Source organism: Tenrec ecaudatus, chromosome 11 (genome assembly GCF_050624435.1).
Source record: "Tenrec ecaudatus isolate mTenEca1 chromosome 11, mTenEca1.hap1, whole genome shotgun sequence".
NCBI classification, from domain to species: Eukaryota; Metazoa; Chordata; class Mammalia; order Afrosoricida; family Tenrecidae; genus Tenrec; species Tenrec ecaudatus.
In genome coordinates this window covers 78,219,745-78,291,833 of record NC_134540.1, presented here as the reverse complement: position 1 = coordinate 78,291,833, position 72,089 = coordinate 78,219,745, and positions in this window count along the sequence as shown.

The window sequence follows — 72,089 nt, the reverse complement described above, 5'->3', positions numbered from 1 at the left end:
AGTTGATTAGAATAATTCTATTTTATTTATTCACTTATTATTTAAGATTGATTTCTTATTCTAAATTACTTACAATGAAGATTTACTTCTTTTACAATAAGAAAAAAAGGGTAGTTTTATGTTTAAATATAAGCAGCCAATGTAAATGTGGAAGATATTATTTTCCCCAAAAAATGAAACATACTTAAGAATTTTACCCCATGGTTCTGTCTCCTGGAATTTGACAATGTGTACATATAATGTTCAAATACATAATAACCACTAAAGCAAATTATGTAATTGAAGAATCCTACCAACTTCTTCAATCTAATATTGCTCAAACACACAATCAAGATGCATTGATAATCATTGACAACTAGAATTTGAAAATTAAAAGCAAAAAAGAAATATCAGTTAAAAAGTATGGACGAGGTGCCCAAGGGACCAGGTATAAGGCATCATGCAAAAAAAAAACCATATGTGTGTATGTATGTGTATATATGTGTATATGTATATATGTATGTGTATATATGTATATATATATCATATTAAATGAAGGGGGAAGTGCAGAGTGGAGACCCAAGGCCCAAGTGTCGGCCAAAGGAGATCCCCTCATAGAGGGGTTTAGGAGAGGAGATGGGTTAATTAGGGTGTGAGGTAGTATCGATGAAGAACACAGCTTTCCCCCAGATCCTGGATGCTTCCTCCCCCCAACTACCATGATCTGAATTCTACCTTGCAGGGCTGGATAGGACAGAGGCTGTACACTGGTACATATGAGGGTTGGAGGTACAGGGAATCCAGGGTGGATGATACCTTCAGGACCAAGGGTATGAGGGACGATGCTGGGAGAGTGGAGGGTGAGTGGGTTGGAAAGGGGGAACTGATAACAAGGATCCACATGTGACCTCTTCCCTGGGAGAGGGACAGCAGAGAAGGGGGGAAGGGAGACTCCAGATAGGGCAAGATATGACAAAATAATGATGTATAAATTACCAAGGGCATATGAGGGAGGGGGGAATGGGGAGGAAGGGGGGGAAAAAAGAGGACCTGATGCAAGGGGCTTAAGTGGAGATCAAATGCCTTGAGAATGATTGGGGCAGGGAATGTATGGATGTGCTTTATACAATTGATGTATGTATATGTATGGATTGTGGTAAGAGTTGTTTGAGTCCCTAATAAAATGTAAAAGAAGAAAAGAGAAAAAAATGATTAGGGCAAAGACTGTACAGATGTGCTTTATACAATTGATGTATGTATATGTATGAACTGTGAAAAGAATTGTATCAGCCCCAATAAATTGTTAAAATAAAAAAAATTAAAAAAAAGATAATGTGAGGACTAAAAAGAAAAAAATTACAATTGTCTGTTGTATATTGAATAAATTAAAAATCCATGAGCATGTAATTATCATTAAAAGAGAAAAGAAAAAAAAAGTATGGACCTAGATGATAGAAACAGAGCTGTAGATGTCATGAGATCTCAAGACCAATGACTTCCTCATTGAAAATATTTTCTCAGTAACATAAACAATGGCTTTATATATAGACTTTGCCTGATGCAGTCAGTAGAAAACAAATTCACTACATATGTGAGGGAGGACAATTGAGAAGCTCAGTGTCATCAGTCCAAACCTGGCCAAGGGCCCAACTGTGGAACAACTCATCATTCCTCATAAACTTGGTTGAAGCTCAAGAAAATGAAAACAAATCGACAAAAACCAAAATGGATCTTAAGCATATCCCACCTGAATTTAGAGAAAATCTCAAAAATAGTTTTGACTCACTGAACCTTAATGACCTAAAACCACATGAGTTTTGGGATGACATTGAAATCTAAATGGCTTGAAAGAAAGCTCTAAAGTGGACATTAAAAAAACTCTGAAAATTGTTCATAGGTGTGGAGTAGATGCAGCAGGTAAAAGAAATCACGAAGTGGAAGAACTGAACAGAAATGTCAAACATCAGCTCAAGAGGATAAATTAAAACATAAATAAATGTGCAAAGACTTGTAATAGAAAAACAAAAGGAAAGACCATGCTCAACATATATCAAGATGAAATAACTGGGAGAAAAAAGTCAGCATTCCAATTCTAAATAATTCAATGGTAAACATATTGATGATCAAGTCAATATATTGCTATCAAAGCAATCCTGGATCATACATAATGAGCCTGTAGGACAGAATAAAGATGCACCTTTGGGTTTGTGAGACTGAGAACATCATTGTTCCTCTTTCAAGTAGCTGATTATTTCGAACTGCTTACTGTGGGGTCAACAGCCCAATAAATAATCCACTCCACCAGCAGGGCTCCAGATATTGGTAGAGAAGGCAAATTTCAAACTGGATTCAATAGAAGAAGTGGATATCACTACTGATGTCAGACAGCTCTTAGCTGAAAGTCGAATACTCACAAATATAAATAAATAAGACAAAAATTAAAAGTAATAAGGAGTACAAGTGAAAAGAAAATGTTCCAAAATTGATTTATTTAATGATTGTACAACTGTTCTGGATAATTAAGCTATTGAATTGTATGATATAGGGACTGTGTCCCAATAAAACTGTTTACATTAAAAAAAGAAGTTTCCTTGTGTTTTATTTATTGTGTAAAAGCATTGAACTATACATATCATAACAAATTTTTATAACACTTCAAGGAATAGGAATCCAGAACACTTCATTGTACTCATATTAAACTCATATTAAACAGAGGACATTTGGAAGATGGCATTCAGGTAGATTTACCCGCCTGTAGCTCCTGCTGCCAGATCAGAAAATTAAGAGGTAAGGTGACTGAGATTGGGAGGCCAAATAGTAATATTAGAATCATGTGTATTAGGGTCTGATCCAGACCCCACCCCTTTATTGATTCTGACAAAGCACACCAAGAATGCACTGAAATGCTCTAGGTTCATTGCGGTGGGCTCGCAGGCTCTGGACTGAGCCTCTGCCAGTGTCCTAGTGCCATAGCAAGCAGCGATTACCACAGGTGACTGTCTAAATATGGTCAAAATCCCAGATATAAAGAGAACCTCTGAAAGCTAGTCACAAGACCCCATACCAGGTCTCCCTTACACTCATAGTCTATGAGTCAGAATCAGCGCAGGTAGCCATCGATTTGTAGCAATTGGAAAGAAGTCAGGACATCTACGTGAGTCAGATCAGTGTGGCAGAGCATTAGCTGGTAGCCATAGCCCAGGGGACAAATTCAGCTCCATGTGGCTGAAAAAGAAACAACCTCTTCGATAAGCTAGATCTGCTCCCCCAGGGAACAGCGTAACAGCCCCAAAATCAGAGCACACCACAAGCTCAATATAAAAAAGAGAAAAAATAGTTTCTCAGTAAAAACTGCAAATCCCAGGCTCATTGTTTAACTCCAAGACAAACCTGCAGAATAGGTTCTTTAACACACATGCACATAATAAGGGAGGCAGAGCTAAGGAATGCCAGAAGTTAGTTACAGAACACAGAGGCTTTCAAAATAGGAAAGAACTTCTGGAGCAAGCACCAGTCTCAGAATAATTTCACTGACCACAAATGCAGAGCCCATAGCAAGGGGGCCAATTTAATTTAGCACAATTACAGTTGGCCAGGAAAAAAACCCAACATAAAACCCAAACTTCTGAGTTATTGAGGCATGAGCATTCTTAAGACAAGCTAGGGTAACTCCACAAGCCCAAAGGGGTGAGCTACTATCTGCCCTCAGTGGTCTTACACACTGGGGAGGTCCTGCCTGTCCTTCACATAGCTGTGGGATCTCCTGCTTGACCTGGGGCCCTACACATGGCTGAAGAAACTTCCCCCACCCCACCTGCTGCACTGTTGCATATAGCACAAGGCAGCTACACCAGTGATCTCCAGCACTCAACACTGCTGTGGGAACCGCTGCCTGGCCCCAGTTGTGATCTTTTCTGTGGGGCTAAATCTGCCCAACATCTGGGGAAACTTACACCAAGCGGGTGCACCACCCTGCTACCTTGAGGCAGAGTTAGAAGTCCTCCAGCCCAATGGTTGGGCAAACAGTGCTTAGGTATCTCCTTACTTACTATTCTTTTTCTTCTCTGTTTCTTCTCTCTACCTTCTCTTTTTCCCACCTGAGTCAAACTCAGCGGGCTCAGTTTTGTTTTTTATATTTCTAGTTTTTCTTCCTTTTTTCTTCTTCTCTCCCTCCCTTTCCTCTCACATGCTACTTCTGGATTCCAGGCCACAACACTTCCCCTAGGGCAACTCCATTTAAACATCCCGGAACCTCCAGCCAGTCCTCTGTGGAAATGCTGCACAAAGCACAAGCAGCCCTCTCCAGGGTTCCAACCTGCAGCGGAAACCCCTGCCTGGCCTCCGCAGTGATCAAAAGCATGGTATTGGGTTCGGCTATCCCTTTATCTATCTATTTATTTTTCTTTCCTTCTTTGACGTTTTATTCTTCTTCTATCTCTTCTCTTTCCCACCACAGTCTCAGCAGGATGTTTTTTTTTCTGTTGTTCTTTTCTCTGTTTTTATATATTTTTTGTCTTTGCTATTTTTGTGTGTGTTCATTTTTTTAAAATTTCTGGTCTTGTCTTTGTTTTCTCCTTTCTCTCTTTTCTTCTCTTTCCCCTCTCTTTCCTTTCACAAGCCACTACTGCCTCCAGGCCACTCCCTACCACCTAGGGCAACTCTGACTGCCCAGTTGGGGGAGCTCCCATTTTCCCTTATTTACTTTACATTCGGCTAGGGAAGTCATATCTGTCCTCCAGTGAATCCCAAATGGATGGGGATCTCCCCTACAAAAGGCTAGAGGTACTCCCACCTACACCTCAAGGACCTACAAGTGACTGGAGGAAAGCTTGTCCATGATTTGTGGTGCTCCTTGCTGTTGCAGGAAAATTCATCCAACCTCCATGGTGATCTCTTCAATTAGGGTAATTCCACCTGCCACCATGGTGCTCTACAACAAGGGGGGTACATCCTCCTGCCCTCCATGGCACTCCAGTTGCACAGGGAAGCACCACATCTCATCCGAGGGTCTCCAAGCCCTGTGAGACCCAACACCACGGCTTCCTGGGTGATTAGCAAGTGAAGTGCCATCCTCATGGGCCCACAAACACCCGACCAGTGTCCTGCATGAGGACTATTCAACTAACATTCCAAATAATGGAATACTGGTTGTCTAGGGTAAAAGTGAAACCACAGGAAGATACAACAATAGCCTGAATCCACAATGCAGCTACCTGCGGGTAGTTTGAAAAACCACTCATATGAGTTTCTCCAAGAGAGGACCCAGTGCTCTTTATCCCTGGAAGATGTTGTCTGGCTCCTGTTAAACAACATGCAAAAAGCAACCAGCCCCAACAGCCTCAAAGAAAAAGCAGGAGAAACAGAAGACAATGGCAGAAGAAATCATAAACCTAACAAAGTGCATAGAAGAAGGAGAGAGTGAACTGCCACAGAAAGAAATCTTTAGAATGCTGCTGGAAGCCATATAGGATATGAGGGAAGCAATACAGAAAAAAGGATGAAATTATACAGGAGGTAAAAGCCATACACCCAGGGAAATACAAGAGCTAAGGGATGAAATAACAAAATCCAGTAACAAGTTAACAGACTTTGCCACAGACTTGAGGATGCAGAGGATTTCACCAGTGACCTAGAGGATAATGAAGCAGACTTCAAAAAATGGGAAAGGCAGTCAAATAAGGCAATCAGAGAAGCTGATGAAAACCTGAGAGCCATGTCTGATGCTATGAATGGGAGCAATATTAGAATAATTTTACTACCAGAACAAGACACAACAAAGAGTCAACAGCGAAAATAGCAAAGGAAATCGTAGGGGAAAACATCCCCAGCTTAATAAAGGAAAACCATGCAATCATTCAGGAGGCAAAAAAGAACACCAGTCAGACGGAAACTCAAGAAGATATCACCAAGATACATAATAGTTAAATTATCCAAATATGAGGAAAAGGAGACAATCATAAGAGCATGTAAGGAAAAACAAATAGTCACTTATAAAGGTACCCAAATAAGAACATGTTCTATCAGTAGACACCATGAACAAGAGGAGGGTGTAGAGTAGCACATTCCAATAATTGAAGGCAAATAACACAGACCCAAGAATACTATATCCAGTCACACTGCCAATTAAAATAGATGGAGAACTAAGAGCCTTCCCAGAGAAGGAAAAACTCAAAGAATAGGTAAAAATAAGCAAGCCCTTCAAAAAATCCTTGTCGACCTAGTATGGGCAGATTATCAACACTCACTGAGCATAAATAAGTGACTTTCACATAGAACAACTCCACTGAGAGGGTTTCAAAGAGAAAACAAACCCCAAGAAAATATTAGCTCAAAGGTAGAAAGAAGGCAAGAATAAAACACACACACACAACGCAAACTGATAAGATAGCTAGGTAGGAAAACATCCAACATAAAAGGTACAAGATGACACCACAGAGTCCACAGATGACTGTAATAGCACTGAATATCAATGAATTGAACTCAGACATTAAAAGGCCGAGGCTAGCAGACTGGCTGGGAAAACAGCCCATCAGATCTGCTGCCTATAGTATACACATCTCAAGCTTATAGACAAAAACAGGCTGAGAACTAAAGGTTGGAGAAAAAGATACCAAACAAATGACAATTCAAAAAAAGTTTGGGTAGCAATCTTAATCTCTGACAAAATTGATCTCAAGATGCAAGTCATAACAAGTGACAAGGAGGGGCACTATATAATACTCATGGGAACAGTAGACCTAGAGCTAGTGAACATAATAAATATATGTGTGCCCAATGAGAGATCCACGAAATTCGTAAACCTAACACCCCAAAAGATGAAAAGGAAATCACAGGCTCAACAATTATATTAGGTGACTTTAATACACCACTCTCTGAAAGAGACATCACAGGGAATGAAACCGAAGCAAGCTACAGATCTAAACAGCACAGTTGCACGACTTGACCTGATAGATATCCTCAGAGCTTTCCACCCAAATTAAAAATTTCACATTCTTTCAATCCACATGGCACATACTAGAAGACCACATGCTGGAACACAAGTGGAACCTGAGTAAATTCAAGCACATAGAGATTACACAGATTTCTCTCTCTCACCGTTATGCCACAAAGTTAGACATCAACTAAAGGATGGTGAAGGAAACAAGGGTAAACGACTGGAGGATGAATAACTCCCTATTGCAAAAGGATTGAGTATTGGCCCACATCAGAAATGAAATCAGGAAGTTTCTAGAAACCAATGAGAATGGAAATACGTTGTACCAAAACATTGCAAAGGCATTCATCAGAGGAAGTTTGAGAGCAATAAATGCACACATGAAAAAGAAGAGAGACTTATGATTGATATGCTGGCACAAAACTTACACCAATTATAGAAGAATCAACAAGACAATCCTCCTAATAGTAAAATGAAAGAAATAATAAAAATCAGGATTCAGATTCAGGAGATGGAAAAAAAGAAAACTATGGAAAAAACTAATGCAGCTAAAACTTGGTCCTTTAAAGGATTAACAGAATATATGAACCGCTAGGAAACCTGAGCAGAGAAAGGAAGGAACAAATTTTAATAGCAAGGAAGAGGTATGAGACAGGGGACATTACAATGCACCCTAATGAAATCAAAAAGATAATTACACAGTATTATGAAGATCTGTACTCTAATGAATTCCACAACTTGGAAGACAGGGACAAATACTTGGAAAAACAATCCCTTCCTAGACTATCCCAGATGGACTTGAAGAATCACAACAGACCCATAGCAAAAGAAAAATTAGACAAGGTTATCAAAGTATAACACCCCCCCCAAAAAAAAATCCCTTCAAACCAAATGGTTTCACAGGAGAATTCTATGAAGCAGTCAGGGAAGAACTGACACTAATCCTACACAACTAGTCCAGAACATAGAAAAAGATAGAACACTCCCAAACATTCTATCAAGAAAGTATAACTCTGATACCTAAAGCAGGCAATGATCCTACAAGAATTGAGAACTACACACTAATATCCCTAATGAACATCAATGCAAAAATCCTTAACAAAATACTGGCCAAAAGAATACAAAAGCATATAAAAAATATTTCATCATGACCAAGTGGGATTCATGTCAGGGGTGCAAGGGTGGTTCAATCTACGAAAGACCATTAATATCATTCACCACATTGACATGAAAAATTATAAGACCCACATGATAATATCGATAGATGCAGAAAAAGCATTCAACAGCACCCAACACCCATTCCTGTTTAAGACAATCAAGAAGTTAGGAGTAGAAAGAAAATAACTCAATATTATAAAAGCTATATATGAAAAACCAACAGCCAATGTGGTAATCAATGGAGAAAAGATGAAAACAATTTCACTGAAAAAGTGGCCCAGAAAAGATGCTCCTTGTCCCCACTCCTAGTTAACAGCATACTATGGGTCCTACCTAAAACATAAGACAAAGAAAAGATATCAAAGGTATAGGAAGGGGAAAGAGAAAAAATAATTTTAAATAAGACCTGGGTGAGGGGAGCAGGGAACTAACCCACTCAAGGGGAGGGGTTTGTTTATATCTCCACAGGAGATGGAGAAACCAGGCATTAAACCAATGTGCCAAGATGTAAATACAACATACTGGCATGTACCAGGGAACCAATGGAGAGGTCTGTGGGGCTGGTCCCAATCCAGACTATGTGGAACCTGCACTCTTCAGCAGAATGCACTTCAGGGGACAGTACTGAAGCTGCAGCTTAGTTTAGAGGGAGACTTCAGATTAGAGCATACAGGACAAACAAACAAGGATCAAGAGGAAGGGGAATACATCCTGGCCCAAGGAGCCTCAAGGACGATATTCCTGCTCAGAGCAGACAATGCACAGAGAGGATCATCCTGCCTGCCCCACAATGAGACAGGACATCCCTCACTGAACCTTAGTGCTACGAGGGACAACACTGGAGACACAGTGAGGGAACTGTGCCCAATCTGACCCCACCGCCCTGGGGTGAAACTCTAAAGGTATGCAACAGTACAGCAAGAGGAGCAAAGTCATGAATTCCCCGGGGAATACCAAAAATAGACTTTGGAGACAAAGTGTGGCACTTGTAAAGGCCAACAAACAGACCTTGAACTATTTATAGGCTTTTCCATTTTTGTCAGTGGCTCTCTTTTTGTTGTTGCTATTTTGTTTTGGTTGTTATTGTTTTGTTTGTTTTGACTTTCTTTGTTATTTTTTGACTTTGCCTGGTTTTTGCGCTTATCAATGTTTCTGCATGTCTATCTAGATTAGCTATACTGGATAAATAATTTGGAACAATGGCTCCGGGGGGATATGGGAGAAGGGGAGGTGGGAGAAAGGAAGGTGGTGGGGTGAAGCAACCCAGCGACAAGGGAACAAGTGAACTAAAATAAATGGAGAAAAGGGCATAGGGTGTCTAGTGGGGCTTAATCAAGGGCCATAGGGCAGTAAGAAATTATTAAATCCAAATGAAGGCTGAACATGATGGTGACACAGAGGGAATTAAAATGCAATAGAGGAAAGAAACAGGAGGCAAAAGATATTTATGGAGATCTAAACAGAGGCAGTGCATATATAAAGCTATGTATATATAATGAGAGGGGACTATATCTGTGTACTTATATCTATATGCTAAGAATTAAGCTTGCAGATGGACATTTTGCCTCAACTCAAATACTCTTTCGACACACGAGCACCTTGTTCTAACAATCCAGAAATCTGTGATGCTCACCTTCCCAACACAATTGCTGAAGAAAAAATGGGTGCATATGCAAATGTGGTGAATAAAGCTGATGGTGTCCAGACATTGAAAGATGTAGCACCTGGGGTCTTGAAGATAAACAAGTGACCATCTAGCTGAGAAGTAATAAAGCCCACTAACCTGTGTGATCATGAGATGTTTATGAGATCAGGTATCAGGTCTCTAAGATCCAGAACAAAATCAAATCCAACATGAATGGGTTGGGGCGAGTGTGTGGAGAAGAGACCCAAAGTCCATCTGTAGACAATTGGATATCCCCTCACAGAAGGGTCACAAGGAAGAGATGAGGCAGTCAGGGTGCAGTATAGCACTGATGAAGCACACAACTTTCCTCTAGTTCTTTAATGCTTCCTTCCCCCTCTATCATGACCTCAATTCTACCTTACAAATCAGATTAGACCAGAACATGCACACTGCTACAGATAAGAACCCACAACACAGGGAATCCAGGATAAATTAATCCCTCATGTCCAACAATGAGAAGAGAGAGACCAGGAGGGTAAGGGGAAGGTGGAGGAGAAAGGGAGAATCAATCACAAGGATCAATATATAAAGCCCTTCAAGAGGGAGGAGCAATGGAAAAGTGGGTGAATGGTGACAGAGGATGACGTAAGATATGACAATAATAATCTATAACTTATCAAGGGTTTGTGAGAGAGGGCGGGTGAAGAGAGGGAGGAGGGAGGGAGGGGGAAATTGAGGAGTTGATATCAAGGGCTCAAGTAGAAAGAAAATGCTTTGAAAAAGATAATATCAGCATATGTGTAAATGTGTTTGACACAATGGATGAATGTATGGACTGTGATAAGAGATGCAAGAGCCCACAATAAAAGTATTTGATAAAAATAAATAAACTTTACCAAGACAGAGACAATCATTCGAGCAGAGCAAAGGAGAGGGCTACTGCATGGCTTACAATCAGGGAAAGTCTAAATCAGGACTGTATCCGTTCACCAAATGTATTCACTCTGTATGCTAAACAAATGTTTGGAGAGACTGGACTATATGGAGGATACAGTGGCATCCTTATCGGAGGAAGATTCATTAGCAATCTGATACATAGATGCCACATCTTTGCTCCTGAAAGTGAGGATGGTTTGAAGCTTTATCTGATGAAGATCAAAGACTACAGACTTCAGTGTGGATCGCAACTCTAGGTAAAGAACATAAAATCTTACAACTGGACCAGTTGATAACATCATGTTAAGTGGAGAAAGGGTTTAAGTTGTCAAGGATCTTGTTTTACTCAGATCCAGAGTTAATACTAATGGAAGTACCTGTCAACCAAAATCAAGCAAGTATTGCTTTGAACAAGGGTACTGCACAGGACATCTTTAAAGTGTTGAAGTGCAAGGATATTCCTTTATCTCACATACTTTAGCCACGTTATCAGGAAAGATCAGTCAGTGTAAAGCGGTTCACACTTGGCAAAATGGAGCTTCAGTGTTTTTGTTGGGTTTTTTTTGCCCTGTCTTGTTTTTGTGCTTTTCACATCTGCATGTCTATCTATTAAGATAGGAGGAAGAAATAATCCAGGGGAAAAACAATCAGACCGATGGTTCTAGGGAGACAAAGGAGAGGGAAAGGAAGTCAGTGTTAACAAACTTAGTGACAAGGAATCAACAAGTGCCCTACAATCGATGGTGAGGAGAGTGTAGGATGCCTGGTAGGGCTTGATCAAAGGCAATGTAACCGAGAGGAATTACTGAAAGATTAATGAAGGCCCAACATGATAGTGAGACAAGAAGAAAGGAAAAGGAATTAGAGGAAAGAACTATGAGACAAAGGGCATTTATAGAGGTCCAAATACAAAATATGTGCATATGTAAATATATTTATATTATGATAGGGAAATAGATCTATGTATATATGTTTATATGTTAAGTATCAAGGTAGCAGATGGACATTGGGCCTCTACTCGATAACTCCCTCAATGAAAGAACACTTTGTTTTAATAACCTGGCATTCTGTGATGCTCACCTTCCCAACATGATTGCTGAAGATAAAATGGGTACATAGAAAATGTGGTGAAGAAAATTGATGGTGCCTGGCTATCAAAAGATATAACATCTGGGGTCTAAAAGACTTGAAGATAAACAAGTGGCCATCCAGCTGAGAAGCAACAAAGCCCACATGGAAGAAGCACACCAGCTTGTGTGATCATGAGGTGTTGATGGAATCAGGTATCAGAAATCAAAGACCCAGACCAAAAAAATCACAACAATGTGAATGAGGGGGAGTGCAGAGTACAGACCCAAAGTCCATCTGTAGACAGTTGGACATCCACTTACAGAAGGGTCACAAGGAAGAGAAGAGCCAGTCAAGGTGCAATATAGCACCGTTGAAGCATACAACTTTCCTCTAGTTCGTTAATGCTTCCTCCCCTTCACTCTCATAATCCCAATTTTACCTTACAACTTCTGCTAGACCAGAGCATGCACACCGGTACAGACAGAGCTGGAAACACAAGGAATCCAGGACAGATAAACTCCTCAGGACCATTAATGAGATTCGCTATACTAGGAGGACAAGGGAAGGTGTGGGGAGAAGGGGGGTACTGATCACAGTGATCTACATATATTTTCTATTGCCCCTGGGGGATGGGCAATAGAAAAGTTGGTGAAGGGAGACATCAGTCAGTGTAATACATGAAAAATTTTTTTATAGATTATCAAGGGTTTGTGAGCGGGGAGAAAAAATGAGGAACTGATACCAAGGGCTCAAGTAGAAAGAAAATGCTTTGAAAATGATGATGGCAACACATGTACAAATGTGCTTGACACAATGTATGTATTATGTATTGTAATAGGAGCTGTATGAGCCCCCAATAAAATGATTTAAAAAAAAGAATAAGTCTCTCACTGGAATGAATTGGAACTGTGACCACACAATGGCTCAAATATAACAATTATGAGGCTGGTGCGGGACCCTGGGATCTACTCTGAATCAGAATTGATATGATAGCACTTAACAACAACGACAACATATATGGTAGCGATGAATGAAGATTCATATACTTATAGTTTTATTTGTTTACGTATCTTCACCCTTTTCAACATATGCTTATTTAAATTTTCTTTCATATGTTTCCAATAACCTGATGCTAATATGCATTATATCCTTTTTTTGTAATTGCTTGAATTAGACTTACAATTTTAAGTCTTTCTAACACTCATCGATCATATTAGTAAGGAAAATTAAAATATGAGGGAGTACCCCCCAAAATTGGAAAAAGCTTTGCTGCACTGAACTTTCTTAGTACGCATTTTTCCCACAAGATGAGCATCCCGCAACTCACTCTGAGTTAGTGTATTCAGTGGCATCTCCTGGAAACGTTTTTCTGTGGTCACAGTGAGTGAATATTTTTGCGAAAGCATTTTTGCTCAAACCTCATTTTTGCTGATGGTCAATTTAAGAGAACAATGTGCAGCTGTTAAAATTTGTTTCCCGATTGAGAAAAATGTTGCAGAAACTGTTGTGATGTTGAACAGAGCTTACAAGGACAGTGCTATAGGACAAACTCAAGTGTACCTTGGGTTTTCTCATTTCAAAAAGGTGAAATGTCTATTGATGATTGCATCAGTCTGGGTAGACTAGAGAAACAAATTCAGAGAGACACTTATGTGCGTATAAGAAAGAGTTTTATGTACAAGAGCAATTGAATATTGGGAAAACATCCCAGCCCAGTCCAGACCAAATCCTTAAGTCTGATATTATCCCATATGTCCCATACCAATCTATAAATTCCTCCTCAGACTCACACAACACATGGACTGATCCCGAAGTCAGGACGATCACAGACCTGTGGGTGGAAAGTCTTGCAGATCCAGTGGCAGTGGAAGCATCTCAGTGCTGGCAGGGGTGTCCCCGGGGTTCCCTCAGCTCTGGGACACTGCTGCCATCAGCCTCTCTCCATGTGTCTTCTCAACAAGGATGTATCCAGGGAGTGAACGTGTGCCCCACCTCATGCGACATATTTATCTCCTTAGTGCCTCCAAATGAGGTCATCAAGCTGCCTTCTGATTGACAAACCCAACTCCACCCCTTCACTTTCATATCCTAAATTGACACCAGATTGTGTAACTACACAATGACACACATCAACCAGGACATCGGTCAACTTTCTGAATCGACAAAAATGTTGACTCATAGTGCATTTGGAGTTTATTCTACTAGGTTAGACTGTTAATCAAGCTTTCTCTTTAGGGGTTCTGCAAAGATAGTGTAACAGTGTGGGGGGAAAAGGCCTGATTTGTGGCAGATAGGGCACTGGTTTTGCCACCATGACAATGCACCTGCCCATCTACCCATCTCGGTGAGTCAGTTTTAGCAACCAACAGCATGCTTCTCCTGCTCCCATGCACTTTACTCACCTGACCTTGATCCATGAGGTTTCATGTTGTTTCTTTGAATGAAGACGAACATGAAAGGGCAGTGATTTGATGATATGGAAGGGGTGAAGAAAAAAATGGGGGTGGTGCTGTCAGCCGTCCAAAGAGATGAGTTTAGAAAATGTTTCCAAGAACAGAATTGCACATTTGACAAATGTATTAAGTGTAATGGAGAGTCCTTTGAAGGTGATAGGTTGTTTTGTAAAAATATTTAAATATATATCTTTGACCAAAAAAATCCTGTTTTCTTATGGGTAACCCTTTGTATGCTTTACTATCCCAAATTAAAATATGCCTTATGATCCCAAATGAAAATTAAAGCCATCTGCTTCATCCATAGTATACCTCACCTAAATGTTTTGCAAATTTTTGAAATTTGAGTCAATAATAAGAAAAAACAGCCTTAGCCCCTCTTTAATCTTTGGCTGAGGATCATATGTTGGGGACCATGTCATCAACAAAGGAACATCCTTTTACACAAGGGGCGTTCTCAAAAAGGAATTTGTCTTGTTTGTCCCTGAATTTTGTCTCAATTTCATAATGGTTAGCAAATGAGCTTCGCTCCCTTTGGTGGGTCAGAGGCAGACTATTAAAATATGGTTTTATCTTTCTCATTCTATAAATTTTCTGCAGAACCCTTAAGGGCCAAATTTAGAAACGTAGATAAACCAGATGTGCTCACAAAATTGAATGCATACCTGTGCTGAGAACTGGAAGGGAAAAAAAGAGGAATGTTTCCCCATCGCCCTGCGTTCTGACTTCCTAGTGTTGCCTGGAATGGTCCCATCAGGCAAAGTCTCTCCCTCATCATCTAAGCAGGCTGCAGCACCAGCTTTGGGAACGTTAGCGATGCGGCCTTTGCAGAGACGCACAAGTGGCCTTATGTCAACTTCAAATGAAATCATAACAAAGACAACATTCATAAATTGATAGAAATTATACGGCATCAACTGAGATACAAGAATGTTATCCCCGCATTTGTATATTCTTGTCTCCCTGTCTATAAACATATGTTTGCACATGCTGTGTATTGATAGATTAACATATAAAATTACAACATTGCATTTGCAACACTGTAGTTAAGGTTGCCTTCACATTTCTATTTCAGAGGTTTTATAGCTGAACCATAAACATCCTTTCTGGGTCGAAACATGGCTTATAGTGCAAAGTGAGACGTGCGTTCATCTTTATCTTAAATATGGGGAAATATCACTTAGGTTTTAGCAGACAAAATAAATATTGCTTTTTATGATAAAAATGCGTAGGTCAAAATTTCTAATAGACAACGCTTGTAAATAGGGAATAATTAGGATATCTGTTTTCTATTTTTTCCTTGCCACTTTACTACGTCAGAAAGGAGTATATGTTTGTTTTTTGCACTAATGATAATCTTTAAAGTATCATTTGAAGTCAAAAAGATCCATTGATGAAATTTCAAATTAAAATATTTTTAAAGTGCAGAAACATTATAAGAAAACTTTTCTGCCCTTGGTGAAATAGATACATCTTGAATGTAACAAAACTGACTTACAGTTACTATCTAAATGATGCTAATAAAATAATGAAGACTACTAAGCAAACATTACCAATCATTTAAAAATATTTTATAGCAAAAGTGTTATTCAAATTTTTCAAGATTATTAAAATTATTTTTTAACGAAAGGAGCATAACCTTCTGTTTGAGAATCCCTCAGGCTGTAGTGGTGCTACTAAGTGGTGCCGCTAAGCACAAGGTCAGCACCAGCTGCCCCAAGGGTGGAATAGGGGACTTTCCAGCCCCATAAAGAGTCCCTGTCCCAGACACCCGCGGGAGCGGGTCTCCTCTGTCTGATAAGGTTGCAAGGAGCCATAGTGGACCAAACCACAGAAAATCGTCTACTTTGAAATCACAGTTTTTTTAAATTCATAAATTTGGAACACAAATATTTCACAAGTCAAACATACACTGAGGAACTGATTTCCTCTAAATAATGAACATTTTTATTATTCTGAGCATGATGTTTTATAAACAGAAAGCTTGGGTCTTTGCTTGCAAAATCCCTATTTTAATTTTTTAGGAAAAATCCTTTTTTTAATAAAATTTTTCTATAAAAGTAATGGGTTACAATAAGGAAAATGATTAAAACCTCATAATGCATTATTTTTGTTAGTAATTAAAACATATATTTCAGTTACTTTTTATACATTCAGTTACTTTTTAATACATTCATATTTAAAACTCAGATTAAGAAATATAGACTCAAATATGTTGGGTGTTTGCACTGTGATTTTGCAAATAGGTCGGGACATTCAGTGATCTTACTATGCTCTATTTTAACTGTGCAAATATGCATGCATTGTGTGCATATAGAGAGGCATACAGGATGACATCAATAAGCAATTTTCCAGAGTGAGGAATAGTGACTTTGGACTTCTCTCTGAGTGTTCCAAGATATGCATCCCACCCCAAAAGGGCTCAGTGTTCTTTTTTATTAACTTCCACAGCTGTGAGCTGTGAAGTTACATGAGCTTCGCAGCCCTGGAGCCTACAGTGTCTATCATTTAGTGTTCTCTCCGCACTTCACCACTCATTTGGACTTGCTTCCACTTCACTGTCTAGGAGCAAATGCTTCTTGTCACCTTTCCCTGAAGACTACATCAGGGTAAGTCACTCACCACTCACGAGGGAAAGGCAGTGATGAGGAAGAAGCAATAATATTAACACAGAGCAGAAAGCTTACCTTATTCAAAATTACAGACCAAGATGTATATCTTGTTCAATAAAGTATGCAATAACAATTCTGTTGTTTTTCTTAGGAAAACAAAACAACCAAACAACCCTCTTTCCTCAAGATAGCATCCGTTCTCAGATACAAACATCTGCAAAATTGGCACATCCATATTCTGGATTTATCAGCAGGAAAACTAGGTGGTTTCTTGAATATGTACTCTTCACTCAGTAAGGTATGCATTAATGAGAAGGGAGAATGTCTTTAACAAACCTAATACACCTTGAATTATTAGAGAATAAATGCTTTTAAGTTATTCTTTCACTTTCATTTATGTATATTTTGAGATCAATATATTTCTGAAAGTTGGTGGCTGAATCCAGTCTCTGAAAATATGAATTGATGAGGACGAACTTTCTAAGATGTAAGCTAAATAACAGTTAAGCATTGTCTTAGTTGAGGACAGCACTTGAACCAGACACTGTGTTGAACAAGGTGCCTGGCATAGGTACTTGGTTCTATGGAGCGATGAAGAATAAATGCACAAATGTAGTCAAGAGAAAGGTAGACACTTTATACAAATTAGTTTCTGGCACATATTCCTGGGGCTCAGTATTTCCGTGACATTGCAAAAATGAACAGTGTGTGGATATAGTTTTCTAGCTTTCCATGCTGGCTCTTGCACTGATACTTAGAGCTAGTTAGGCTATTATTTTTGGACAAATTATATAGAGGGAATGATACGAACATAAAGGTTTTGTATTCACCCTAGTTTGTGCTGAGGATAGCTCAGAAACTTAAAATCTTTGCATCCGTGATGGTGAATGTTTAATTCATTAAGAATATAATTGGAGACAAGCTATATATATGAAATGTTATAATGTAGCATGTCTCCTACCAGAGTGGGCATTATTTACAAACATTCCGTTACTTTTTGAAAAGTCTTTGAGTCTACTGTACTATGTCACCGCCTCCATCTTTAGCTGTAACATTGAGAGTTTGAGATGGCATAGATACATGACACAGTTATAGGTTTACATCTTACTATGATTTCCAAGGAAAACAATCATCTGGCATCCACATAATTCAATTACCATCACATTTTGGCTGCATTTCAAAATGATTGCCTAATTGTCTACTGTTTTTGCATTTATTCTCTAGCTCCTAATTATACCAACCTGTTGACCACAAATACATATACTTCATGTATTTTTTTAAATCATGATACAACCATTGTCTTTTCAGTCAAAGCTACAAAAGCCAGCGTTAGTCTGTGTATCAACAACACAACCATCATCTCCCATTCTTGCATGACCGCCTATCATTCTTTGTCATATTTATACTACAATAACTCCTCTACTTACTACCTCCACCATCTTGAATTTACAAGGATCAGTTTGCATGCCTTAACAAACAGAGTGTGTATTTTCCAAGCATTTCTCTACTTATACTTGTTACTAGTTGGTTTCCACTCATAGAGATCCTTTGTACAGCAGAAAAAAACGCTGTCCAATCCTGTGTGTGCCAAACTCAAAATCATTGTGATGTTTGGGTGCACTGTTGCAGCCACTATGTCAACCCATCTCATCCCACTTTCTTAATTTTACTCACACTCCACTTTTTGGAGCATGATGACCTCTTCTATGGCCTTGTCTCCTCATTCCCATTTGTAAGAAGCATCCTGGATGCACTTCTTCCAAGACAGATTTACTTGTCCTTTTGGCACCGGGGGACTTTCAGTATGCTTTGACAGCAACAAAATTCAAACCCATCCATTATTTGCTGTCTTGCTTTATTCATTCTGTAACTTTTATCTGCATATGAGATGATTGTAAATATGAGGCACCTTAGTCCTCCTAGTGACTTTAAGGAGGTTTTCTGCCTCAGATTATCCCAATGAAATGTCATTTGATTTCCTGGTTGCTGCTTCCATAAGCATTGATTGTGGATCCAAGGAAAATTAAATTCCAATAACTTCAGTCTTTTCTCCATTTATCATGATGTTTTCTATGTATACATACAAGCAGAAAATCCAGAGGTGACTGATCACTAAGAGGCACTCAGACTTATTGGTATTTTTTTTAGCAAAGTAGGTCAGAACAATTGTTCACAATTCATTCTAATGCTTTATTTATTATTTTATTGAATATCCTTAGACAACAATCTATCTAACTTGGAATGTCTAGGTTTAGATTTAGCCACATTAAAGGAAGTTTCAGACTATACTACATAATCAGACCTCGGAACGAAGTGCTCAGATTTGATCTCCTTTGCCTCAGCTCTGGGAAGGAGGACCATTGCTACTCAGTGTCAAACTGCTTGTCTGGGGCAGATAAATTCCAGAATCTAGTAAAGGAAAGAAGACTATGTTTGGAAAGGAACTTAGATGCCTTAAAATAAATCTGGAAGTGCTTAAAAATCTCTGAGGAGTTAAAAAAAAGTCTGGATGTGTTTTCTCAAATAACTATTTAAAGCATATTAGAGTTTTTTAATTGCACTGGGGACTTTTCAAAGCATATCAGGACAAAACAGTAGAGTATAGGCCCCAATATGCTAATTAATAGATAGCTAGACCCCTGAAATAAACCTGCAACACTCCATTAATCAGGCAGTAATTGAATTGGCACAGTGCTTTTGTGCAAACTACATGATAATTGAAAAACCAAACCTGGCAGCAGTGAGGCTAAGGTTCTCCACACTGGCACGTAGTGGGGCCTCATGTTTATAGTTGTCAGAGGGCAGTTGGCTGTAATGTGAAGTGACTCGGGGAGGGAGAATGCTGGGTTACTCTCTGAGGCCAATATACCTCTGTTTCATGCTAAGATGTCTTTTAGGTGTGAGAGATTCAATGGCCACAAGCATAACCCCATGGAAATACAAGTAATGGTTAATATGCTTTTCTCTGTTACCTAAAGACATCTGCCAATTAATGTGATTATAAAATAATAGTGAGGAACAGATGTTTCATTTGCTAATTTTATATCTGACTGTTTGAAAACTAACTACCTGGGGATTTAACTGGCAAATACTACTTTGCTGATGAAAAAAGAAACAATGCATGAATTTCTCCCACGCAGCTGATGGGGTGTAATTCAGGATATTGGTTGCCCATAGCCAGAGCTCAGTGAGAGGGAGACTGATTGCATCTAAATGAAGAGAAGAAAAATAGCATTTTAAGCCTTTTTACTACAAACAAAACATTAAACATATTGCTACCAAAAACGGCTGTTGCAATAAAAGTGTTTAGCCTGTCATACTGTGATGATGGGTTGGGAGGGGGGAGAAATATGTGGATGGGTTAAATGAGAATTGACATGAGCCTTTCTATCTAGAAATGTAAAATACATCATCTGGGGAACACGTGAACACTTTTATCTATATGTCCGGTCCTTTCATAAGGTGAAGAATAAGAAACTTGAAATCATGGTGCAAGAGTTTTCCTTCCTGTCTGTGAGCATCTGGAGAGAAGTATTTTAAGGGCTCTATTAAACTCTTTTTGCTTCTCAATGAAGGTGATTGTACTGTAAAATATACATGAAATAGGTTTCTCAGGCCAGATTCTTCTTCTTCTTTTAGGTTCGGTGGTAATATTTATTTAATTGGAGAAAAGTGATTACATGACTGGGTGAAATGCTGTTTTTCTTCTCTTAAAGGCTTGAAGGTAAACAAGCGACCATCTAGTAGAGAAGTAACAAACCCACAGGGAAGAAGCACATCAGCCTATGTGATCACGAGGTGTCGAAGGGATAAGTTAACAAGCATCAGAAGACACCAAACAAACAGACAAATAAAAACATATTGTTGAGAATGAGGGGGATCAGAGCAGAGCCCCAAAACCCATCTGTAGACAATGGGACATCCCCTCACAGAAGGGTCACAAGGAAGAGATGAGTCAAGCACTGTGCAGTATAGCACAGATGAAACACAATTCCTTTGGTCCCTCGAAGCTTCCTCGCCCCCCACTATCATGATTCCAATCCTGCCCTTCACTGCGGGGGTAGAGTGGGGCATGTACACAGGCAAAGATAAGAGGTGAGCATACATGGATCCAGGTCAGATAAACCCCTCAGGAATAGAAATTGGAGTAGCAATGCCAGGAGGGTAGGGCGAAGGGGAGAGAGGAGGGAGCAAGAAACCTCCAGGGAAGGGAGGCAGCGATGGGTCTAAGATATGAAAATAATAATAATTTATAATTTATAAGAGCTCATGAGGGTGGGATGGAGGGTGTCTAAAAAGAGGAGCTGATACCAAGGGCTCCAATAGAAAGTAAATGTTTAGAAAAATAATGATGGCAACATATGTAGAAATATGCTTGATACAACTGATGTATGGATTGTGATAAGAGGTATAAGAGCCACCAATAAAATGATCTTTAAAAAATTTGTAACATCCTTGCGTTTCAACACTTTAAGGAGGTCTGAGGCAGCAGAACAGCCCAAATGCAATGTGTCTGATCTCTTCATTGTTGCTTCCATGAACATTGATCTTGGATCCAAGCAAAAAGAAATTCTTGACAACTTCAATCTTCTATCTGTTCACCGTGATATTACCTACTTGTTTAGTTGTGAGGATTTTGTTTTCTTTATATTGAAGCACACAATCCTTGACCTTTGTCAGCAAGTGTTTCAAGCCTTCCTCACTTCCAGCAAGCAGGGCTGTGTTGTCTACACATTGCAAGTTGTTAATAAACTTTCCTCTAAGCCCGAAGCCTCGTTCTTCATACAACACAACTTTGCAGATGCACACATCATGCTCACTTTCTGCTTCATGGAGTGTAACTACAGAAGTAAAATATATATTTTAACTGAAAAATATTGGATTATTCATTAACAAACAAAAAATTGAATTTAATGAAGGTATTACCATATATGTTTTGGCATTACCATAATTGTGTGAAATTACAGCTGCAGCTATTTGATTTTGTTTCTTTTTATTTTATTTTTAGGTAGAGATGAAGAAGGGACGTGATTCTTTATGATGAAGGGATAACCCTGTTTTTCAGACTAGAATAACATTCTTCTATATGGCAATAAAGCAAGCAAAAATAGTTCTACAGTATTAAGTCTAACTAACTATTCTCCTATTTGACATTAGTGAGTTCTAGTAGCACTGTGATGTAAGCATAAGGTTACAGCTAACTGTAAGGGTCTCGGTTCAACTAACTTTGCAAAAACTTGGAATGTGACTGTGCTACTTCAAAACATTTAAAATAAAAGTTTAACTGATATGCAGTCATTGTGCTCAAAATATTCCCTTGTTCAAGAGACAAGTACCTTATAAAGCTACCATGCATTCACATTCCTGTAAAGAATTCTTAAAAGTACTTATGGATATTTTGAAGTATATCAATATTTAGTTACTTTAGTGTCCCGAGTGTGCTATAGAAAAATACAGCGAAATTGGCTTTGAAAATGAGAAAATGTATTGGCTTAAATTCTGAGAAGTCCAAGTCAAGGTATTGACCACACTGATTTATTCAAGGACTTAGATAGAAAAACGGTTCCATGCCTGTTTCCTACCTTTTAGTGATTCCCAGATATTGTTGACATTTCAGGAATTGCATCTATCTGCACAGTCATGTCCTTTTTATCAATCTATCATTGCCTATTTTCTTTTATAAGATAGCGCTGGGCTGGGATTAGGGACCACCTTGTTTAGAAGACCGTATTCCCAAGCATGGTTACATTCAAAGCTAACAGGCATTAGTGTTTTAACCTATCTTTGGGGAGGGCAAAATTTAACTTATAGCAATACTTTCATTTTTTTAATGCCACAATCTGAATATCATTAAACTATACAAAGTCTATTAGAATAGCACACAGCTGCTATGATCACATGATTTATCAGAAGTCACAATTTTAAAAAGAAGCCGAGAAACCTACCCAGGACATGTTCAACAAGCAGTGTAATTAAATTAAGCATTTTACTTGTAGGCTGATACACAGAAATTCTATACGTGGAGAGTCGGGCCTGCTTTAAAACTTAGTGACGCATCGGGGGTATTTTCTGGAGCTATCTTATTTCTTCTAATCATTGTCCCCTTTCACTAGAGAATTTCTCATTATTAAGCAACATATGGATGAAACATTTTTTTTCAGTAATCATGTCTAAGCAAAGTAATCATTCTCTCATTAACCAATTATACTTCAGAATCAAATGGAACAGACATAGTTGCTAAGACAATTTACTTTAAATAACCCCATGGAATCAGATGTCATAGAGCTCATGTTCCAATGGTTTAATGCAAAGATCACAGTGTAGATCACAAAAGTGGTTTCTTTTGGTGAGGGTACTGACAATATGTGATCCCAGGAAATCAGCTAGAGATGGAAGGAGTCCTAGGACTTTTGGAAGACACGAAGATAAAAGAGTAATGCAGTTTAGTTATGTGCTGAAATCTTTAATCAGTTCATCCAAGGGGCTTTTATTTCCTGTATCATCAAAAGTCTGTGATTTATCACAGGTCTACTGTTTTCTAGGAGCTGTGGTATAAGCAGTCTGACCAAAGCCATAAAGAGTGAGCGCTATGCCCAGACATGTTTTTGAGAAGAGTCTATCACTGTGGATGGAAAAGGTAGATTATCTCAGAATTTCTTGACCTCCTGAGTTGTGAAGGGCAACCCAAAAGATTACAATAAAAGAAAACATCTTCAGAGTACCCGAGTTAAAAATCCAGTTCAGTTTTGTTTCCTTACTGCATCATTTTAATGTATTTTGCTCCATGCTATTATTTGTGACTTTTTGCATAGCATTCTAAAAGTGGCTGACTTTGAAACAAGATTTTTATAGCACTTAGTCTATTTCTCTCTCTGATGGACTTTATAGGAATATGAATTGACGATTCTTCTTTTGCAGTTTCTAACTTTGTTGGCTTTAAAAAGCCAAACAGGTATCAGCACAATTTTACTTGGTCTGCTAATCCTAGGGAACCCAATATTTACAAGTAAACTCCAACAGTAGAAATCATTAGAGCAAAGCCTGGGGGGAAAACAAAAGTATTTTAGTTTTAAATTTGCTCCATTTGTTAAAATAATGAAGTGCCACTAAGTCAGTTCTGAATCCTTGTAACCACATATACACTACAAGGAAACACAACTTGCTCCTAAATCCTTACAATCCTTGCTATAGTTGGGCCCATTATAGAAATCAGTTTATCAATCCATCATTTAGGACCTTCTTTTTTACTGATACTCTATTATACTAAGCATGATGTTCTTTTCTAGGAACCAGTCTTTCCTGATATAATGGTCAAAATACACAAGATGAAGTCTCACCATCCTCAATTGCAAGGAACATTCTAGATGCATTTTTCCAATGTAAATTTGTTTGTTCTCCTAAGCATTCAATTTTTTCACCCAAACCATGATTTAAAGGGATACTTTTTTAAATCATCCTTACTCAACATTCAAATGATAAATGAGATCAGGTTGGAAAGAAACTACTAGAACCCCAAAGACTATGGTTCTGAAACATGCTCCAAGTCTGGCAATGAACTTAACGCTGTGTTATTATAATCAGCCATTGAAGATTGATCAGAAGAGAAGCACTTATCAATGATCAAACTTATCAATGATCAATTTATCAATGATCAAAAAGGGTTAGGAAATCAGGTGACTGGGAACAGCAAGCTCAGGAGAAAAGTGAGATAAGTGATGGGCCATTGGGGAGATTGCAATGGATGAGTTAAGAGAAAAATGTATGAATTATTGAATATAAAACTGATTATCTGCTCAGTAAACCTTCCCTTAACTCACAATAAATGTTTTAATAAAAATGAAGCAAATCCATGAAAGTCAAAGTATGACCTTGAGGATATCATATTTGAATTTTTGGGATAATTTTAAGATTAGATTTGACTCATTAAATTGTAATGACCAAGGACCAAATGAGTTGTAGAATGACATCAAGGACATCATATGTGTGTGTGTGTATATAGATAGATAGATATAGATAGATAGATATATGGATATATAGATATCTTGAAAAACATACATTAAAGAAAAAATTCTAAATGAATGTCAGAAGATATACCAAAGCTTCATCTTGAATGCAGTAGACAAACAGAAGAAGTGATTAAATAAAAGAACTGTGAGAAGATAAAGTATGCTATTATAATGAACTATGCAAAAACATGGAGGTAGACAACAAGAAGGGAAGAACATACCCAGGGTTTCTCAATCTGATAAAAAATTGAAGAAAAATTCAAAGTTCAACTTTCAATATTAAAAGATTATATGGGCAAACTATTGAATGATGGGCAAAGCAGCAGAAAGAGATGGAAGGAATACACAGACCCTATATCTAAAATTATTGATTGGGGTTCATGTATTTCAGTAGGTAGAATATAATCAGAAACTGATGCCCTAAAGGGGGAAGTCTAAGCTACACTGAAAATACTGTTGAAGCACATGGTTTCAAGTATTGACACAATACATTTGATATGTTTCAACAAATTAATGCAATGCTGGAAGTCTCATTTTTCAAAGCCATGAAATTTGCAGGATAACTACCTAACCAGCTGATTGGAAGGCATGCACATACATGGTCATTCCAAAGAAGGGTACGTTAATGCAATGCAATATTAACAAAGAAAACATAACTTTTAAAATTATTTCATATCCATATACTAGTTTTTTTCGTTATCGGTAGTGTGATGTTTAACTTTCAGTAACTTTTCTTGTGGGTTTCTTGTCCATGCTGCTAAACATCAAAACCTAATCTCACATTTAAGTCATTAATGATTGTTGCCACAGTCCCCTCACTGGGTGGATTTGGTGTGGCAGCTGTCACAGCAGCAGGATGCATTTTTTATAATAGTTTTATGATTCACTTTTTGACATAAAGATTTGGACACCTGATACAGTCTGTGATTTTCTCTCTGTAATTTTCAGAAGGGGAAAAACCGAAAAACAGTCTCTGTCACACAGGTCTTATGCCAAGTGTTTCATAAATGACATTGCTGGGAATTGACAACCCTACTCATTTTTTTTTCATAGAATATGCTGATCATGCTCATTTTCTAGTTGCTGGTAGGGGTGACCAGCTTTCCTTCAAAGCATAGCAAAGCCAGAACACCTCTTTAATTCATTTTAAAATTATTGTGGAGGTGCTTACATATATGTGTCATTTCAGTGTCTGCAATTTTCATGACAAATTTGGCCAACAAAATTCTATTCAATAATACACTGAGTACACTGTCTTTAAAATTAGGAATATTCTTGGAAATTTTTTGGCTTGCACACATAGGTAATTTAAACCAAAATAGGCTGATTTAAACAAGGTTAGATTTTACATATATATGCTTCAATATAGACACGGAATAAGCCAGTTTTCTTCTTTCAGAAAAGGAAAAAGTTATTCTCTCTCTTGACTTGTGTGTGCTAAATTTTTATTATTTGAAAATGGTTTTATTGGCATACACTTTGTGCATCACACAATCATGTTAAGAAGAGTTGTTTAGGACTTCCGGGAAGATGGCAATGGAGGAACACATATGAGAAGGATTCTGCAGAATTCAGCCCATGAGAGTTTCTTAGAGGGAAATTCAACACTGCTGGAATGCAGGAGGAGGATCATAAAGATAAGTAGGCATAGACCCACGGGGTTTTGAGGGGTGGGGGCATTGGGCTTACCTCAGTGGAGGCCAACTGGGGCTTGAACTTGACCCCGCCACTGTCTGCTGGAGCCGGGACCATTTGGAGCCCATAAGGCTGCTTGGTCTCAAGCAGCCACAGTTTTCCTCCACCCACCTAGGAGCAGCAACTGGAACCTTACAGCTCCTCTCTGTCCACCCCTTGGTCTTGGAGGGCTGCGCAGGGGCATTTTCTCCTCTTTGTTTCTTTCTTGGTCTCTCACACACTATGGCTAATCTCCAGACCAGTCCTCTTAGCCTAGGACATTTACGTCTGTGCCACACCCAGCTAGGTGAGCTCCTCCCTGTGTAGCTAGCCTGAGGCTGATGAAGGCACTGCTGACCTCCTCATGGGATATTCTGCTCAACATCTTACAGGGGAATTAGCTACCTGTGTGCCTGGTGTCCTAAGGTAGCTCAGCCAACACTCCGCAACTTTGCAAGCTGTTGCAGGAACCTCTGCCTAATCTCCACAACACCGAAGCAGGCAACTAACCAGCCTTCTGGGTCACTCCCCTGAGAGGGAAGCCACAGGAGGATAAAGTGGTAGGTTAGTTCCATAGTGAAATAAGCTGTAGGAAGTTCAAAGAAGCATTCCTACAAGTCTTCCAGAGAGATCCAGTGCTCTTTGACTCCCTGGAAAATGACACCAGGCACCTCTAAAAACAACAAAAGCCAACAGTCCCAAAGACATTAATGACAAATGGGAGAAACAAAAGGCAATGGCAGAAGATATCCTGAACATAATAACATGCATAGAAGAAGCAGACATTGAGCTGCCACAGAAATAAATGTTCAGAATGCCACTTAGAGTCACACAGGATATGAGAGAAACAATATAGAAAATGGATGAAATGATAGAAGAGGTAAAAGCCATAAACCAAAGGGAAATACAGGAGGTTAGGGAGGAGGTAACAAAAACCAATAGCAGACTCATGGACCTCGAGAAGCAACTGGATGTATCAGAGAACCGCATCAGTGACTTGGAGGACAGCCAAGCAGACTTCAACAAACACGAACAAAAATCTAATAAGATCATCAGAGAAGCTGAAGAAAACTTAAGAGCTATGTCTGATGCTATGAAGCTCAACGACATTAGAATTATTGGCTTACAGGAGGAAGACACAACAAAGAAGTCATCTGCAACAATAGTGAGAGAATTCTTAGAGGAAACCTCCCCCAGCTTAATGAATAAAAACCAGGCAACCATTCAAGAGGCTGAAAGAATATCAGCTAGACAGAATCCCAAGAAGTCACCAAGGCACATAATAGTTAAATGACCCAACTTTGAGGAAAAGGAGAAAATCATGAGAGCAGCTAGGTTAAAAACAAGCAATCACATATAAAGGTTCCCAAATAAGTATATGCGCAGACCTATCAGCAGAAACTATGAAGAGGAGAGAGTGGAGTAACATATTCCAAAATTGAAGGAAACAATGCAAACCCAAGAATACCCAACCAAATTACCGATCAAGATACCGATCAACCAAATTACCGATCAAGTAAGAGTCTTCCCAGACAAGGAAAAACTCAAAGAATATGTTAGAAGGAACCCAGCCCTACAAAATATCCTTGTCGACCCAGTATGAGCAGAACAACACTCACCAAGCATAAATAAGAGACCACCACATAGAACAACCTCACCTAGAGGGCCAAAAAGAGAAAACAGACCTCAAGATAGCATTTACTTAAAGATGGAAAGACTTGAAAGGCTGCTGAAGTAAGCTTTAAAAAAAAAAGCAAAAGGGGCATAAGGAAAAATCTACGGTATACAAACATTCCTGGAGTGAGGACCAGGTAATATGGAAGGGACCAGACCAAACACAAGGGTACACATGGTATACTACTAAAAAGGGGTGAGAAAAGGGAAAAATAATAATAATAAAAAAGAAAAGGATAGTGGGGACACAGGGCACTAACCCACCCAAGGGGAGGGTATTGTTTGTGTCTCCACAGGGAAAGCAGAACCAGACTTCAATCCTGTGCTCCAAGATGTGACTGCAACATGCCAGTGTGGAGTAGGGAACCAGTGGAGCTGTCTGGGCGGTCAGTCCCAACCCCAACTACTAAGTGAACACCTGCCTCTCCCTTCAGAAGAATTTATTTCAAAGGACGGCACTGAATCTACAGTTAGAGTGAGGGACATATGTGATCGGAACACACGGGAGCAGATGAAGGGGGAGGAGGAGAGAGTGGAGCACATCATGGCGCAGCAGGCCGTGAGGTCGATGTTCACACTTAGAGCAGCAAGCCGAAAGAGAGGACCACATGGCCGGCCCCACTATGAGACATGATGCCCCTCGCTGTCCCATAGCCCTATAAGGGACAACACCAAAGACACCGTGTGGGAATTGCAGCAAGGGAATGGACCGGCAAGGTCCTCAGTGAATGTTTAAGGTGGACTTTAGGGCCAGAGTATCATGCCCCATCAGACTGGACTGGAAAATACTCCTAAAGGCCAACAAACGATCCTTTAACTAACTACAAGCTTTCTTGTTGTATTTTGTTTTGTTTTCTTTTGTCATTGGTTTGTTGTTGTATATTGTTGCTTGGTTTTGCTATGTCTTATTTTTGTGCGTGTTATTATCTCCACAGGTCTGTCTAATAAGACAGGCTGGATGAACAATTAGAGGAGAAAACAATGGGACTGACAGTTCTGCGGGAACATGGGAGAAGGGGAGCGGGGGTGGAAAGGTAGTGGTGTTAATAAACCCAGGGACAAGGGAACAGCAAGTGAACCAAATAGGTGGTGAGGAGGGTGCGGGAGGCCTGGTTGGGATTGTTCAAGGGTAATGTAACTAAGAGTAATTGCTGAAACCCTGGAGGAGATTGAGCATGATAGTGCGACAGGAGGGAAGTCAAGAGAAATAGAGGAAAGAGCTGGGAGGCAAAGGGCATTTATAGAGGTCTAGATAAAGTCATGTACATATGCAAATATATTTATACATGAGGACAGGGAAATAGATCTATGTGCATATATTTATAGGTTTAGTATTAAGGTAGCAGATGGAATTTGGGCCTCCACTCAAGTACTCCCTCAATGCAAGAATAGTTTCTTCTATTAAATTGGCATTGTATGATGCTCACTTTCCCAACACAACTGCTGAAGGCAAAGCAGGTGAACCACCAAATGTGGTGAAGAAAGCTGATGGTGCCCGACTATCAAAAGATATAGCATCTGGGGTCTTAATGGCTTGAAAGTAAACAAGCAGCCATCTGACTCAGTAGCAATAAAGCCCACATGGAAGAAGCACACCAGCCTGTGTGACCACGAGGTGCTGAAGAGATCAGTTATCAGGTATCAAAGAACAAAAAATCATATCATTGGGTGCACACCTCCATGATATGATCACTGAAGACAAGTGGGTGCATAAGCAAATGTGGCAAAGAAAGTTGATGGTGTCCGGCTATCAAGCGGCCATCTAGCTCAGAAACAACAAAGCTCAAATGGAAGAAGCACACCAGCCTGTGCGATCATGAGGTGTTGCAGGGATCAGGTATAAGGTATCATGAGAACAAACTATCCTACCATAGTGAATGAGGAGGGGAGTGCAGAGTGGAGACCCAAAGCCAATTTGTAGGCCACTGGACATCCCCTTACAGAAGGGTGTTGGGAGAGGAGCCAGTTAGGGTGCCATGTAGCAATGATGAAAAATACAAATTTCCCCTCATTCCTAAATTCTTCCTCCCCCCACCCTCCACCCCTCCCACCCACTGTCATGATCCGAATCCTACCTTGCAAGTCTAGCTATACCTTGCAAGTCTGGCTACACTGGTACAGATGGGAATGGGAAACACAGGGAATCCTGGTCGGATGATCCCCTCAGGACCAGTCGTGTGAGTGATGATATTGGGAGAGTAGAGGGAGGGTGGGTTGGAAAGGGGGAACCGATTTCAAGGATCTACATGTGACCGCCTCCCTGGGGGACAGACAACACAAAAGTAAGTGCAGGGAGATGTTGGGCAGGGCAAGATATGACAAAATCATAATTTATAAATTATCAAGGGTTCATGAGAGAGTGGGGATTAGGGAGGGAGGGGAAAATGATGACCTAATGCCAGGGGCTTGGGTGGAGAGCAAACATTTTGAGAATGATGAGGGCAACGAATGTACAAATGTGCTTTACACAATGGATGTATGTACAGATTGTGATAAGAGTTGTATGAGCCCCTAATAAAATGATTTTTAAAAGAACATGAAAAAAAGAAATTCAAATACCACATGGATTGCTGTCAAATAAAGAGCTTCTACAGAAAAAGAAAAAAATAGAGTTGTTTAATCATCACCACACTCCATTTTAGAACATTACCTTCTTGTATTCATTAGTGTTAGCGCCCTTTTCCCCCATTCTCCCCTGCAATGCCCCTAGATAATTATTAATCCAGGAACAGTCTCTATAGATTAACCTACCCTGGATTTCATATACAGAAATTATTATGAAACAACAAATAGGAAGCAAATAACAATAATAACAAAATTAAAACAATGATGACTAAATAAAACAGGAAAAAACTCAATTGTAAGAAAGTTGAAAATATTAAAAACTGAAACAATTTTAAAGTAATGAGATCACTACATTTGCTGCAGTCAATTTTAAAATGGTCTCTGTCTGATAGAAATGCAATTCTTATCCCTCAACTATGGCCAGAGGGAATTCACTAGAGACTCAATCCATGTATAGATCCTATAAATGGATTTTGAGCTTCCACTGTCAACCACTAAAATGCACACACACACACACACACACACACACACAGCCACACCAAACCCCATCGAATCAATGCTAACTCTTTACAACCTCATAAGACAAGGGAAAACTACCTTTGTGATTTTCCAAGGCTGCCACTCTTTACTGGAGTAGAAACCCTGTCTTTTCCCTTTAGAGTGGCTGGTGGTTTCCAACTACTAGCCCTGCAGTTAGCTGCTCTACAATTAACCACTAAACCACCAGGGCACCTCTGCAAACTGGGTGTTCATTATTGAAGCACTGATACCACTCCCTCCTCCAAATTTGAATTTTATTATTTACAATCCTTGGATCACACAGGCTAGTGTGATTATTCCACGTGGACTTAATTGATGCGTCATGTAGATGATTCCTTGCTTGAAGAGAAGCCATTAAGACCCCAGAGCAATGGTTCTCAACTTGTGGGTCAAACGACCCTTTCACAGGGGTCACCAGATTCATAACAGTAACAAAATGACAGTTTTGAAGTAGCAATGAAAATAACTTTATGGTTGGGGTCACCACAATGTGATTAACTGTATTTAAGCGTCACGGCATTAGGAAAGTTGAGAACCACTGCCCCAGAGAATCTTCTTTCAGGTAGCCAGGCACCCTATGGTTTCTGAACCATATTTGTGTGTAGTACCCATATCTTCAGTAATCTCTTTATGCGGGCAGGAACCAAGTAGGGCCATGACTACACTTTGGCTTTCATAAAAAATAGAGTAACCTTAGGTTCGTGGAAGCTGTCTACTCTCAACCCAAGTTAAAGTGCCTCACCTCTTTTTTCTTGATTACTTCATTTATACATATGTCCCCCTTGTACTCTGAACCAGTTCTTTGAAAACATCAGATTTATGCTTTGCCCATCTAGAAAGTTGGCAATGTATGAGATGTTTTAAAACATGTATTATCATTCCTTTCTTTTATTTTTCTGTGTTTTTTTAAAAAAAGCATTTTATTAGGGGCTCATACAACTCTTATCACAATTCATACATATACATACATCAATTTTATAAAGCACATCTGTACATTCTTTGTCCTAATCATTTTCAAAGCATTTGCTCTCCACTTAAGCCCTTTGCATCAGGCCCTCTTTGTTTTTTCCCCTCCTTCCCTGCTACCCCCTCCCTCATGAGCCCTTGATAATTTATAGTTATTATTTTGTCATATCTTGCCCTATCCAGAGTCTCCCTTCACCCCCTTTTCTGTTGTCCGTCTCCCAGGGAAGAGGTCACATGTATATCCTTGTAATCGGTTCCCCCTTTCCAACCCACTCACCCTCTACTCTCCCAATATCGCCCCTCATGCCCCTGGTTCTGAAGGTACCATCCACCCTGGATTCCCTGTGCCTCCAGTTCCTATATGGACCAGTGTATAACCTCTGCTCTATCCAGTCTTGCAAGGTAGAATTCGGATCATGGTAGTTGGGGGGAGGAAGCATCCAGGATCTGGGGGAAAGCTGTATTCTTCATCGATTCTACATCGTACCCTGACTGACTCATCTCCTCACCTAAACCCCTCCCTGAGGGGATCTCCAGTGGCCGACAAATGGACTTTGCGTCTCTACTTTGCACTTCCCACTTCATTCACTATGGTATTTTTTTTTTGGATGATGCCTTATACCTGGTCCCTTCGGCACCTCGTGATCGCACAGGCTGGTGCGTTTCTTCCATGTGGGCTTTGTTGCTTCTGAGCTAGATGGCCGCTTGTTCACCTTCAAGCCTTTAAGACCCCAGACACTAACTCTTTTGATAGCCGGACACAATCAGCTTTCTTCGCCACATTTGCTTAAGCACCCGTTTGTCCTTGGCGATTGTATCATGGAGGTGTGCACCCAATGATGTGATTTTTTTTGTTCTTTGATGCCTGATAACTGATCCCTTCAGGACCACGTGATCACACAGGCTGGTGTGTTCTTCCATGTGGACTTTGTTACTTCTGAGTCAGATGGCCGCTTGTTTATCTTCAAGCCTTTAAGACCCCAGACACTATCTCTTTTGATAGCCGGGCACCATCAGCTTTCTTCACCACATTTACTTGTTCACCCGCTTTGGCTTCAGCAGTTGTGTTGGGAGGGTGAGCATCGTAAATCATTCCTTTATTTTCAGTATACTCAGAAGAGGAGCATTTTTGTATTTTGCCGGCGCCTGAAATTATAATCTTCATGCAATCAGGATTACAAAATAGAAGAAAAGTTTACAGCATCATAAAGCAGAGATAATTTTATATGAATGGATATCCCCAGTAAGCATTCCAAAATTCAAGCATTGTCAAAAGGTCAAGAGAAAGACAAATCCAATGGACAATCATAATCACCAAAATATCTATAGGATTTCATATAGTTAAATGTAGCTGGATATAAGAGGCATATTAAAATTCTCTGAGATAGATAATTGATTGATTCATTCATTAACGAACTATGGTCATATGGTTCTTAGAAGCTTGCCAACCCTCACATACACAACCCTCAGCTTCCTCCCATGCAGAAATGACCAAGAGTCAACTTTTCTGGCAACTCTGCAGTGTTTAAAACAGTGTTGCAAAGAATGAACAATATGCAGGAGAGACGGTGTGGGTTGGCAGTTGGAAAAGAGAATATTATTTCCTGTTGTTTGGCAGGGAGTGAGTAAGTAAACAAGATTTGCAATCTTAAAAATAAGCAGGCGCATATTGAAAAAGATGAGAAGAAACGGCACAGAGAAATTCCTTTGGAGCAGCCGGGCCAATCCGTGTTGTTTCGGTTGCGAGGTGCCTGGAGTCAGTCCGTTCCTACACAGAAGGAAGCAATACCCTGGCTGGCACTATCCTGCGACTGTTTAGGTCTAACTAAGGACACTAAACTTGTCACCGTGTGTATTTTGACTCCTGACGACCATGTGTACAAAGTAGCTCTGCTCCAGAGGGTTTTCTGGATTGCAGACGTCATGGAAGCTGCTCTCCACAGCTTTGTGCCCATGAAACAGTGAGTGGGTTCGACCTGTTAACTTGCAGGTTCATCGTCAAGCATCGCAGAGACAAAGGTCTTGGTGCATAGATGTTATGATGCAGTGAAGGGTCTATTACAGTAGAGCTCTCAAGTCACCACGTCTACAGTATGGTGCTCCTTAGCAGCAAAGGATTTGAAACACGACTGTTGTTTTTATGAGGCGCTACCCATCTCGTTCCACTCATAATTTCCAGATACAGCAGAATAAAACACCGCCCGGTCCTGCGCCATCTGCACGATTGGTTTTAACTTTAAGTCCATTTTTTTCAGCGAGTGCCAGTCTTATCCAGGGTCTTCCTTTTTTTTTTTTTTCCTGCCCTTCCACTTTCTCAAACATCATGTTCTTTATTAGGGACGGGGCTCCCCTGATAACACGTCCAAACCTGTGAGGTGAAGTCTTGACATCCTGACACCGTATTCTTCTTCAAAGAGTCCTGCTTTCAAATTCCTTGTTCAGAACATCGATTGAGTAAATCTGATGAAAGGATAGAAGACCGATGAACATCTTTCTGAGACTTACCCGTGCTCATTCTCGCTGCCATCAACTGATTCATAATGACCCCATAGGACAGAGTAGAATTGCCTCTCTGGGTTTCTGAGATTGTAACTCTTTGGGAGTGGAAAGCGGAGTCTTACACTCTCTGAGGGTCTGGTAATTTCAAACTGCTGACCTTGCAGTTAGCAGCTATACCCATAGGAACTAAACCACGAGGGTTCCTCTGTAACCATGCAGTAGTCCCTTAATCTATTTGAATGGTTGCCTTTGTACTAGTTCCACGTGATTACAACTAAGCATTCTAGAATCCCCAATCTTTTCAATGTTATCCATGATATATTAGGATCTACACAATTGAATGTCTTTGCATAGGCAATAAATTACAGTATAACATCTTTTTGATATTATCTTCTTTCAACCAAGGTTCATTTTATCAACAATGACATCCCTTGTTGTTTAAGTCAAATAATTTACGGCAGTACCCACTGAATGTTCCGTTGCATTCATATTTGAATTATTTTCAACAAAAATTTTCTTACCTGTTATATTAATTATATTATTTGATGATGGACACAATCTGTTAGATCACCATCTTAGAAATATGCACAAACATGGATTTCTTCCAACCCATTGGCCAGGTAATTGTGTTAAAAATTTCTTGACCTAGACAAGTGAGCATGCCCAATGTTTTCAATTCATTTATTGAAATGTATTAATTGTTATTCCACCACTCCCAGGGCCTCATTTCTCCAACTTCAGTGCAGCATGGACTTTGTGTAGATATGGTTTTTGATTATATACTACCTCTTTAAATAGTTAAATACTGACCAACTATTTGGTACTGTATTAGTCTAGGTACTTTAGAAAAACAAATCCACAGAAACTCATGTATAAGAGAGAGTTTTATATAAAGGTTAAGGACACGTCAGGTAAACATCCCAAGCCAGTGCTGTCCAAACCCACAAGTCCAACATTAGCCCATATGTCCGACACCAATCCACGAAGTCTTCCCCCATCTCACAAAAGACATGCAGCGATGCTGACTGCAGGAGGAAAGATGAATAAGTGAATGTATAAGCATCTCAGTGCTGGCAGGGGTCTCACAGCTGCTCCAACTCCCAGGGCTGCATCAAGGTAGGTCTATGTGACTTCCCCTTGGGGATGTATTGCAGGAAGTAAGCCTTGACAGCTGAAGCCTTCTTGAAGCAGGAAACTGACTAAGGAAGCTGTACCCTGGTCTAATCATCAGAAAGCAAGAGATCTGAGAACTAGAAAGGTGAGGCTCACTGAGTCATTTATCCCTCCGCCCTTCAATTAACCTCACATGTGTTTATCAGCCAGGTTGGCACAATGAACTAATTACCTCAGGTACAGTTACTCTGTATTCCTTCTACTTTCTTTTGATATTTGCTGCATTCTTGAGTGTTTTAGTCACAAAATCCTCAAAAGTTAATTTTTTCTTCAGCACTAAAAATTTTTAGAAATGCTGAGCATAGCATCCACTTTTGTTTTTCTAACTCCACGTCTTTGTACATTTCATTATTTTTTTATTTTGCCTTCTTAAATTGCCCTAAGAAATGTTCTATTGAATTCTCTATCTTTCCCTTCATTTGTTTTAGCTACTCTATTTTCAAAAGCAAGTTTCAAAATATGTTTTAACATCAGTTTTGGTCTTTTTGTAGGCTTGTTTAATTTTAAATAGCATTTTGCTTTCTTAATGTTTGATTCCTCGATGTCATCCCACAACTCATGTGGTCTTCAGTCATTAATGTTCAGTGCATCAACTTTATCCTTGAGAGACTCTTTAAATTAGATGGAATGTAATCAAGGTGAATATTTGGCTCCCTTGAACTTGTTTAAATTTTCTGGAACTTCAACTTGTACCTGTGTATGAGCAATTGATGGTCTGTTCCCCTGCCGAGTTATGACAAGTGATACTGACCTACTCCAGTCTCTTTCCAGAAATATCATTCATTTAATTCCTGTCTGTTCCACTTGATGAGGTCCATGTGTACCCACTGTTTAGGTTCTTGAAAAGGTTATTTCAAATGAATAGATCACTGATCTTCCAAAGTGCTATTATGTAATATCCAGTGTGATTTCTATCAGCAAAGCATATTTTTAAATATTAATCCTTCTCCCTCCCTCAACTTTCACAATGTAATCACCAGTAATTATGAATGAAGCTTAATGGCATGTTTGTTCCATTTCAAACTTCAAAAATTGGTTAAAAATCTTCAGTTTCTTCATCTTTGCCATTAGTGGCAGATGCATACATTTAAATAACTGGTTCTCTTTTTAGGTGCATAGGCACTATCCTGTGCTTCAGGATTGAAATCTTAAAATGTCCTTGGGGCATCTCAGGGTCTTTAAGTATACATTTTGAGAGTGAACATGGTGCCATGGGACCTAAAGCTGTCCCTCGGACTCGATGCCACCTAACAACAGCAATGCTAGTTGTTAGGTGCCATCGAATAGGCTAGTACCCCTGTTATGCGACCCTATGCACAACAGAAGGACTCACTGCATGGCCATGTGCTGTCCTTGCAATTGTTCTTATGACTGAGCCCACTGTTGTAGTCACGGGCCAGTTCATCTCATTGAGGGCCTTCTCCATCACTGCCCCTCTGCTTTACCAAACACTATGTTCTTAGACAGGGACTGGTCTCTTGGATGACTTCAATTTTCCTAGATCCATACTTTGCTCATTCCAACTTCCAATCATTAGAAGATTTTTATAGCTGTATCTCCTTACCTGGAGTCATGCCCCATCAGCAAACGGAGATCCAGAAGGGCCCATTCCCACAGGCTGTACCAAGCTCATACAACCAGGGTCGACTCCACCCCCAGAAACTATCTCTTCTTCAGTCACAATGCCTTTGGACCTGAGGGGCCCATCCTGTGATGCTATACCCAACAACAGTCCCCTTCCTTTTTTTTCTTTTTAAAGTAGCTGACAATGTTTCAAAGCTATGCATAAGGTTTTCAGTAGCTCTTTCCTTTGAAGTGGGTGAAGTGAGTTCTTCTTTACTGTCTGCTCTTAATCTAGAAACCTATGCATTTTGGGTAACCCTGCTGGCATTTGAAATATCAGTGACATAGCTTCCACCACCTACTAGGTCACATCATTCCTGACAAAGCAGATTCTATAACAGTCAAATTCCAAATGGCAATTCCAGTCCATTTCAGCTCAGTAATGCCTAGAAAAAAGCCCTGACGGTGTGCCGAGTTACAGGTTGGATTGCTAATTTTATTGTCATCCATTCAAAAACCACCAGCTATGCCCTGGGAGAAAGATGAGATTTTTATATTTTCCATAAATATTTGAAGTCTCAGAAACTCACAAGAACAATTCTACTCTGCCCTATAGGGTTGCTTTGCGTCAGGATTGACTTGGAGGCCATGAATAAGGTTTTCTTTGTTTTTAGATCCTAGGCTATCCATAATCAAGAGTTCCATTTCATTTTGATAGCTTCTAATTATTTTTTTTAGATTCATCCATTATAAAATTCCGATTCTGATTACTAAAGGATAGTTGTTCTCATTTTGAGTCACGCCACATAAGGAAGTCTGTGTCCATCATGGTGAATTCTTCTCACCGCCAAAAAAGCAAACAAAATTGTCTCAAAGAAGTATAGGGAGAATGCTTCTGAGAAGCCAGGGTAGTAAGACTTCACCTAATGTACTTTGGACATAGAATCAGCAGCGGCCAAGACCTAGAAAAATAAGAGATCGTGTTTGGTAGAGTGGAAGGCCTTCAAACAAGATCTTCAATGAGATGCACTGACACAGTGGTGGCAACAATAGGCTCAAACATAACGACAATTGTAAGGATGGTAGACTGCTGAGTAGTGTTTCATTCCATAGGACAAAGATTCACAGTTAACATCAACTCAATGGCACCTAATACCAATACTTTCTGTGAGGAGGCGATTCATTCTTCGACATGCAAAAATATTGCAGATAGTATAGCTGTCATTTGAAAAACAAATTAAGATATTTATAAAACTTAGAAACAATGCAGTTATTATTCTATGATACATACTTTCAATTGCCAAATGAATATTGAATTGTTGCACTGTGAAGTAGATGTTGGACTGCGAAGTGGCAGCCTGGCTGTGTAAAACTACCAGCCATTCCATGGGAGAAAGATGAGACTGTCTGCTCCCATAAAATGTTGTATTCCGGGAAATGTTCTATCAAGTCCCACTGAGTCTGAATCGAGTCAGTCTCAGTGGGGTTAGTTTAGTTTGGTACACCCTGCAAAAAGCATACTAAGGGAACCTCAGAGATTTTCACACAGAGTACTAAAATATTTGAATCATGTAATAGCAAGAATGTGGCTTTGAAGTCTAAACCCTTAGGTTCACAATCCAATGTGCATCAGGGTAAGATCTTGGGTATGTCACTGAATTAACTTGAACTTCAGTTTTTTTATCTTCAAAAAGTAGACATAAAATTTATGCATTATAAAGCTGCTAGAGGGAATGAATTCCATAAAATTCACAGAGGATTTATTGCCCTGTCTCTGCTTTGAGTGAAAAGCATTTTTCTTACTCTAAACAGTGTCCTTAAGGTTACTCTTGAATCTTTTCTTTTAGAATCTTAATGAAATAGTTGGTAAATTTCTTAGCGTTCATATGTTTAAGGTATTAAAATTCTGTTTGATGTAACAGTTTAATCTGAAATTTGGTTTAACTCTGTTCCTCAAATATTGCACCAAAGTGAATCTTGTGAATCTGTGACTTCTTCGAGCTTGGTATCCCTCTCCCACACATCTCACACTTATTTTCCACTCCCTCTAAACACCTAACGATTCCCCATATACCTCCTAACTAGACAGAGAAAAAAAATGGACAGCTGTCTCTAATTGCCTAGGCTTTTGTTGATAGTGTTGGCTCTCTTGATTAATGTGGTTTCTCTCACTTCTACTATCAAAATTCTCCCTGTCAGATATAGGAAGATTCATGGGTGTGTACTCTGGAGAGGATCCTATGCTTCACAGTGTCTGTTGAGGGAGGAATGTTGGAGAAGCACATCTCTTCTGGCTCACTAGCCGTATGTCTCAAACCCTGCTGGTTGGGTACTAGAAATATGGTCCAAGTCTATCCATTTATGATGGATCAACTTCTGAAGATGCAAGTTACAGAATAATGTATTTTTCATATTAATCTGTGGGAGCTTTGACTTCCCAGCATCATATTCCTAAAATTCTCTTCCCTAGCCAGATAGGTGTATGGGGAGCCCATCAACAAACACACTATCTGCTGAACTTCCAAGTGCAAGTGGAGAACTCAGTCTCTCTTTTTTTCCCTCTTTTAAAAAATACTTGTACGGGGCACTCTTACATCTCTTATCACAATCCACACAATCATCCATTGTGTCAAGATCATTTGTACACATGGTGCAATCATCATTTTCAAAGCATCTTCTTTCTACATAAGCCCTTGATATCAGCTCCTCATTTGCTCCTCCTTCCCCCACCTGACCTCCCTAATGAAACTTTGATACTTATAGATTATTATTTTTATATTTTACATTGTTCTCTGTTGCCTTTCACCCACTTTTCTGTTGTTAGGTCCCCTGGGAGGGTGCTATATGTTGATCCTTTTTATCTATTCCTTCTTTCTCCTCTCACCTTCCCTCCATCCTTCTGGTATCTCTACTCTCATTGTTGACCCTGAGGTGTTTATCTATCCTGGATTCCCTGTGTTGTGGGCTCTTATCTGTATCAGTGTGCATGCTCTGGTCTAATCCAATTTGTAAGGTAGAATTGAGGTCATGAGGGAGGAAAAGAATCATTAAGGAACTAGAGGAAAGTTGTGTGATTCATTGGTTCTATGCTGCACCCTGACTGGCTCATCTCTTCCCTGTGACCCCTCTGTTGAAGGGATGGTCAACTGTCTACAGATGAGCTTTGGATCTCCACTCCACGTGCCCCCCCATCCCCCACCCCCAATTCACATTTGGTATGATTTTGCTCTGGGTCTTAGAGACCTGATACCTGATCACATCACACCTCATGATCACACAGGCTGGTGTCCTTCTTCCATGTGGACTTTGTTGCTTCTGAGTTAGATGGCAGCTTGTTTATCTTCAAGCCTTTAACACCCCAGCCACTATATCTTTTGATAGCCGGGCACCACCAACTTTCTTCACTACATTTGCTTATCCACCCATTTTGTCTTCAGCAATCCTGTTGGGTAGGTGAGCATCACAGAATGCCGGGTTATTAGAACAGTGTCTGTGTGTTGAGAGAGTACTTGAGTTGGGGCCTTATGTCCATCTGCAACCTTAATTCTTAACATATATAGATATAAGTACAGAGATCGGTTCCCCTCTCATTATATATAAGTATATTTACATATGTACATGTCGATATTTAGACCTCTATAAATGTCCTTTGCCTCCTGGTTCTTTCCTCTATTTCCTTTTACTCTCTTCTTGTCCCACCATCATGTTCAGCCTTCATTCAAGTTCATAGGCCTTCTGTCTCACCATAAGTAAACCTTCAGGGATTTTCCCTCTTCTGGCTTTTTGGAGGGTGATTATTCTATCACCATGGAAAATGCTCTCACAGATTCATAACTCTCTTAGGTTAACCAAGGTTAGTTATAATTTCACCTCTTAGTAAATCACAAAGAAAGACTAAGGGGATTAGAATGACTTTATTTTAGCTCTCTGACCTAGTGACAATTTTGATAAACTCCCATACAAGATTCTATATTTATACTCATTTTTTAAAAATGGTATCATGATTGATATTTTAAAAATTATTATGAATGCAAAAATGTAAAACAATAAAAGTGTAGGGGAAACAGTGGGGCATAAGTTGATGCCTCTGTTTACATTCTGAAAACTTATAACTTCTTAGTTTTAACAATTATTAGTTAAATATTTATGAAACAAAGTAAACGAATTAAGTAAATGGCCAGACATTAAGATAGTTACAGTTTATGCCAACCAGCTTTAAAAGCAGCACATGTGAAGGAGCATTTGCATGCTACATTGCCCAAATCCATATCTGCAACATTTTAGAACATCTATGGAAGTCAAAGTATCGCTTAAAAGAGAAAAACTGAAGATGCTTATTTTTATTATGGAAAGCAAAAGTGAGGGAAGAGGGGAAGGAAATTAGCAGGAGAAAGGGGAGGATATAAGAAGATGGAAAAGGGGAGAGGGAAGAGCCAGCATGATGCTATTATCAGGCAGATGTTGCCAAGAGTCTCACACACACACACACACACACACACACACACACGAGAAAGCAACAAAACTCAGTCATCAAGTCAAAGCCGACTCACAGCGGCCCTATCAGACATGGTAAACTGCTCCTGTGAGTTTCTGAGACTGCAACTCCTTGTGGGAGTCGAAAGCCTCTTCTTTCTCCTGAAGAGCATCTGGGGGATTCATACTGCTGTCCTTGAGGATGGCAAGCCAATATGTCCCCACTATGCACTATGCCACCAGGGCTTCTAAGAGAGACACATGCGCTGGTTAAATGAGAGCCTCCATAGTATTTCATAAAGTGTGTCCCCAAATCAGTTGTGTAAGAGAAGAAGATAACATAATTTTTCTTTCAATTCTTGTTTCTTGTTGGTCAAAGGATGACTAGGAGTCTCATTTCACAAATGCCCGTGTCATCATTTCGTATGTCTGAGCACCCAGTGGACTCCCTTGCCATGTTGAGGTATCAGAGTCCAGGCTAAAAGCAACACGGCTTGTAGATGAAAAATTCAGTCAAGTTAAACTTGTCCAAATCTAGTTTTCACAATGCTTCTGGTGAGAGAAAGTGTGTGTGTGTGTGTGTGTGTGTGTGTGTTGGGGGTGGGGCTAGAGGCGAGCTGTCAGAGAACTGTGATAACATAGTTTCAGGTTAAAGGGATTTGTCCTACTTCCTGGTGGTCCAGTGGTCATTGCAGAAATCTTGAAAAGACAACGATTCTTGAAGAAACTCGCGGTTTCTCTTTTCTGTTTTCCTTTATTCTCCTCCTCTTCCTCATCTTCTTTTAATGAAAGTTTTCAGACTTGTGCACCCGTGTTGCAAACACTTTGGTAGACCTTTCCAGGTGGCATGGGATTTATGCGTCCAAGCTGGCCTGTGGTCGGAACATGCTCAGATAACTCCTGGTCTCCATTTCCCTATTTGTTTGCTTCCTTAACTCCCAGGACTCATCTTTAATGCTATAGTTAGTAGCCCTGCAGATTAATCTTTGTACTAATGGCAGGGTATTAAAAATAAATATTTAAGATCAATTATATCAATATTTCTCTGGTCAATGTATTTAATATTTTTTCTAAAATGTTCAATAAGCCAATCAGATTTGCAAGACTAAACCCCCAATGTGTACATTCTCTTATGGTAACTATGCTTAATAAAATGATGCACTTTTAGATGTTTCATCATTGTATTATTCTTTGTTAGCCTAGTTCTTGTCCTAACCGAAGATTGTTAGGGGTTTCCTCTAACCCATAACTAAAAATAGAGTATTTCAATAGCATAAGAAAACATATTTCATTTTACTTTCAAGATTAATTTCTAAAAATATTTTTTTGGAAAACAACACAATCATGTTTGTTTATATGGATTTATTGTCATATACAAGTAGACGAATAGCATTCTACCTGGGTAAACTGCAAAATTGTATTTTGTGCACTATTGGACAAATATAAACTCAGAAATAGAACCATATATAATGATTGCTCTTATAAATGTTCCTTTGCTCTAATTTCAACATTATTAGATAATGGATGTTTATCTTTTTATTTATTTTTTTAGTATTCAAACTAGTGGCCAAAATAAAAGCATCTAGTAATATATGTTGGATTATACTGTAGGGCTGCCCCTCCCCGCAAATTCCCAGAAACTTTACCACTGTTATAGTCCAAAGAAATGTTATTATTATCAAAATAGAATGATTTGAAATGACACACACCTGAGTTTGTGATCCTCTAGCTAGACCTGTTTTATGAAGATAGCAAATAAAGAAAAGCAGAACGCAGAGTGACTTCCTGCAGCTGTAGGAAGCACTAACTTTCCTATTAGGCAGAGTACGGGATCCATTTCCTAATTAAGAACCAGAGACTGTTCTCAACTTTGACTCTCAACAGAACCTATCAACTTGATGTGGACTGAGAAATGAATTAGGAGGTAAGAATACGTTTCATGAGTTCTGACTAAAGGTAGAGACTGAATATAATAAAATAAGAACTAAATGTTCAATTTAATTACTTTAGAAGTATGCCTACACATGGAGACACTGTAAGTGATTATTTTTTTTTTACTTCCTGCTGAAAGTTGTGTACATTCCCTTCATTTCAGACTCTATGGGGATATTAGTTTTTCTCTGCAAATTTTAATGGATTAAAAAAAAGTATAGTTAGGAGTCATGGTGGACACAGAGGTAAAACAGGCACAAAATATGGTCTTGATAAAATTCTAGTCTAAGTGAGCACAACAAAATTATATTTAAATATCAGATACAGTGCAGGAATCAAAAGACGAATATAAGATGAATCCTGAGATGACTGAAAGTAACTGAAAGGCAAACAAGTCACCTTCAGCCTCTATTTTTATTTCATAATTTCTACCAGCGTTATGGGCTCCAGGGAGAGTTAGATTAAGAAATAGATTCTTAATTTTGACGAATGATGGAGGCTCTTGTGTCTGCTGGATGTAGCTTGCTTGGATTATGTCCACCTTCCTTTGGTACCATCAAACAATCAGTCAGACGTAATACCCAGCCTGGAGGGAGCCCACCAGTTAGTGCCATGGAAGCCTTCTTCATGGAAAGCATCCAAAGAATGAAACTTAAACTTTCATTCACATGAAATTATCAGGGAAACAAACGTGTAATTTTGGGAAGAGGCTATTCTGATACATATAGCAAAGAACCTGAGCAGAAGATTCTCTGTTTCAAACCCCAGTTTTCATGAGTTCGGTCTGCTGTTAAAAATTTACAGTAAGTATTTTAAAGTCTCAGGATTGAGATCAATCCCAAATTGGGCAAATAGTTGCTTCTAAATCTAAAGAAATATATTACTTAAAAGCAATTGTTTATATGATAAAATGTACTGTCAAAATAAGCTAGCCATACCATAGCAGAGAGCACAGGATGAAAGACTCAGTTAAAATGGACTTCTTCAAACTATACACATTTCAAATGTGCTGAGATAAAGAGGTAGGATTTCCTAATAAATTCAATTCATGTATATGTTTATTTCTGTAAAGATTCTTTCTCTCTTATTGTCTCCCTCCGTATACAGACACACACACATACGCATATGCGTGAAGACTGATGATTTTTCTTAAAACAGAATACTTTAACTCAATCAGAAATAGAACTTAAATCATTATTTTGATGTAAAGCATAAAATTTTAGTTTTCTTATACACAGATTTTGTTCCCCTGGTGTTTTTAATGATACAAAAGTTTTGACATTTACAGATAGCTTAAAAGTAAAAGAGAGGGGGGAAAAAGAAACCTACTTCCCTTTGATTTTTTCCCAATTCCTTGATCACCATTTCCAAAGACCACTTGAGTCGCCTAATACCTCCACCTACTCTCATGTCCTTTCAAAAAGACAATTCCTTCTTCAACATTCACCACTGTATCAGCAAATTACCTACCTCTTCTTTCAATATCCTGCTGTCTTTTATGCTGACCTCTGGTCTCTCAGCTCCTTGAAATATATTCTGATATTTATCTAAACTTTTCTGCAATTTCCCTTTCGTTTTCCAGCTTTGATTTTTGTATGCATTTTTTACACTTGAATTCATTCTGTAATCGTCTCAGTTATTTTGATATGTGGTGTTTTATATCACACATATTTGTCTTTCTTCCTCTTGATGACACTGTACCTTCTTATTTACCCATGCTGACCTTTGTCCACTCGGCAGATATCTATTTGTGTATGGCATTCCTAGCCCTGGAGCATACTTTAATTTGTCATTGACCATTTTCCATTTCTGCTTTCTGGCCCTTACAGAATTCCATTACTTTATCCCACTGGATGGACACCACTGCTTATTATGCTTTTTCAAGAAATGTACCTTTCTGAACTTGCCATTTTTATCATTCACTATTTGGAACCACACCAGGGTCATTTATCTGGTTAGAGTCACTATTTATTTTCCTGAGCAGTCACTGTGGTGGGCACTAAGCTTCACATAGAGAGTCATTTTTTTTTTCTTCAGCAAATTCTCTGTAACAGAAATTCAGATGATGCCATTTAAACAAGTTGAGTTTCAGCAAAAAATGGCGGGAACATGATGACCAGGATCATCATCCTTATACAAGTGAAAATTATTTCAATTAGATACTCACACATAAATATCTGGCCTGTCAACTTAATTCACAAATGTTCTGCTTACATCTCTTCTTCACCCAGGTGGCTGATGCTTTCTGGTTCATGATCCGAAGGGACCCAGCCTGGGCTGGCTGCTCATTTTCTCGAGCTGCATTTTGCTCCCTGGTCTGTAGACATTTTTGTACTAATGCATTTGAAAAGTGGATGACATGATAATTTGTCAGTAATCAAATACATTTGAATGTTCATGTATAAATTATGATTGTTTTACTTAGAAAGATAAAGATTTATTTATTATTTGAGGATGATTCATACAGAGCTCAGATATTACTGGTAATTTTCCCCTCATCTATGACATCTGAATATGATTCTGCTACTTTTTCCTTTCAAAATTGACCCCCCACTCTTTCCTTAAAAAGTAAAACTGTAAAATGTAGTTCTTATTAAAACTTCCATTAAAATAATTTGTTAATTTTTTTTCAATTACATCACCAGGCACAAAGCCACAATAGGGCACAAAATATTTATATCGATGTTTGGGCACACATTGATAATTACTTTTCTAGTGCAGTATTTATTGGAAACTGAATAATCAATGACAGAGAACATAAACATAGTTTAGGTTAGAATTATGGACAAATAAAAACAGGTAATTTAATTGATTATAGTTTTGTTTTGGGTGTGCAGTAAGTGTCTTTATAATTAGCAAGGTACATAGATGCAGTGAAAGAGCATCTATAACACTCTCTTTAGAATATCTTGGCCTATTTAAAATCCAGCTGAACAAGTTGCTATGTAGATCTTTAAGTGTGGAGATAGTTTTTTTGATAACACACAGTTCCTATGATGTGTAAAGATGGTAGTGTTAGACCAGCAGCCATTTAGAAGCTGGCTAATAAATGCTAAATACAATGCTGACAATATGGAACAAATACTGCTTTTATGATTATAAAATATTTATGTGGTGTTTGATGTATTTAAAAGTTCCCTGACATAGGTTTTCTTCTGTTATTTAAAAACAATGGTGAGATCTACTTTAAAAATAATTTGAATTTTGATTTAATATTTCCTAGTGGTGTAGTGGGGTTATGTTTCGGCTGATAATCACAATGTCAGCAGTTCAAATCTACTATCCTCAGAAACCCATAAACACGGGTCTATGTGGTGCCATGAATCAGAATAGACTCAACTGCACTGAATTTTCTTTGATTTAACAACATCTAGTGGCTAGAAATTTATTGCTACAACCAACATTGGATTATCTTCAGCAAAATTTTAATTTCATTCGGTATTAATGAAATTTTTCTATAATTTGAGTATACAGATGAGTCACTTTTCTTTGGAATATGTACAAATATGGATCTCTTCCGGTCAGATGGTCAAGTAGCTGTCTTCCAAATTTCCTGGCACAGACTAGTGAGTGCTTACAGGGCTTCAGTAGCTTGTTAAACATTTCATTTGCTACTACATCAATTTCTGGAACCTTGTTTATGGCTAATGCTTTCCGTTCAGCTTTCACTTCTTTTTTGGATGCTCCTTAAACAACTTTGCTTACTGAAAGTGAAGAGATCTTGAAGCACTTGCTAATTTAAATCAAGAATTGCAATCTCCAGTTTGGATTGAAACTCAATGTAAAAAAACAACAAACAAACAAATAAACAAACAAAACTACCAAAAGCCTCATAACTGGATCACTAGGGAACATCATATTAAATGGAATACAAATTTTAATTATCATCAAGGATTTTATCTGGCTTGTTTCCACAACCAATGCCCATGGTAGCAGCAGCCAGGACATCAAAATATGGATGGCATTAGGTAAATGTGCTACTCAAGACCCCTTTACAGTGTTCAAAAGCAAGGATGTGACTTTGTGGAGTAAGTTGGGACTGACTCAAACCACAGAATGTTCTATCACCTCATATGTGTATGAAAGTTGGACATTGAATAAGGAAGACAAGAATGGATGTATTTGAACACGGTGTTGGCAAAGAATATTGAAAGTATTGAACTGCCTCAAGAACATACACATCTGTCATGTGAGGAGTACAGGATGGAGAGAGTACTCTCATGTACCTAGGATATGTTTTCAAGTGAGACCAGGTCCTGGATAAGACATCATGCTTGATAACTTGGAGGGGTAGCAAAAAGGAGAAGGACCTCTGACAAAATGGATCGACACAGTGGCTACATAGTTGAGCTCAAACATAAGAATAATTGCAACACTGTCACAGTGTTTCCTTCTATTGTACACAGGGTCACTCTGAGTAGGAACTGACTGAAAGACAACTAACAGCAGTGATGCATGATCTTAAATGTATCACATTAGAGATGCAAATATTCATTTATAATTATTTATGTAACAACAACAAATATAGATCCAGGACATTAATACTAAAAGTTCAGAAAAAGAAAATACTCTGGAAGGATACAGGCGGAGCATTGAATCAGTGAAAGACAGAATTAGTGAAACTGAGGGCAAATCCTTTAATTCTAATTTGTTAGAGGAACAATCAGGGAAAAAATAAAAAACAAAAATAAGAAAAAGAAGTAAGTCTAAGGACTATATGGAACACCATTAAGAGGAATAACTTATGTGTACCTGGAATTCCAGTACAAGGATATAATTTTTAAAAAGAAAAGAGTAATGCATACAATTGTCACTGTACAGTGGTGCTGGAGGGGGTGGTAGGACTCACCCAGTGGGTAAAGTCATAGTTGTGTGTGGTGGATATGTTCAGGTAGGGTGGTGGCTCTTAGTGGGGGTGGGGCAGGGGAATAAGGGAATAAATGAAGAGCAAAGAAAGAAGACTACAGAAAAAAATGAAAAGAACGTTTAAATAAAAGTAAAACTTAATGAAGTAACAAACAAAATGATACCAGACACAGGTGCAAATGCCTGCTTCTGATGTTAGTTCCTGCTCCTCGGAAAAGTGCCTGGCTTCCCCTGAAGAGGATAGGGTGAGAATGGACAGCCAGGTGGCCAGGGAATGATACCCACTTTACAGGAACCTGCAACACTAACCAAGGGGGTAGCACCAGGACGTGCTGCCAATTGCCGATGTGTTTAGAGTTCACGAATTTGACAAGCTTTCTGGTACTTTATCTTCTGTATTGTAATAGCAGAAATTATATGGAAAAGTTCTACTCTGTCATATCTGGTAGGGATCAATCAGAATTGACTTGATGGATGATTTTGCTAGTATTGTGAATCTATATAAAAGATGATTTTTGAGAATGAAGTGTGAATTGAAGGAAATGGGGAAAAACTAATAAAGTCTTCCACTCAGTTAAAAATATTCTTGTATTAATGCTGTAATTCAACGAAGAGAGATTTTAAAAATTGTTTTATTAGGGGCTTATACAACTTATCACAATCCATACATACATCAATTGTGTAAAGCACATTTGTACATTCATTGCCCTCATCATTCTCAAAACATTTGCTCTCCACTTAAGCCCTTGATATCAGCTCCTCATTTTCCCCCTTCCTCCCCACTCCCGCCTCTCTCGTGAACCCTTGATAATTTATAAATTATTATTTTGTCATATCTTTCCCTGTCCAACGTCTCCCTTCACCCACTTTTCTGTTGTCCGTTCCCCAGGGAGGAGGTCACATGTAGATCCTTGTAATCGGTTCCCCCTCTCTACCCTCCCAATATTGCCACTCACATCACTGGTTCTGAAGGGATCTTTTGCCCTGGAGTCCCTGTGTTTCCAGTTCCTATCTGTACCAATGTACATCCTCTGTTCTAGCCATATTTGTAAGTTAGAATTGGGATCATGATAATGGGGGAAGAGGAAGCATTTAGGAACTAGAGGGAAGTTCTAATTTTCATCATTGCTACATCGCACCCTGACTGGCTCATCTCCTCCCCGAGATGTGAAGAGAGAGTTTATGAATCACTTTCATTTTAGTATTGATGCAATCAATCTATACTAGTTAAGCAATTTAGAACCATATGCATGGCAACTTATTTCATTATTTAAATTGATAATAAAGAATATTAATACTTCTTTGTGGTCTGGTAACAGAGAGGTGCACAGAGTTGTACACAGGGGACACCATAGGTTACTGCACTAGGTGACATGAACCTTAGCAGTATCACTGCAATAAAAAAGCAGAAATTTGATATCAGCCTAAAGCAGTGATTCTCAATCTTCCTCATGCCAAGACCCTTTAATACAGTCCCAACCGTTGTGGTGACACCCCAACCATAAAATTATTTTCAATGTTCCTTCAGAACTGTTATTTTGCTACTGTTATGAATCAGGCAACCCCTATGAAAGGGTCATTCGGTCACCAAAGGGTCGCGACCCACAGGTTGAGAACTGCTATCCTAAACTTTATACATAGTTCTATGCGTAAATATCACATGTGTAGATTTGTGTAACCCTCACCACAATCAATATACATAACTTTTCTAACAAAGGTCTGTCTTATGCTACACATTACAGAAATAGTTATCCCTTCCACTACATGTCCATCATCTCAAATCCCTAGTAAACACTAACCTGTTTTCCATTTCAATGAATTTTCTAATCTCAACAATGTTAGGAAAACAGAATCATACAAAATAAGATGTTTATAAAGTGGCTTTTATGCACTAAAATACCCTTCAGTTTCATCCAAATTGTTGTGTATATTAACACTTCATTCTTTTCCATTGTTGAGAAGTAAAATATGATATTAATATACCAATTTGTTTAACCATAAATTTATTTAGAGGAGTTTGGGCTGAACCATTTGGGCTATTATAATCAAATCTTCTTTTAATAATATTATTCAAGATTTACTTACAGATATAAGCTTTTATTTATCCATTTATATATGCCTACTGACCGGATTCTTGAGTTGGATGGTTAGTGTATGTCTGTATGTCTATTCTTTTACGGAGTGCCAAACTGTTTTCCTGAGTGGTCACTAGCAATTCCTACCAGCAATCTAGAAACTATTTCATCACCTTAAAATGTATAATGATAGATGTGCAGTGATATCTCATTGTTATTTGATTAGAAAATTGAATATATTGTAGTCTCGCTGAAGAATTAAATCTGATCTTAGAAGAAATATAGCTGCAATTCTTTTTAGATGTGAAGATGGTGAGACTTCAAGCCATGTACTTTGAATGTATCACCAGGAAAGACTGATCACTAGAAAAGGATATCATGGTTGATAAAGTAGAAGATCAAGGAAAATGAGCAAATACTTCAACGAGATGAATAGACAGAAGAGCCATAGTAATGGACCCGAACACATCAGCAATCATGAAGATAGCTCAGGGCATTGCCATTTTTCCTTCTTTTACACAAAAGGTCTCCAGGAATCAAAGCCAAGTGGATGGCAGCTGTCATAGTTATCTAGTGCCTTTGTAAAAGAAATGCCACAAGTAGATTGCTTTGACACATACACATGCCTTCCCTCACAGTGTAGGAAACTGGAAGTTAGAATTCAGGATGCCAGCTTAACTTTCTGTTGACTTGGGAAGAAGGTCCTTGTCACCTTTAACCAATGGTGAGCCTCGCATCCCTTGAAGATATCTGTGTCTTGGCATACATATTTCCCTCATTATAGTTGGTTCTCAATACAGGAATTCAGCTTCCAAATGATGTCCGGTGTTCCGGCCTCCTCTTTCTTGGTGATACTGAGGCCCTTCTTTTACTACTCACTTCTCTCTCTTTTTCTCTCTTGTAAAATAAAACGTATTGCAGGCCACACCCAAGGGAAGTGCTCCTGTTATTAGATCAGGGCCATGACATCTGGAGGGGTGTTGCATTCTGATCCTGCCCCATTAGCAAAACAAACATACTTTATTCGTCATTAACATAACCTAACCCTGGGTCACCAACACATACACCAAAACCATTCTCATCCAGTCAATGTCAATGCATTGGTTAGGAGGCCTTTGAGTCTGCTCTGAATCATAGAGACTCTACAGAATTAAACACTGCCCATTGCTGCACCATCTTCACAATTGTTTTTTGTTTGGCTCATTGTTGAAGCCACTGTATCAATTCATTCTCCTTGGGGGCGGGAGACACTCTCTTTCTCCCTGCTCACTCCCTGCAAGACAGCCCTGTGGAGAAGACACAGGGAGAGAGGCTGATGGAGCCAGACATCTGGAATCAGGGAAGCTGCGTGGAGACTCCAACCAGCTCTGAGAAGTTTACAACCCCACTGAATCCACAAGACTTCTCACTCACTGGCCTGTGATCTTCCCGCACTCAGCATCATTGCATGTATTCTGGAGTCTCAAGAGGACTTTATAGATTGGTATCAGACACATAGGCCAATATCGGACTTATGAACTTGATCTGGACAGGGCTGGGATGTTTTCTCAATATTCAATAGCTCTTGTATATAAAGCTTTGTCTTATACACAGGTGAGTGTCCATGAATTTGTTTCTCTAGTCCACCCAGACTGACAGAGTCCTCAAAGGAACATCTTTCTTCGTCAAATTTTAAAGGAGGCTGTGGAGAAAGTTTACACAATGCAAATCAATGATTTCATCTCTTGGTTAATGCTTCCATGAATATTAATTATGGATTCAAGAAGAAATCCTTGACCACATCAATATTTCAATCTTTTCATATGTCAATTATCATATTATCACCTATTAATCTTATTGTAAGGCTTTGTATTTTTTCTATACTATGTGGTAATACCTACTGATGACCTCAATTCTTGATCTTTTTCATGAAGCTCTTCAAGTCCTGTTAACTTTCAGCAAGCAAGTAAGGTCTCGTAATATGCACATCTCAGCTTAATAAACTTTCTTTTAATCCTGATGTCACATTCTTATTTGTTCATCATACAGATTATATAAGTATAGTGAGAGAACACAACTCTCTTGGACATTTTTTTCTACTTTAAACCATGCAGCGTTTCCTTGTTCTGTTTGCACAACTGCTTTGTACAAGTTCTGCATGAGCACAATTAAGTATTCTAGAATTCTTTTCTTTCTGAAGGCTGTCCATTGTTTGTCATGATTCATAGAGTGAAATGTCTTTGTGTAGTCAACGAAACTCAAGGAAACATCTTTCTGGTATTCTGTGCTTGGAGTTCTGAATCAGGCCATATCTGACATCAGCAATGATATCCCTTGGTCCACATCTTCTGAATCTGGCTTGGATTTCTGGCAGCCCCCAATCAATGTACTACTGCAACTGTTGTTGAATGATCTTCAGTAGTAATTTATTTGCATGTGATATTAATGCAATATTAATTTTATTTTCCGTGACCCTATACATTTCCCCAGGCTGGAAATCTTTATTGAAGCATAGTCTCATTTTCTCCCATGGTGTGACTGGTAGGTTTGAACCACCAAGCTTGCAGTTAACAGTCCAAGGTTTACCTAACTGAGCTAGAAGTATTACATCATTACATAATGTAAAACATATATTACTCTACCAAAATACATCATTGCATAACTACTAAACCACCAAGATTCATGGACTAGTCAAGTTGACACATATTTAGGGGAGGTGGTTGCACAATTCAATCCATGATATTCCAATTTAGTCTCTCAAAATTCATGTCTTTTCCAAATGCAAAACATAATTATACCAGCATATTATCACCAAAGTCTTAAATCGATTAAAAGTGAAAGAGGAGTGAAATGGACACAGAGTACCCACTTGCTAGAGGTTTAATGTAACAGGAAAATCAACATCTTCTCAGGAATATTTATTTAAACCAGAGCTGTCCAATAGAAATTCCAAAATTTTGGAAAGTTTTCTGTATCTTCCTTGACCAGAAAGGTACCTATTAGAAACATTTCACTAATAGGCACTTGAAATATTTTATATGTGACTAATTAAAGAGACAAATCCTGTGACATCTAATCAATTGCTACTCTAAGTGACACTATAGAATAGAATAGAGTTGCCCCATACAATCTGCAAGATTGTAAACATTTTGGAAGATACTTCTGGTTATATAGCGGTCCACGCAATGACCTTTTAAACCACAAACTCAAAAGTTCAAATATACCAGTTGTTCTGTGGGAGAAAGATGAGGCTGTCTCCTCCTATAAAAATGTAAATGTCTCACACACCCAAAGGGGCAATTCTATAGGGTCTATGAGTCAGAATTGACTCAATGACAGTAAGTTTGGCTTGGTTATAATCTTTATGGATGCCACCTACCGCATCTTTCTCCAGAGGAGCAACTGTAGGATTTGATCTGCCAACCTTTCAGTTCGCACCTGCGTCACTCACTTCACTTTGGCTGAACCACCCAGGCTCCTTTGTGCGGAACTAAAGTGCTATAGGGAGCTGTGGAGGAGACAGACGTTACGGACTCCAGGGCTAACTGAACACTCAGTGGCTCTGAACACAACCAGTGAGATGGCAAGGCCAATACTTGATTATCCTCTTCCACAAATAGTACAGCCTAGACCAGCCTTTGGGAGAAGTTCCCCTTCATCATGTGTAGCCATTATGATAAATATGTCAAGTCCATTATACCTTACAACAGAGGATCTATAATTTTAATGTGCTTGGTTTTAATCTATATCAATACAAATACAAATAGTTCCATGGGCTTGTGGCTACCAGAATGGATAGCAGCTATGTTTACAAATTCTGAATTTTAATCATATAGATTATTTGATATTAATTTCTGTTTTTGAAAATTTCAATCTTGTGAGTTGTGTGAAATAGATTATAAATATAGCTGTTTGTGTGACAATGTATTTTTACTGCTGTGAGGCGCCATCAAGTCTGTTTTGATTCATAGTGAGCCTATGCGGGACAGAAAGAAACATTGCCTGGTAGACATCTGCCTCTCACTTGCTGTCATCCTGTTGCGGCCACTTTATTAATCATCTCCCCGAGTCTCCCTCTTTCTCATTGATGCTCGACGTTATCACACAGGATAGCCTTTTCCAGTCATTTGTCCTTCCTGGTGAAATGTTCAAAGTACTGCAGATGATGTTTTGCCAACTTGACTTCTCATGAGCATCCATGCTGTGCTTCTTCCAATAGTGATTTGTTCATTCTTCTGCTAGTCCCATATTACTATCCTTTAATATCTTTGCCAGCACTGTAATTTAATGGTATTAATTATTTTTTATGTTTATTATTCATTTTCCAATTTCACAAGTAGATGAGGCAATTAAGATAACATGGCTTGGAAAAAGCTCACATCAGCCCTGAAATTGACTTTTAAAAACAATATTTTAAAGAGATCTTTTCAAAGCAGATTTATCCAGTATGTATAAATCATTTGATTTCTGGTGTGCTCTTTCCATGGACATTGACTTGGCTCTGCCAAGTAAAATGAGGTTCTAATGACTTTAATCTATTTATATCTGCTATCACATTATTGGTCATTAGTCCAGCTATGATGATTTCTGTTTCCTTTACATTGAGTTGTATGCTTTGATTTTCATCAGCTAGTACTTCAAGTTGGGCTCTTTCAGCAAGCAAAAGGGAAGTGTGTTAGTCTGGGTACTTTCGAGAAACAAATCCCCAGAACCTCATGTATAAGAGAGAGTTTTATATAAAGGTTAAGTGTGCATCAAGAAAACATCCCACCCCAGTGCTGCCCAAGCCCACAAGTCCAACATTAACCCACATGTCCAACACCAATCCACAAAGTCCTCTTCCATCTCACACAACAATGACACTGACTGCAGGAGGAAAGCGGAGTCAGTGAACATGTAAGCATCTCAGCACTGGCAGAGGTCTCCACACCGCTGCTCCAGCACCCAGGGCTGCATCGGGGTAGGTCCATGTGGCTTCTCCTTGGGGCTGTCTTGCAGGAAGTGAGACTTGCCAGCTGAAGCAGGGAACTGGCTAAGGCAGCTGTACCCTCGTCTGACCATCAGAAAGCAAGAGACCCGAGAACTCGAAAAGCAACGCTCAGTGAGCCATTTATCCTTCCATCCTTAATTAACCCCACATGTATTTATCAGCCAGGTTGGCAGAGTAAACAAACTACCTCAGGAAGATAATAAAGTGTTAGAAAGGAGTAATGAAACCCCTTTCTCATTTTCAGCCCCAATATAAATGGGAATGTTACTACCTTCCTTTAACCTAGTGCTGTGGTTTTATTAATTTGATCCTCATGAAGGAGCTATTTTTATAGTTTAAAATGATTGACCATTGGCAAGTTTATTCAATTCAGCTAATTAAATAGTAAATATACTAGTTAGCTCAAAGAAGGGCAAACCATCTTTGAGGTACAGTTATCCTTCAAATCATTAAAAGTGTATTACACTTTGAAAATATAAATTTGGAGGGAAAAATGAATGTCTGTGTGAGAGTATTCCATTTGGGTATGCCACACCTTGCCTTTCATTAAAATTCACTAGATAAAAAGAGAGAATCTCTGCAGTTTCCAAAATAAATATGACCTCAAAATCTCCATTTTTCCTCAACTCAATCCACAAGGAAGAAGTACAGCATCACCAGTCAGTGAAGGACGGGAATCCAAATAATCTAAAACTGAAGGAGGGATCCGCGTCAGAGCCTCCACTGTGAGAATTCAATGTGCAGAAGGGGATGGGTGACAGTGGGAGCCCACGGTTCATTTGTGGAACTACATCGAACTCCCCCTGTCTAAAACTGAGAAGGGAGGAAAGCGGTCCGTAAACAGCACGTGGGAGAGAGGCGTAGAGAAGATCGAAAGCAGAAACCTGATCTGACCAGTTACAACTTTGTCTGTAGATCGCCCCTGTATTTCAGGTTCCATATGATCCGGTTTCCAAAGTTTCCTGTAGTTTGTCTTTGCATTGTTTCATTTTGTTCTTTTCATTCATAGAGTGTATTGCAGAGGTATTAAGTCAATGGAGGTTACCCTCTTAAAGTTGTGTCAAATGCTTTTCCATTTGTCGGTAGGAAACCCAGGATTGATGAACCTATACGGACAGCCAGTAGAATAAGGAATTTGGGAGAGGGGGTACTATAGGGTTGCAGGTAAAAAGGAAACAGTATTAAGGAAACCATATTAAAAAAGTGGTTGGAAATTGATTGTGGTAGCAATTGTACAATTCTATTTGATGTGATTGAAATATGGGATGATATGTTATATGTATTAAAATCTCAACTAATAAAAATAATTAAATAAAAAACTTGATCTCTGATTCTTCCAATTCACATATGGCTTAAATTTTCAATTAAAAAAAAACCCACTGCCATCCAGTCAGTGCTGACCCATAGCAACCGTACAAGACTGGGTCGAACTGCCTCTGTGAGTTTCAGAGATTGTAACTCTTCACAGAACAGAAAGCCCCATCTATCTCACTGATAGCTTTGAACTGTTAATCTTGCAATTAGCATTCCAACTTGTTAGTAGAAATTAAAATGAAAAACCTCGTTCTTTAAATTGTGAAGAATTGAGAGCTTGGTCTGATCCATACTATTCAGACAATCACCACTGCCACTCAGAAGTGAGGTGAAGAACAGGAGGGTAGTGAAATTGGCAGCTTCTTCCTAGAGGAGAGAGTCACATGGTCTGAGAAGCCTGCAAGTTCAAAACAGCTGATGCCTGTTTACAGACAAAGTAAATTTATGAATGCATAGGGTGCAGAATCCAGGGGAGCTGGACTATCTTTTGGGTTACTGGTTTCAGAAAAGGAACTGCTAGTTGTACAGAAAACTTGTTAGATCTATACCAGTTATCCAGAGATGCCCTTTCATATGTCTTGGTGGGTGGAAACCCCAGCACATGCTTCCCAGGGAGGCTTGTGAAAGAAAAAAAAGCAAATGCAACCGACCTGAAGCCACTCGCCTGGGAAATGTCTTTGGGCTGCTGCTGAGAAGCAGGAAGGGTATTTCAGAAGAAGCAGAAAATACTAATAAAAAGGTGATAGTGCCCCAGGGTGTGAGGGGAGGAGGCGAAGGCAGATTTGAAGCACCGTGGGGCTCCTCAGGCAGGGCTGTGCCCATGAGCTGCTCTCCCACTGACTGCACGTATCTGCGGGCTACAACCTGGGCTCACCCTTCATGTGGCCAATGAAAATTGACATTTCCCATATCCCAAGGTTAGCTTAACAGTAATTAAAGCATCACATTGCACATGAGTCTTTCCATTATAATTTAAGTGGATTTTATGCTATTTTAAAAACCATTCTAGTTCCCACTGTGAATAATGAATACAAATAAAGTTGAATGTCAGACCTGGAATACAAATCAAATAAGGAAACCTGTATGTATCCTAAACATCTGTCCCCACAGTCCCCGAGCCGCAGTGACTGCTTTGGTGGTCCCACATCCTCAGGAATGGTCGATCTGGTTTGCCTCAGATTGCAGACCACTTTAGGGGCCACTTCTCCTTTAAGAATGATAAAGTCTCTTGCTTTTTGAGGTGTCCTTGCAGCTTCAATCGTCTTTCTAGTAACTCATTCATCTTTTCTGCGCAGCCATTGAGGAGTGCCAAGTGGATTTCTGAGGAGGCGAAAGATACTTCTAGTCTGAAACCACAAATGCTTTCAGACATGTTGAGTGCTTTATTTTGTTTTGTTTCTTTTTACACCTGAAAGAATGGGGATGGTTGTCCATTCCTTTTTCTGTACTTGCAGTCAATGCATTTAAGCAGGTCCCAGTCTTCCCAAACCCCTAAGTGGGACTATTAACCGTTGTGCTTCCCCCCAATTGTGGATGCGATGTTGTCACTCTCTGACTCTAAGTAACAGAGCAGAAGGTTTACATCCGCACATCTCGCTCATCGCATTGTTTTTCCAATGAAAGAGGACGAGCAATTGGAAACAGAGCTTGACGTGGTCTAAGCTACAAGGATGGTGCCAGACAGGCGGAGTTATCAGAAGTCCATTTATAAATGCATGAGGGGTACAGATCTGGGTGCCACCGTCTTTTACCAAGGATCAGGGAGAGGTAGAACCTGGGAAGAAGTGCCTGAAGCCTTCCCATCACTCATGGCACTGTGGAAAAGCCTGGCGACAGGGAGTTGTTTTTACTTTATTATTATTATTACTGGACTGAGAAGCATTAATATTGTCATACAGATGGTCACCTATGTTGGAAGCTTATGAAAGAACTCTAAATTGTGGAAAGATTATTCTAAATTTAGGAAAGCATCAACTCCCTAATGCTAAAGGTGGAGCCGTGCTGCTAAACATATTAGTATTTCTTAATTCAAACACCTGTTCTGCCCACACGATACATAAAAAAGCTCTTATTTATTGCTTGCATCTCCATTTCAGATTTAATCTCACTATAAATTCATCTCATGTTAATTTATGTGCAAACAAAGACACACACATTTTAAATATCCGAAATGCTGGAAATAAACTTATTTTTAATTTTGTGCTTGTTTTCCATTTGTCAACCAGCAAATGAAAGGACTGAATAAATCATGCACTAATTGCCAGCGGTGCTAAATTTAGTGTGAGATCTGGAATCCTTTTGATCAAAACCGCTGAATATGAAATCATCCTCAGCTCTCTAGGCAACTTTATCCGCCTTTCTCTTCTCCATCTGTCAGTCACCTGGGAATTTGTGAACTATTCCATATGTCAGGCTTGTCAATCACAATGGGATGTGGGAACTATCTGCCTACTGCATAGGAATTCTTGTTAAAAAATTAATCTGCATTTAGCTAGTAGTTCTATATTTTGAATCCCATATTGTTTGATGTTTTGAATCGCCCTCCCCCTTTACATAAGGTTAATGGAGCTAAATTGTATTTTTATAGTATAGATCAAAAATCTTCCTTTCAATAACATTTATATGGGTGTAACTATTACACAGACTTCCCATGTTAAATTTAGCTGGTAGAATGTGAATGCACAATGTAACATTTAAAATAGAAGATCACTAGTATGAGGATGCCAGAAGCGTATTTTGAGTGCTGACATTCTAAATATAAAACCATTAGTAAACACATGGAAGCCCCACCATTTCGAGACCTCTAAACTCATCAAGATAATTCTGAGAGGAAAATATTTCACCAAAGCAACTTTGTTTTAAAACTTAACTATTAAAAAATTCAATATTTTTTAACATTAACATATTCAAATACCTACTTTAAGAAAGAAGCAAGTATGGGTATTACTGTCCTAAACCAACTAGGAAAATAGGAGAACATGCAGAAACTGTCTACATTGTGTGCAAGGATGGGGTTTCAAATATTGACTACAATTGATTTGAAAGGTTTATCTATTACGCTTTGCAACTTTTCCAGCACTTACTTCTGAAAAATTGCTAGAGTTGCGTACAGCAGAACTAATGCAATGTTCTAAAGAGGGAAAACAATATCATGGGGAACGAAAGGATGATTACAGAAATTAAGTGTATGTACTGTTCCTACGGCCGTGCGAGTTTAGACCGGTAATTCAGTCGTTTCATGTTTATGTGCCTGAGAGTCCACATTTCTGGAACAAGGATACAAATATAAGTCCATGGGTAGGTAAATTATAATAAATATGAAAATAACTCATAAAAATGCCAAGCAGACAGAAGGAAGATAATGTTTGGGACTACTTGTAGTGGCAATTGTACAATTCCACTCGATGCAATTGAACTGTGGAATGGTGTGGTATCTGGAAAAGCTCCATATAAAATGGTTTTGGGAAAAAAATGTAGGAGAAGAGAGATACTGAAGTCCTCCTGGTATGGTAGAGTAACGGTTGAACTGTTCAATGTAAGGCCAGTGGTTCAAATCCATCAGCTGCTCTTCAGAAGAAAACTGAGGTTGTGTGCTCACATTAAACATTTATTTCTACATTCTCATAAAACCTACATAGAGTTACTGAGAGCGAAAAGCGGCTAGATGGCAATAGACAATGTGATAATATCATTAAGGTCCAGTGCCCACGCCAGCTAGTTTAAAAGAGAGAATTTAATAAGAGGAACTAATTCCCGAGGTGGTGGAGGGGCTGACATAAATTGAAATTAATTTTCAGTCTTTCAGATGGAGTATCCTACATTTAAAATCCTTCAGAGTCTCCACATTCTTTTTTTTTTTGAAGAAGGATGTCCTTAAAAGGGTCAGTGTCCCGGATTGAATTGCATCCCTACAAAGTGTGTGTCAGCTTGGCTGGGCCATGATTTTCAATCGTTTGACAATTCTGTAACGATGTAATGTGCCCTTATGAAATGACCCTGCACCATTTTGTGATGGGATCTGAGAAACCAATAAGAGTGTGGAGGGTGGGATGCAGCACTTTTAATCTCATTACAACCCTAAGGTAAGGGGAGTTTCCCAGAATGTGGCAAACAACATGCTTTACCTTACCAAACTCCCTGTCATCAAGCTGCTTTCGACATGGAATAAAGAAAAACAAACTACCATCCGAAAAGAAGCAGGGGAAGATTGTGTCCTTGGGCGGTAGGGGGTCTGTGCACTGTGAAGCTCCTACATCCAGAGAAAGAGTTTTGCTAAAACACATAGGGACCTCCCTAGGACACATATCCCACAGATGCTACAAGGTTATGAATATCTTTCTCCAAAGCCACGGAGAGATAAAACTTTCCCCTATAACTGGCACTCGGAATGTTCCCTTCTAGACTTTCATGAGGGAATTTGTTCATCAAAGCCATTCACTTGTGGGACGTATGCTGCAGCAACCCTCAGGTTTAATCTGGAAGCATGGGACGCTGCTCTGACGTATAAAATGTAGAAGTAGTTTTGGAATTGGGTAATCAGCACAGGTCAACAAACAGTGTACTCAGATGCCTAATAATAAAAGACTAGATTGCCTGGAAAGATGCTGGTGGAATTATGGATGTCCAAAGGAATTTTGAGGTCTTATAAGGAAATGAGTCCACATGTTACATGAGGAATGACACAGATGGTGGGAAACAGCAGCAGAGAAACGGCTGAGCAAGGAGACCAACACAAGACAGAAGAGGACCCAACCATGGAGCTAGAGAGCAGAGTGCCTTTGGCAGGAGGCAGGCTTGCTAGTCCACAGAACAAACAGCTGAGTGTCTTAGGACCCCGGTTTACTTATACGGTGGGTGTATCTGGGCATTTCCAGTAAAGCTAAAGAGCCTTTTAATACTTGAAACATGGACCAAAGGAAGCAGAGTTGACTCTATCTCAAAAGATAAGGCCATGACCTGTTGTCTCTAAAAGGGTGGGGCTGCTGTTTCTTAGGTTTCTAAGACTTTAACCTTCTTTGCCATCTCAATTCTTGATTGTGGGATTGAGGGATGAGGGCATCATTAAGATGGGGGTACTGTTCAAAGCTGAGGGGTTGGAGTTGCCATACCTGAGGGGGAAAATAAAGTGGTCTTTAGGTACAAAGGGATGGGATTACTACATAGATGAACTATAAGAACGTGGCAACCAAAGCCTAGGCAGTAAAGTTGCCATTCCAGGAGCTCTGGAAGGAATCCTGGGATCACAAGGGCCAGGGGCCTCTACCTAGAATCCAGGAAGCATACCCAGTACCTAAAGTCTGGAGGTCAGGTCAGTTGCCTAGACAGCATTGAAGAACAGAGGGGTCTAATGTAAATTAATCTGCTAGGGTTGTTCTGGCTCAGTGCCTTTTATCAATTTTCTTTCATTTAATCCCAGATGTAATATTATTCATGCCTGTTCCGCTATTGCACTCTGGAGTCAGATCACTTGTGTTCTAGGTTCACAAGCCGGAGAAACGTGATCCTGATTGGTTGTTGGCTTGGAAAACTTTGGGGATAATATGATGGATGATATCTGATAATGTTGGCTGAAAGCAAAAATTATGAAATATATGTTTACTTGTGTTTTATGGAATGTGCGAAAGCATCCAACTGTTTGGATCATAACAAACTATGGGTATCACTGCCAAAAAGGAGAATTCTAGAACACTTAATTTTGCTCATGTAGAACTTTTTCATAGACCAAGAGGCAGTTCTTCAAACAGAAAAAGGGTACACCTTAAGAAAATGTTCCAAAATTGATTGTGGTGATTATGAAACTCTTCTTAATATGACCAAACTATTGAGTCATAGAATTTATACATTATATGCCAAGAAAACTATTTAAAACAAAACAATATTGTCTTATCATTATTAGCTCCCCATTTCACCCCAAACCTCCTTGACCCTGCACCCAAGAAACCACTGTGTTAGTCTGGGTACTTTAGAGAAACAAATCCACAGAAACTCATATGTATAAGAGAGAGTTTTATATAAAGGTTAAGTGTATATCAAGAAAACATCCCAACCTAGTGCTGCCCAAACCTACAAGTCCAACATTAACCCATATGTCCGACACCAATCCCCAAAGTCTTCCTCCATCTCACAAAACACACACTATGATGCCCACTACAGGAGGAAAGCTGAATCAGTAAACGTGTAAGCATCTCAGCGCTGGCAGGGGTCTCCACACAGTTGCTCCAGCAGCCAGGGTTACATTGGGGAAGGTCCATGTGTCTTCTCTTCAGGGATGTCTTGCAGGAAGTGAGCCTTGCCAACCAATGCAGGGAACTGGCTAAGGCAGCTGCACCCTGGTCACAAAGCAAGAGACCTGAGAACTCAAAAGGCAAGGATCACCGAGCCATTTATCCCTCCACCCTTCAATTAACCCCACATGTGCTTATCGGCCAGGTTGGGACAATAAACTTTAACTCAACCACCAATTCAGTTACTATAGTTATATGTTTCTGTATCCTGAATTTCATATAAAGAAAATATTTTAATAAAAATGTAACAATAAAAAGCAAAACCGAGAAAAACCTCAATTGAAATCAGAAAATATTAACTAAAACAAATCAAAAATAAGTCAAAAGGGAGATCAAATTATAAGGTGTTAAATTTTAACCAACTGCATCTACCACAACCCTCTATCCAGTGCATTCTGCATGATCATAAGGCCATTCACATCCCTGATGTATGATCAGAGGAATTCACCAGAGGCTTAATCCACACATATGTCTCCTTCACTTTTTTTAACTGAAAGTTTATTTTCCATTATTAGTTTAAAAATAATTTTATTGAGAGTTCTTACATTTCTTATCACAATCCATACATCCATTGTGTCAAGCAAATTTGATTTTATTGAGAGTTCTTACATTTCTTATCACAATCCATACATCCATTGTGTCAAGCAAATTTGTACATATGCTGCCATCATCCTTTGCAAAACATTTTATTTCTACTTGAGCCCTTGCTATCAACTCATCTTTTCCCCTCAGTATCCCATCATCCCTCCCTCAGGAACCCTTGATAATTTATAAATTATTTTAATTTTCATATTGTACACCAACCGCTGTCTCTCTTCACCCATGTTTCTGTTGTCCATCTCCCCTGGGGGCGGGGCAGTTACAGGTTGATCACTGTCATTAGTTCTCCCCTTTCTTCCCTACCTCCCCCTACCCACATGGTATCACTGCTCCTACTATCGTTCCTGAGGAGCTTATCTGTCCTGGATTCCCTGTGTTTTCAGCTCTGATCCATACCAGTGTAAATCCTCTGGTCTAGTCAGATTTGTAAGGTAGAATTGGGATCATGACAGTGGGGAGGAGGAAGCATTAAAAAATTAGGGGAAAGTTGTATGCTTCATTGATGTTATACTGGACACTTACTCGCTGGTCTCCGCCCCAAGACCCTTCTGTAAGGGGATGTCCAGTTGACTACAGATGGGATTTAGGTCCATAAACTGCACTCCCTCTCATTCACAATGATATGTTTTTTTGTTCTTTGATGCCTGACCTGATCCTATCGACACCTCGTGATCACACAGGCTGTTGTGCTTCTTCCATGTGGGCTTTGTTGCTTCTCAGCTTGATGGCTGCTTGTTTATCTTCAAGCCTTTAAAACCCCAGATACTATGTCTTTTGATAGCCAGGCACCATCAGCTTTCTCCACCACATTTACTTATGTACCCACTTTGTCTTCTTTGATCATGTCAAGAAGGTGAGCGTCATGGAATGCCAGTTTGATAGAACAAAATGTTCTTGTGTTGAGGGAGTACTTGAGTAGAGGCTCAATGTCCATCTGCTACCTTAATACTAAACTATAAATATATGCACATATATCTATTTCCCCATTGTAATATAAAAATATATTTACATATGTACATGCCTGTATTTAGAGCTCTATAAATGTCTTTTGCCTCCTAGTTCTTTCCTCTATTTCCTTTTCCTTTCCTCTTGTCCCACTAATTTATGTAGTCATATTGTTTCAGCGATCATGTGGGGAAGGTGAGTATCACAGAATGCCAGGTTATTAGAACAAAGTGTTATTGCATTGAGGGAGGACTTGAGTAGAGGCCCAATGTCTGTCTGCTACCTTAATACATAACCCATAAATATATACACATAGACTTATATCCCTCTTTATATTTAATATAAATATATTAATATAAATATACATATAAATATATTAATAGTTATTTCCCCTATTTCCTTTTACTTTCCTCCTATCCCACTATCATGTTCAACCTTCATTTGGATCTCTGTATTTCCTCTCAGCTACTTTGCACTTGATCGAATGCCACTTGGCATTCTATGCCCTCCTGGCCACCTATTTTAGATCTCTTATTGTTCCCCTGTCCCTGGGTTTGTTGGCTCCCTGCCTCCCTTTCCCCCACCCTCCTCCTTTTCACTGTCCCTCAGAACTGTTGGTCCTATTATTTTCTTCTTGGGATTGTTTATTCTGCCTATCTTATATAGAGAGACATAAAAAGAAAGAAAAGAAAAAAGCCTATGAATAGCTCCAGGTCTGTCTGTTGATCCTTATGAATGTCTTCCAGTCAGGTCTGATACAGTGCCAAGCCCCCACCCCCACCCCCTCACCCTCACCAAGTCCAAAATCTATTTTCTGAATTCCCAGGGGAATTTGTTGCTTTCCTCCCCTTGCTCCTCTGTTGCACTCCCTTTGCATTACACCATGGTGTGTGTGTGTGTGTGTGTGTGTGTGTGTGTGTGTGTGTGTGTGTGTGTGTGTGGCAGGGGGCGGGGGGAAAGGGGTAAGACTGAGCACAATTCCTGTGCTATGTCTGCAGTGCTGCCGCCATAGCGCTGTGGGTCAGTAAGGGGACAATGTGTCTTATGGTGGGACTGACTCCAGGGTCCTCCTTGTGCAAGGCTGCTCTAAGCAGGAATGTCATCCTCAAAACTTAGTTTCCAAGGGGCATGGCAGAATACATTGGGATGAACTTGTAGCTAACAACAATGAGTCCAGCAAAGAAAAATAAAGTCTTAAAATGGATTGTGGGGATGATTGCACAGTTCTTTTGAATCTGTGAAATACATGCCAATATTTTTTTTGTTTATTTTTAAAGTATGACCCTAGTGATATAAAGAAAGCTGAAGACTATATGATGGAAATTTTAAGACGAACTACTTCATTGCAAATATCTTTTCAACATCAACTTTGCCTGATAGAGTACACAGAGATCAAATTGACTAAATCTATGGGGGAAAATGAAATAGAATATGGTAAAAGCCAAGCTGATGATGTTGAAGCAGAAATTAAGTTGCAATGAAAGTATTAGCAAAAATTAAGACTCCAGAAATTGATGAAATACCACATGATATGTTTTTATTTTCTTTTTTAAACTGGTGCCAAGACATTTGAAAGAGAGTTGCTGGCCAATTGTGCCCATTCCAAAGAAATGGGATGGGCAGGATGCAGAAATTATCTTATAATACCATTGGTATAACATGTAAGCAAATGTCTCTGTAGGTAACCAAAGAACAATTACAGCAGTATATTGACAGAGAGTTGCCATGATTTCAAGATGGATTCAGAACTGGACTTGGAAAGATGGATATCCTTTCTGACATGAGGTGGATCATGACTCAAGTAGAAACTACCAGAAAGATATTTGTCTGGGTTTTCTTGACTATGTAAAGAAACTCAAAAGTGTGGGTTTTACTAGATAATATTGGAAAGAATGTGTATTCCAGAAACTTAATTGTGTTCATGCAGAACCAGAACATAGACAAAGAATTAGACATTGGAACAGAGCGGGTGGGTGCTGCATGATTTAAAATCAAGCTGGGGGTGAATCAGGGTCATATCCTTTCCCATTCATATTCAATATATAACTGAGTAAATAATTGGAAAAGATGGATTATATGAAGAAGAATTCAGCAACATAATTGGGGGAACGTTGATTACAATTTGAAATATGCAGGTGGCACCACCTTGTTTGCAGAATGTGAAAGAGAACTTGAAGCACTCACCTATGAAGATCAAAGAGTGCAGTCTTCAATGTGGATTACAACTCTGTTTAAAGAAACAAAAATTCTCACAACTGGACCATTAGAAAACATCAAGATAATTGGGGGGAAAATTGAAGCTGCCAAGTATTTCATTTTAGTTGGATGCACAACAGTGGTCGAGAAATCAAATGACATATTGCATTGTGCAAATCTGCTGCATAATACTGCTTTAAACTCCTGGAGTGCTAGTATGTCACCTTGGGGGGTAAGGTGCACTTGATCCAGGCCAAATGTTTCTCAATTGCCTTATATGTATGTGAAAGCTGGAAAGTGGATAAGGATGGTAGGAGAAGAATTGATGTATTTGAACTATTATGTTATTGAGAAATATTAAAAGTACTATGAAGGGAGGGAATGGAGGAGGGATAAATAAATAACTAGAGAGACACAGACACACAGATACATAGATAGGCATAACAAAGCAAAGAGTATATGAAAAAGCAAATATATTATAGTCTTGAGTTGCCATTTATTGAGCACCCTCAAAGCAAGATATTTGAACCAGTCTTAAGATTTCTAAATTAATAACCTTGGGATCGTAGTCATCTGCTTCTTCCACCATGATGGCATTTTAGCTTTAAATCAAATAGCTTATTTAAGTTCCGTTAAGGTAAAGGGTTTCTTGCTTAAGGGATTTCCAAATCAGATTTTTCTGGTGTGGCCTAGGATGGATATTGTACAATTTGAAAGGGCAGAATCTTAAGACCTATGGTGTCTACTATAGTACTTGGTCTGGGTCACCAAGGACTAGATAGAAACTAGATCAAGAGGGTCCAATTAGGAAACATAATACAGGGCTTATTCTTCCACAGGGGGACAATATACTTAATGTTAAGTGTTTTTCTCAATGGTGGGTTGACCCACCTGCAATCACTTTCTATAAAACAGACATGCCCCTCCTACACACACACACACACACACACACACACACACACACACACACACACCTCTTTACTTGGAATTCCACTAAATTTCACTAGGCTCTCTTGTAGGACTGTCTATTGATCTTGGGTGACTTTTGAACAATCTTAATTGGCAGGAAGGGATTGGTTCTCTCTCTCCCCCCATATCATGAGGAACTGGTCCCAGCTGAGGGGTGGGGTTCTCCTGTGGAAGCACTTTCTTAAGATGTTCAAATAAGGGGATCATACATGTTTTGTGAGCACTAGTCAGGAACACTACTTCTTTACTTTGGAAACCAGATGAGAAGATTCGATGACCTGAGAACAGAAATGTGCCTTTGTCTTGGTATTTACCCTGATAATAGTGGTCTCATGGGATATTTGCTCTTTGGTGATTTCATTCAATATAATTGTTTTCTAGTTTCATCTATGCTATGAGGTGTTTTGTTGTTTTAATAGTGTGTTAGGGATGCATAGAATCCCATTGTGTGTATTTACCAGTTTCTGTATCCAATCTTCTATTGATGGGTTTTTGGGCTCTTTCAAGCTTCTTGATATTGTGAACTGTATTGTAATGAACATGGGAGAGGTCACATCTGTTCGTGTTCTTTCTTTTACTTCTTTGTGGTATATGCCAAGCAAAGATATTTCTGCGTTATATGGTGTTTCTAGTTTAACAGTTTTGTGTAGTGCGATATTGCGAGCCACAGGATCTCTGGTCACACAGTAGTTATGGATTGAGCTGCTAACAGCAAGGTCAGCATTTCCTAATCACCAGTTTTTCCATAGGAGAAAGATGGGACTTTCTATTCCCATGAAGAGTTACACTCTTGGAAACCCACACAAGCAGTTCTACTCTGTTCTTTTCTTTGCTTGTGAGTTTTCCACTTTAAAAAATCATTTTATTGGAGCTCATACAACTCCTATCACAATCCATACATACATCAGTTAAGTAAAGCAACCTTATACATTCGTTGCCCTCATTATTCTCAAAATTCACCTGCTTGGGTTCCTGGAATCAGCTCATTTTCCTTTTTTCCCTCCCTCTCTCCTCCATGAACCCTTAATAATTTATAAATTATTATTTTATCTTATCTTACACTGCCCAGCGTCTCCCTTCACCCACTTTCCTGCTGCCCATCCCCCCAGAGAGGAGATTATATGTAGATCCCTGACATCAGTACCCCCTTTCTACCCCTCTTCCCTCACGGTATCACCACTCTCACCGCTGGTCCTGAAGGATTCATCTGTCCTAGATTCCCTGTGTTTCCAGATCTCAACTGTACCACTGTGCATCTTCTGGTCCAACCAGGTTTGCAAAGTAGAATTGGGATCATGGTAGTTAGAGGGGAGGAAGGGTTTAAGAACTAGAGGAAGGTTTTGAGTTTCATTGTTGCTACACTGAATCCTGAGTGACTCATCTCCTTCCCACTACTCTTCAAGGGATGTCCAGTTGTCTACTGATGGGCACTGGGGCCCAATCATGCACTCCGATCATTCACTATGATATGATTTCCACCCACCCCCTGCCTTTGTTGTTTGAAACCTGGTCCCCTCGGCCCTTCATAATCACACATGTTGGTGTGCTGCTTCCATGTGGGCTTTATTGCTTCTGGGATAGATGGATGCTTGTTTACTTTCAAGCTTTTAAGTCCCCAGATGCTATATCTCTCAATAGCTGGGCACCATCAGCCTTCTTCACCACACTTACTTATGCACACATTCATCTTCAGCGTTTGTGTTGGGAAGGTGATCACACAATGATGTTTTTTTGTTCTTTGCTGTCTGCTACCTGATCCTTTCAACATCTCATGTTCACTTAGGCATGTGTGCTTATTCTCTGTGGACTTTGTTTCTTCCAAGCTAGATGGCTGCTTGTTTGCCTTCAAGCCTTTAAGACCTCAGACGCTATATCTTTTTGATAGCCAGGCACCATCAGCTTTCTTCACCACGTTTGCTTATGCACACGTCTGTCTTCAGCGATCATGTCAAGAAGGTGGATATCATGGAATGACCGTTTAGCTGAGCAAGGTGCTATTTTATTGAGGGAGTGCGTGCGAAGAGGCCCAATGTCCACCTGCTACTCTACTACTGAACCTATAAATATATGCATATAGGTCTACTCCCCCATAATCATAAATATATTTACATATGTACATGTCTGTATTTAGGCTTCTATGTAAACCCTTTGTCTCCTACTCCTTTCCTCTAATTCCTTATGCTTTCCTCCTGTCCCACTACCATGTTCATCCTTCATTCTGGTTTCAGTAATTCCTCTCAGTTACCTTGCCCTTGGTGACTCCTTACTATTCCTGCCCTCCCCTCCCTCCACTGGCTTTGAACCACTTGTTGTTCCCTTGTCCCTGGGTTAGCCAACACCTCCTCCCTTCCCCTACCTCCCACACTCTCATGTCCCTCCGGGACCATTGGTCCCATTATTTTCTTCTCACATTGTTTGTCCAGCCTATCTTATCTAGATGGATCTGCAGATATAGTATTATGTGTATAAAAATGTGGATGGCTTTGACAGCACCAAAGTGGCACATAAGAACATGGTGTCAACAGCAGCAACACTAACAAACAAAAAAGCCACTGACATACAAAATTTAAAAGAAGAGGAAAAGAAATGAAAAGACAGTACAAAAACAAAACAATAAACCTGTTAGTAGTTCGAGGTCTGTTTGTTGACCTTTAGGAGTGTTTCTGGATGAGTCTGAAGGGGTGCCACATCCTGGCCCCAAAGTCCATCCTTTAAACTCTCTCGGAACCTCCTTGCTCTGCTTCCCCCACTGCTCCATTGCCTGCCCCCAATGTCTCTTCTATAAGGTCATTAATGGCAGTGAGTGATATGGCTATCATGTTTACAAACCCATCAGCAGTGTATGATCATTCCAACCCACTTTCCCCCTTTTTGGCATTTTTATTGGCTGCCTTTCAATATTGGGCTACCACTGTGGGCAAGGGTCATAATTTTAAACTACTGATCTTTCCTCCGTGTTTCTAACCATGACATTCCAATCACCAGAAATTATTAATGCATCTTGATTGTATGTTTCATCCATTGCAGATTGAATAAGCTGGTGGAAGTCTTCAATTTCTTCATCACTGGCTTCAGTAGTTTATGTATACATTTGAATAATAGTTGTATTAACTAGGCTTCCTTCTTGTAGTACAGAAAGTATCCTATCATGAACAGCATTATACTTCAAAATAACGATTCAAATGTGCTTTTTCATGATTAATATGAAGCCATTCTTCTTCAATTTTTCATTCTTGTCCTAGTACACCCATATAATTTTTGTTTTTATTTTAATGACTTTCAATTTTTGTACATTCATACTTTGTACTTTCCACCCTCTGATTATTCGTGGATTTTGTGTTTCTTCTCACTTTGAGTCATTGCCAGCAAGTGGGGGTTCCTGGAAGCTTGTCTCACTCACTTAATTAAGGGCAACTCTATTTTAAGAGACAGCTCTGCCCAATCACATTTTAAGTGACTTTTGCCCTGACAGATTCCTTTTTCTAGCACTATGTCAGACAATATTACCTGCTTTTCAAAAGGATTTTAGTAACTAATCTATCAGAATTTAACTGCCTCTTCCTTCCCCCTACTTTTTCCTACTCTGTTCTTAGACTGGAAGTGCACCTGAAATCTATTCACTATGTTGATTCTGACATATCCATGACATGGTGTCTAGCATTTCAGCAACATAGAACTTACCATATCATGACAAACTGGCAGAAGAATGGGGGAAATAGTAAAGACAGAAGAGGAAATCAACGAAATACAAGTAGACAAGCAATAGAGAAAATAATAAAATCGAATTTATTTTTGGAAAACCCTAATACATTCAATGAATCTTTATTAGGCCTAGGCTGATTGATTCAAAAGAGCCAGAGTAGAAACTGCCAATATCAGTAAGGGCCACCACTGCATATCCTATAGCCATAAAGCGCAATTGTTATAAACGATGCCATTACAATCAATTTGAAAGTGGATGAAATAGAAAAATTCTTTGAAAGATACAAATTTCCTAAAAGAAAGAAATGACAAAAGAAACAAATTGAAATCTATC